At 38.5% G+C, this 72,089-nt stretch overlaps 1 protein-coding gene and 1 pseudogene across 3 annotated transcripts; one reads left to right on the forward strand and one right to left on the reverse strand.

Moving 5' to 3' along the window:
- Positions 1-4,311: 4,311 nt before the first annotated feature.
- Positions 4,312-5,576, reverse strand: LOC115956640 (annotated as a pseudogene).
- A 23,625-nt stretch (positions 5,577-29,201) lies between these two features.
- Positions 29,202-59,984, forward strand: LOC115954948 (26S proteasome non-ATPase regulatory subunit 5). 3 transcript variants are annotated; one of them, XM_031072960.1, is made up of 17 exons: positions 29,204-29,388; positions 29,506-29,569; positions 30,424-30,532; positions 30,687-30,749; positions 40,129-40,232; positions 42,735-42,801; positions 42,900-42,971; positions 43,469-43,630; positions 44,377-44,450; positions 44,537-44,634; positions 45,823-45,930; positions 50,333-50,430; positions 55,344-55,481; positions 56,223-56,270; positions 56,808-56,922; positions 59,201-59,301; positions 59,461-59,984. In XM_031072960.1, exons 1-17 carry the CDS (start codon positions 29,316-29,318, stop codon positions 59,545-59,547), a joined length of 1,581 nt encoding a protein of 526 aa, XP_030928820.1. In that variant the 5' UTR covers positions 29,204-29,315; the 3' UTR covers positions 59,548-59,984. The 3 variants fall into 3 exon arrangements, with proteins under 3 accessions (XP_030928822.1, XP_030928820.1, XP_030928821.1); XM_031072961.1 differs by having other exon boundaries at positions 44,540-44,634; XM_031072962.1 differs by lacking the exons at positions 59,201-59,301; positions 59,461-59,984 and adding an exon at positions 56,358-56,404 and having other exon boundaries at positions 29,202-29,388; positions 56,808-56,894.
- Positions 59,985-72,089: the final 12,105 nt, after the last annotated feature.

A 72,089-nucleotide genomic window follows, 5' to 3' on the forward strand; every position in this document is an offset into this window, starting at 1 on the left:
AAGGAAAATCCCACTAAGAATGACCTTAAATTGGACTGGGAATCTCAAAGCACACCCATTGGCACTGATCCTGAAACCTGAGGAAGTACTTAAGGCTCTTAGCTTCACCATTCACTTAGATAACCTCTTGCCTGAGGCGCCACATCAGGCCTACATTCTAGCCAATACATAGAATTTCTCACACAACATTAATTTACCCTAGGCTTGTGACTTGAGGAGCCGAACAAGGCCTAGGTTCTGTTTAACACTTAGCATTTTTCATGCAATGTTAATTTACCCTAGGCTTGTGACCCGAGATGCCGAATAAGGTCTAGGTTCTGTTTAACACTTAGCATTTGTCATGCAATGTTAATTTACCCTAGGCTTGTGACTCAAGGAGCCGAACAAGGTTTAGGTTCTGTTTAACACTTAGCATTTCTCATGCAATGTTAATTTACCCTAGGCTTGTGACCTGAGGAGTCGAACAAGGCCTAGGTTCTATTTAACACTTAGCATTTTTCATGCAATATTAATTTACCCTAGGCTTGTAACCCGAGGAGCCGAACAAGGCCTAAGTTCTGTTTAACACTTAGCATTTTCATAGACTTATTAGTTCAGCAAATACATCCAACAATAAGACACAACTAATCAAGATATGAGTGGTAAAGGAAATTATAACATTAATAATAATAACGTCGTAGATTGTTTACATTCCAAGGGTGAGGAATTACATTTTCATCCAAATCTTATAGGTAATAAGCCCTAATGCCAGTAATGGAAGTAATTCTATATGGCCCTTTCCAGTTAGGGCCCAGTTTTTCCCAAGCAGGGTTCTTTACTGTCCCTACCACTCTCCTCAAGACCAGGTCTCCAGGAGCTAATGACCTCGACTTCACCTCCTTATCATACCCTTACTTAAGTTTCTGTTAGTAATATGCCATCTTTACCGTTACCACCTCTCTCATTTCCTCAGCCGCATCCAGGTTGTTTAGAAGTAAACAGTTGTTCTCTTCAACATTGAACTAATCAGTTCTCAAAGTTGGGAATTCAGACTCAAGGGGGATTACTAATTCTGCCCCATAAGTTATTGAAAAGGGAGTCTCCCCTGTTAATCTTCGGGGTACGGTATGATATGCCCACAATACATGGGGCAATTCATCCACCCATTTTCCTTTTGTGTTGTCCAACCTTCTCTTAAGCCCAAATATATAACCTTATTGGTGGCCTCGGCCTATCCATTTCCCTGAGGATAGGCAGGCGTAGAATACCTGTTCCAAATCCCTAACTCCCCACATTATCTTCAGAAGGCTTTATTGTCAAATTGAAGACCATTATCCGATATCAGTGTGTGAGGAACTCCAAACCTTGTGACAATATTCCTCCTGATGAACCTCTTAGCATCCATACCCCTAATATTAGTAAGTGACTTGGCTTCTACCCACTTGGTAAAGTAGTCCATGCCGACGAAGAGCCATCTTCGGTTCCTTATAGCTCGGGGAAATGGTCCCACTATATCCAAACCCCACTGAGCGAATGGTCAGGGGCTAGATAATGGATTTAGGACTCCCCCTGGCTGATGAATATTTGGGACATACCTCTGGCATTGGTCACACTTCTTCACATAATCCTAGGAGGTTCTTTGCATGCTAGGCCATTAGTATCCCTGGGTGAGGGCTCTATGTGCCAAAGACCTACCCCCTGTGTGACTCCCACATATACCTTCATGTAACTCCTCCAACAAAGGCTCCACTAATTTTGGATGTACGCACAATAATTATAGTCCTGTGTAAGAACACTTGTACAACTTCTACTCTTCCCATAGCCAATGGAGAGGAGCATTTTTGTGCACCTTCTCTACCTCACATTTGTTCTCAATCTCTGCTTCAAAAAGGTTACGAAGGGGTCCATCCAGCTCGTCCCCATATAGAGGCTATATACCTCGACCAAGGTTACCCTTGTGAGACTAGAGCTATCCAAATCCTCAACAATAACAACCCGAAGAAGACTTGACCCCAAAAAAGTGGCTAGCATTGCCAAAGAATCTGCATGAGCGTTTTGCCCCCTAAGGACTTGCTTCAAAATAAAACTCTTAAATTGAGCCTGGGCACGTTGTACCTTAGCAAGATACCCCTACATCCTTTCGTCCTAAGCTTCAAACTCTCCATTAACTTGGCCCACCACCAACCTAGAATCAGAATACAACTCCACCACATCTCTACCTAATTGTCTGACCATAGGTACTCCTGCTAACATAGCCTCATACTCGGTCTCCTTGTTGGAAGCTAGGAAACCCAGTCGTAACGATTTCTCCATTATCAGCTTCTCGGGAGTAATTAGCACAATCCCTATCCCTGCTCCCTTTCGGTTAGATGCTCCGTTTGTATAAACCTCCCAAGGGAGGACAATGATGGCGACGTGACCATCACCCCCAATGCTTTTTCTTCTTTCTCTATTGTACCCTTGGCGAACTTTGCCACAAAGTCTGCTAGGATTTTTCCTTTTATGGCAGTTCGATGCATGTACTTGACATCATAGGTTCCGAGCATAGTTCCCCATTTAGCAATTTTTCCCGTATAGTCTGATTTCCTTAGAAGAGCTTGTAAAGGGAGCTGGGTGAGCACCACCACGGTGTAAGCCTGAAAGTAATGGGGAAGCTTCCTTGTGGCATGCATTATAGCCAACATTGCCTTCTTCAAAGGTAGATAGCATGTCTCAGCCTCCTGTAAGGACTTACTAATGTAGTAAACAAGCTTCTGGATCCCATCCTGCTTTCTGACCAAGATGAGGCTGACAACATAGTCCGTGACTGCTAGGTATACATATAACACTTCCTCCTTCTCGGGCTTGGAGAGTATTGGAGGGCTTGACAAATACTACTTGAGATCCTCAAAAGCCGTTACACACTCCTCGGTCCACCGAAAGTCCTTCCACTTGTGAAGAAGCTGGAAAAAAGGACGATACCTATCCGCAAACCAAGAGGTGAACCTATTCAAGGCTGCTGCCATTCCAGTCAATTTCTGGACCTCTATGGGGTTCCGAGGAGGATGCAAACTGTTAATAGCCTTAATCTGCTCAAGGTTGACCTCAATCCCTTAGTGAGTAATCATGTAGCCCAAATATTTACCCGAATTGACCCCAAAAGAACACTTAGAAGCGTTCAAGCGTAACTTATGCTCTCTTAAAACTGAGAAAGTCTCCCTTAAATCAGCTAAATGCTCTTCTACCTACCTGCTCTTTACTACCATGTCATCAATGTATGCCTCCATATTCCTCCCAATCTGTGACTCAAACATTTGCGTCACCATTCTCTGATACATGGATCCTGTATTCTTGAGGCTAGAGGGCATTACTCGATATGGCAGTTCCCATTAGGAGCATGAAATGCCCTCTTCTTCTGATCAAGTAAAGACAGGGGTATTTGATGATAACCTTGAAAGGCGTCTAAGAAAATCATCCGAAGGTGTCCCATTGTGGTATCTACCAACTGGTCAATTCTAGGAATGGGGAAGGGGTCTTTTGGGCAAATTTTATTCAAATCAATGAAGTCTATGCAAACTCGCCACTTCCCATTCTTCTTCTTAACCACCATAGTGTTAGCCAACCACTCGGGATAGAAGATCTTCTTAATGGCTCCAACTTGCTTCAACTTGTTTACCTCTATCCTTACTGCCTTGGCGTGATCTTTGGATGATCGCCAATGAGGCTGTTTACATGGCATAGCCTCGGGTTTAATGTTCAACTGGTGACATATAAACCCAGGGTCAATCCTTGGAACATCGTAAGTACTCCATGCAAAGACATTAATGTTAGCCCCCAGAAACTTCACTAACTCTACTTTTTCTAAGGTGGCAATTAGGATCCCACTTGGAAATATTGCTCCTGATCCTGTCCTATTATCACTTTCTCCAGCTCATCGGACAACTCTTTAGATGCCCCGGTCTGTTGCCCCCCTGCAGTTACCTTTAGCTGTTATAAGACTGGATCTTTAATCACCACAGTAGAATCTGAAGGCTACCGTATAATTGTTAACACCAAGCACTGCCTAGCTATGGCTTAGCTACCCACCAACTCTCCCACTCTCCCTTGAGTAGGATATTTAACCTTCAAATGTAGGGTTAAGGACACGACACCCATAGCGTGAAGCAAGGGTTTGGCCAGGATGGCTGTGTAGGGGGAAAATACTTCTACCACAATAAAGTCAACCTGCACCTCCTCATCCCTAGCTTGTACAGGTAACCTTATCATTCCTCAGGGGACCACCATCCTACCATCAAAGCCCATCAACGGTAAATCATACCTTTCCAGTTCCTCGGGCTTCAAGTTTAGCCTCTTCTACAAATTAGGGTACATGATCTCTGCTCCACTTTCCTGATCAACTAGTACCCTCTTTACATCATAACCCCCAATCCTGATGGTTACCATTAGAGTTTCATCATGTGGTTGGAAAGTTTCCTCCTTATCCTTCTCAGAGAAACCCAGGGTAGGGGTGACCATTAGCCTAGCTCTCTTAGGAGCCTGATCACCGGCCTCCAAGTCACAACCTCCACTCACAGACATAACCCTAGTAGCCGAGCCCCCACTATTCCCTGGCTTGGCAAAGATCACATTGATAGTACTCAATGCTGGCCGAAGAGCGCTATCCCTGTGAAACTCAATCCCTGAGTGACCGAACTGTCCTGTAGGCTGATGTAAAAGTCGATTAAGCTTCCCTGCCTTCACCAATTGGCTCAGGTGATCTCGCAAGGTTCTACAATCCTCCATAGTATGTCCTCTGTCTTGATGATAGTGGCAATAGAGGTTTTGGTTTCTCCAGGATGAGTCCTCGCCCATCTTATTGGGTCACTTAAAATAAGGTTCATTCTTAATTTTTTCCAATATCTGATACACTGGCTCTTTAAACAATGAGTTGACCAATTGAGCTCTTGTGGATGACGTTTGATTAGAAAACTTCTATCGGGAGTGGTTACCCTGGTATCCTCCTCCCCAAGGATCCCTCTTCTCAAGGAACAATTTAGCCTTACCTTTTTCGTGTATCTGGTACTCCTCCACCCACTTATACTTATCTATACGATCCATAAGTTGGCGCGTGTTCAAGGAGGACTTCATCGTCAACAATTTCCTCAACTTGAGCTCGGTAGGGAGTCCAACCTTAAAAGTCCTCACAGTCACATCCTCAACGTTTCCATTAATCTCATTATATGTTTCCCAATATCTATCCGAGTAAGTCTTAAGGGTCTCTCCTTCCCTTATTACCACAGACAGCAAAGAGTCTATTGGCTTGAGGACCCTACTGCATGTTATGAATCTAGCCCCGAATGCCCTCGTTAGCTTCTCGAAAGACCCCACTGACCTTTCCTTCAAGGTGTCGAACCAACGCATAGCCACAGGTCCAAGACTAGAGGGGAACACTTTGCACATAAGGGCCTCATTGTTATCATGGACCCCATCTTCTAATTAAAATGGCTAACGTGCTCCATGGGATCAGTCCTCCCATTGTAAATGGCAAACATCGGCTGAGAAAACCGGTGAGGAAGTTTGGCCTTGTTAATCCTTCTAATGAAAGGTGACTTAGAAATCTGTTGTAGGGTCTTACTCATTGCCTTAGTCCCTATAACATGGTGGGAAGACCTTTTCTTACGCCTATTGCTGCTCTTCTCCTACTTGTCCTAGCACAAAGAAAGTGAATAGGACTCGTTAGATAGAGTTCTTGACCTGCGATGATATGAACAGTCCCTACTTCCCCTGGAACCATCATTTGGTAGGGAAGATGGACTTCTTCTATCACATTCCTTGTGCCTCAACTTCTTGCGCAGGCGATCTATTTCTTACTGCAACTTCCGTGTCTCCTAATCATATGAGACATGACTCCTAGTCCTTAAGTGACTCCGCTCAGTACGCTCAGTGTGGTAAGACTCTACCATAACACTTGGGGTATGTTGTTTATCCTTCCTTTGCTCTAAGTTAACAAACCGGTTCTCCCTTTGTGAGCCAACTGATTCCTCCCTATCTTGACCTATGTTAGCCATAAATACTTAGGATGAATCCACAACACCTTGTTGCTTCTCACAGACGGCGCCAATTGTAAGGACCAGAAAAACTGGCAGCCCAAGCCCACTTAGAATAGTGGCTGGATCAGTCCAACCGTGGCCTAAAATAATGAATTTGTAAGAGAGAGAAACAAACAACTAAAGCGGGGTTTCGCCCGAGGAGGAAAATAAGGAAGAAAAGGCAAACTTGTTTAATTGGATGAACCACTTTCTCAATACAAGCTGGCCCGAGGAGGCCACATTTACATAAGAAATGTTACTGTTCACTCTCTTTTCTCTTAATGTTCTTCTTGTTTCTTCTCTATCTCTTGATACTTGTGTCTGGTCCCCTGTCTCTGTAAACCCCTTTTTTCTTATATACTTCTCCGTCTCTCATGTCTCAACCACCCATCCTTACCTAACATACCTCCTATCATGACACTTGTCTCTTTCTGTATCTAAAGAAGGTGGCAGAAGGAATCTGTTTAATTGTGACTTGCACTGTTCAGGTCACTTCCTCATTAATGCAGCTGATAAAGCTGTTGCCCACCATTTAATGCGGAGGCAACAAGTTACTCCAAACTAGAAACTTCCCCTATAATCACAGATTCTCTCTCTTCATATCCTTTTTTCAACTTGGAACGCCTCAGAGTCCTATGATTCACCCCTTCCTCTCCTCGGGTGACCTTTCTCATCGGGCCCGTGGCCCGTGGCATTCCCACACCAATATTGCAACTCTTCAACTTCATCCTCAGTACTCGGGCACCCACAATAATAATAATAAATATATTATTGGTATTATTTTAATAATATTATTATTTTGCAAGCATGGAGGATATAAGAAAAAGATATAATCTAATGGTGGGTTTGTTTAAATTCACCTATAATGAAAAGATATTGAGTAAGGTTGTAGTCTTAGGTTACAACTAATTTTGTAACTAAACTTTTTTTTATATATATATACATATATATATATATATATATTTATTATAATATGGTGAATGATATAAAATTTTAATTAAAAAAATAAGTACTGATTTGAATTAATGAATTTAATATAGACTTTAAATAAAATTCCAAATAAAATGATCAGCTTTGTTTGAAAATAAAAATAAAACAAAACTCAATTATGGTTCTTTTGTAAATAAACCATATTGTAGAGATGTTTGCAAACTAGAAAGCTTCAAGAAAGCTTTCTTTTTCACTCTTTAACCCCCCGCCACATAATATCTGACCACCCCATCTTTTTTATTTTTTATTTTCCTTTTTAATCTCACAAAATCACATTCTCTTTTTTCAATTTCCTCTCATTGTGCTCTTTTCTCTTCATCTTCCTTTTTTTTTTTCCTTTTTTTTTTCTTCTTAATCTTTTCCCTTGCTGTGCTGTTAGAGCTCTCAAGTTCTTGTTTCTCCCTCTTCATCTTCAAATCTTCTTCATCGTTTGTTTCATTCACCTCCTCGGTTTATTAATTTTCACAGAGGAGAGGAACTTGGGGCTACACCATTGATCAAGCTTGTTTGTGAATCTTTGATCTGCTCCATAGATCTACTCTAGTTCTCTGGAGCTACTGTTGCAATCTTTAATTTGTGGTGCTCACTTTTGCTGTGTAAAATTGTGTTATATACAAAGGGATAAAATTGGGTTTTTAAGAATAACTAGTGGGCAATTTGGAAAATTTGCGCAACTTCCAACGAAAACATGAAACGCGCATCAGCGCTTTTTTGCAATTAGAGCTCCTTGCTACCCACACAATCTGGGCTTCCTTAGTGTTTTGGAACAATGGACTTTTAATTAAAGTGCGTTTCCAAAACTACACCAATCACGCGGTTTGGATTTTCGGTAGCAAAAATCATTTTTTGGGCTTCTAAAAGGTGAAACAAATGCACACATAGTCTCTGGCTGCGTTTTTTTTGGCGTAAAACCATTTCAGGAAATGATTTTACACCTTATCAGCTGTTTGGTTGCGCATGGAAAATAGAATTTTCCAAAAAAACATTTCATTTGACCATGTGTTTTATGGCTTTAACCCGGAAATTGGTTTACATTTCTATTTTCACTTCAAACCATTTTCGGACTTAGACGCGCAAAGAGAGAGAGAGAGAGAGAGAGAGAGAGAGAGAGAGAGAGAGAGAAGAGATAGAGCTTAAGCACAGACACACAGCCGGTGATGCCCAGAACCCATCCTCGCCGATGATGCCCAAAAGCCTAGAACCCATCCTCGCCGGTGATGCCCAGAACCCATCCTCGCTGGTGATGCCCAGAACCACCCCTAGACACACGGCCCCATCGTCGCATGCAAGCCACTCCACCAACCCATCCCTTGTCTTCGTCTTCCGCCGACCCATCCCTCATCCTCGTCCTCACTGACCCACCTCCATTGACCCATCCCTCGTTCGAACTAACCCATACCTTCAAATCAAGTTTTACGGATTGAAAAGTCACCGCCAAACATAGATCGAAGCCTTATCATCTCATTCTCGTTGCCACTGAAGCTCGTCGTCAACGCCAAACACAGATCGGAGCCTTGACCCAATTTCAATCTCTTACTCTTTCTTCCTCCCCCTCTCTGTTTGATCGAGTTTGAAAGTTTAATGGTTTTATTTTGATTTTTGTTTCTTTAAAAAGTTTACATCTTGCAATTTTCTATTATAAATTTGTTTGGAAACTGAGAAAATGGTTGAGAAAATGTGAGAAACCAGTAGAAAATTTGTATTTTTCAGGATGTTACCAAACACTTGAAAATATTTTCCAATACAATTTTCAAAATACAACCAAACACTAAAAAAATATTTTCCATTCCGGAAAATATTTTCACTTGGAAAATATTTTACATTTAACCAAACACAACTCTATCACACCCCAAAACACGTGGCACATCCTAAGGCTTGTAAAGCTATAGAAGTCAAAATTGTAAATGAATAGTACATAAATACATTTGAAAAGCTGACTTGTTTGCAAATAAATACATCGAGATAAGCCAAATATGGTGTGCTTAAGCATGTCTAGCTATGGTTCTGAAAAAAACAGACAGTCAATGAGAATCATAAAGATTAGGACATTCTCTTATTTTCATCAGTATCAATTGCAATCACCTGTTTGCACCTAAAAATTGATAGATACAATGGCAAGCATAAATAATCAAATATATAATGCAAGAACACATTGGGAAAGAGAAACATGAATTTCCACTTGATCCCTACATATGTATCGTGAATAAAAACGAATTGGGAAGATGAAATCTAAATTTATAGAGGTACTTACAATTAGTTAATGTGGGTAAAAACACCAAACACAAATAGTTTCACAATGTTCAAAACACTTGGGGTAACAAAAGCAAGAAGTAGAAAAGGTACCACCAAACCAGAATGAATAATTCAAAAAGCATGATGACAACATGAAAGCATCAAACAGAAGGTGACTAATATATTATATTTGACAATTGTTAGAAATCAAAAGGACAGATAAATACATTTACAATTTACATTTTTTTTTTAGGGGGATTTACATTTACAACTTACAATTTACATTAAGACAATGCTATTGCAACTTACAAGTGGGAAGGCTGTAATATAATATATGAGTCTTATCCACCTGGTGGATAAGTTGGTAATGTCTCATTGCCACGGAACAAGAGATCTATATTGAATCTTATCCACTTGATGTGAACGCCACTGGTTTGGGATTGTTGTGAAACTAGTTGGGCTGTTAGGTCTGGGCCTAGGAGTATGTTGAGGTCTAAAAAAGATCATAGTGAAATAAGCCCAAAAAGAATAAGTCAAGCCCAAAAGAAAAAATCAAGCTAAGCCCAAAGTAGTAGATACAGGAGAACCATGAGGGAATAAAAGAAAGGCCCAGAGGATCCTGAAGCCCAGACAAAGAAGTATCCAAAAAAAGAACCACGGCAAGGGATAAGAAGCAAGGATCCTCAGGAACCACCAAGAGGCGCAGATCCCTTCAGGCACAAAGACAAAGGAAGACTAGGACGGCTCGATAGAAAAAGACAGAAGAAGAAAACAAGAAACAAAAGCAAAAAAGAACGCGAGCGACCTCTCATGGCACAGACAGAAAAAAAAGCCTCGGGGAACCAGGACAGGGAAGAAGAAGGATAACAAACGACTTTCAAAAATGGCAGAACAGGATTCCGCCCAGATGGGAAAGAAAAGGGAAAAGTGGAAGACGCCAAAAATGGGGATGCCGAGAAGGGCATACCTCAGCACATCCCAAAGAAGATGGCCAACCAGGAACTTTCAAAAGAATCAGAGCTGAAAGAAGGAAAGAATGAGAAAAAACGGAAACGGGACTTACCGAGACGATGGGAACAGGACGTGCTCTGTTTGCAAAAGAGCAAAATAGGGGAACCAACGGTTCCCCGGGAAGACCAAAAAACTCCATTATAAAAGGAGGGGATGGGTTGTGAAGAAGAGGCAGCGAAAAAAAGAGAGAAACACAAGAAAGAAGAAATTCTCTAGAAAAAACTATCAGAAAAATCTGTGGAGAAGAGAAAATACTAAGGGAAAAACAAATATTGCTTCCCGGTATCCTGTAAAAGCCACTATTGCACATACTCGGATTCAACGAGAATCAAACTTTGCAAGTTTTGAAGGCTGAAATAGCCATTCAAGACTGTAATCTTTGTGCTTGATTGAACCTTGTATCACGTCCTAGTGAGCTTTTCTGTAATCCAACAAATAATGTATTAATGAAACATGCTTCATATTTCCCAGGATCCCCTCAGCATTAATTTCTTATCGCTTTGCTAATCCTGTTTCTTTCCTTTTGAATTTACCTTGTTAATCTTTGGCACTCTTCGATATCCTTGCTTGTCATTTTTTATATTGTCAAGAGCATCCTCTGCATCCCACTTGATTCTTAAACAGCTCCTTAACTGCGGTGAGTCATGGCCCGATTCACCAAATCCTTTTCATTTAGGCCCGGGATCCTTGGGCCTGAGTGTCACGAAAAAGGCACTCTCACATTTTGACGACTTCACTGGGGACTGGGCAAAGAAGAAGGAAGAAGCAATCCCTTCACAGAGAATGCCTCCAAGACAAAGAAATAGCAAAGGAACTAATGTGCCACCTACGGCCTCCGAGCTCGTAGGAGAAAATGAGGTAGCTTCCAGGCAAGGAGGCGGGATACCCCTGGTAGAACAGGAGGTTGTGTCAGAATAAAGACATGCAAGGCAGGAACCAGACCTCATGGCCAGGATGACAGCAATGTTGAAGGATCTGGAGCAAGAAGTTCGTCTTCTCAAAGAGGGCAGGACATAGGAAATCAGAGACAATGTTCCCCCTACTGGCCACCAAGATGGGACGCAGCCAGAAGGAGGGTCAGCAGTGGGAGGAAGAGCCAACCCTCAGTACTTAACACTGGCAGATGTCAATGCCCTCCTGGAGCAAGAAAGGGAAAAACTCTCAAGGATCCCCAAGCAATTCTCTCAGGATCCCCCGTTCCCTCCAGAACTTCTTGGCAAACCATACCCTAAGGGGTACGAACCCCCAAAGTTCCATCCTTTCGATGGAAGAAATGGAAGTGCCGTGGAACATGTGAGTAAGTTTGTCCATACTATGGGTCCCTATGCAGGAGACAGAGAATTATGTCTAAGGGAATTCGCCAAGTCCTTAGTGGATAGGGCATACACTTAGTACACCACGCTGAGACCCGGGTCCATCAAAACCTGAGATGAGATGATGGAAAAATTCTACGCCAAATATTACCCTGGTGAAGACAAGATCACTTTCTAGAATCTGCAAATGGTGAGGCAGAGACCTGGAGAAGATCTTGTTCAATTCATTAAAAGATTTGAAGATGTGTCCCTAGACTGCTATGGGGACCATGAAGAAAAAGAGCTCGTGGAAACCTGTATAGCCAACATGCTTTTTGATTACAGGCTCAACCTTGAAAATCTATGTATCACGCAGTTTGCTGACCAGCTATAGAGAACCAGAAGGACGGCGCAAACCATGAGGACAAAAAGGCTGCCCGCGTCCCAAGCTATGACAACATCAGTAGGAAAGAAAAGGAAGAGACCGGATGGGAAGGTATTCGAGGAACCACCGGTGATCCCATGTACAACTGAGGAGTTAAGCCATATCCTTGACAGATGGATCGGAGATGGGGTTGTTAGGCCATTCACTGTGTCCAGGCCACCAACTGAAGAAGAAAGGAAGAATCCTTTATTTTGCAGAATCCATAATTATGTCAAGCACTCCACCAAGGATTGTTGGACCCTTCGCAGACTCTTCCACAAAAAGTTGAGAGAAGAAACCCTGGAACTCACTTAGAAGGAGCCAGAAGTACAGAGGAACCCCTTGCCTAACCACAAAGGAAAAGGGGTGGTAGCAGTAGTAATACATGGGAACCCAGCAGAAGCAGAAGAATCTGAAGGATCCTTCCACCCAAGCACAGTCAGGACCCTCCAAAAGAATCCTAAGTTCAGGTCACTATTCAATCAATTGGGATTCGGACCAGAAGTAAGAAGAGTGGCCACAGAGTCTCTCATGAGCATAGCAACAGATTCAGGGATGGAATGCTTTACAGCAGAGTCACATGCTAGTCGAGCTTTCCTGGAGACAACCAATGCAATAACCTTCACTGATGAAGACATGGAGGTTGAGCACCCAGACCACCGTAGACCCCTTTATCTAATGGCCACCATAAACGGTGTTCAAGTCAGAAGAGCATCGGTGGACACGGGGGCATCACTCAATCTCATAGCCTTGAGTACCCTGGAAGCTGTGGGCTTAGTTGACAGAAGGATCCTGGGGGCTCCTATGGAAATAACAGGATTTGGAAGATCGGTGGAATCAACAGAAGGATACGTGCAGCTAGCCTTAAGGGTAGGGCCAATAGTAGCCCTGACAAGGTTTCATGTAATTAATGCAGAAGTTTCTTATCATGTGTTGCTGGGACGCCCGTGGCTTCATAAATATCGCCTTATTCCATTCACGTTCCATCAATGCATTAAAGGGAGACTGAATGGGAGGCCCATAAGGATCCCTGCCAACCATAATCCTTTCAGCCAGAGAGAAGTGAACTTTGCAGAAACAATGTTTTATGATGAATTGGAGCCAGATGTTGAGAATCCCGCCCCGGGGACCCTAGGGACACTTATCCTAGAAGAAGAAGAAGGAGGGAGGGGCACCCGTGACCTGAGGAACCTTCTGGAAAGAAAAAGACAAAAAAGGGGGCCCAACTCTTCAGGATCCCGAGAATGTGTAGTGGTACGGGAACCTGGGGGAAGGCTAATCTATCGTTTGTGAAGGTGCGTGGGACTCGAATGCATTGTGCAGGATGGTCCCGGACCACCAAGCTACATGATGGCCCAAGAAGAAATTCCAGAAGAACCAGTTAAGGAGGCCCAAATTCAGCCTGAGGAAGAATTAAAGGAAATAGATTTAGGGACAGAACCGGGATCCCGAAAGCCTGTCTTCATTAGCAGCCAATTGGTGGCCCAAGAAAGAGAACAACTGGTAACCTTGCTTCAAAAATACAGAGATGTGTTTGCATGGACCTATGATGAGATGCCTGGTCTAGACCCAGGGTTGGTAGTCCATTCTCTTAATGTGGACCCAGGGATGAGTCCAGTAGTCCAACCGGCTAGGATCTTCCACACTGAGGTAGAAGCTCAAATAGTTCAAGAGGTCAAAAAATTGCTAACAGCAGGTTTTATCAAACCCATCCAACACCCAAAATGGCTTTCCAACATTGTACCTGTGAAGAAGAAAAACGGTCAGATCCGTTGTTGTGTAGACTTTCGCAACTTGAACAAGGCATGTCCTAAAGATGAATTCCCCTTGCCCAATATCGACCTCCTTGTAAATTCAGCTGCAGGAAGCTCAATGTTCTCATTTATGGATGGGTATAGTGGGTACAACCAAATCCGCATGGCAGCCAAAGAGGCAGAGAAGACGGCATTCAGAACTCCGATTGGGAACTTTTACTACACTGTAATGCCCTTTGGCCTCAAAAATGCGGGGGCTACGTATCAGCGGACCATGACAGTCATTTTCCATGACATGATGCATGAGGAGATGGAAGATTATGTAGATGATATTGTGGTCAAGTCAAAAACCAGAACATGACATTTCCAAGTACTTGAGCAAGTCTTTGAAAGATGCAGGAAGTACAAGTTACGTATGAACCCCATGAAGTACGCCTTTGGAGTGTCTGCTGGAAAGTTCCTTGGATTCCTGGTACATCACAAAGGCATAAGTGTGGATCCAGCCAAGGCCACAGTTATTGTCACGATGAGAAGACCAACTACTGTTAGGGAACTCAAAAACTTCCTAGGAAGGGTCTCCTATATTAGGAGATTTGTACCTGGTTTAGCCTCAGCTACAGCAAGCCTATCCAAACTGTTGAAAAAGGGGAATGAATTTACCTGGGGGACAGAGTAGCAGGAAGCTTTTCAAAGAATTCAGGGCATCATGAATCATCTGCCCACCCTCCAGGCACCAGTACGTGGGCGACCTCTGTTGCTATACTTAGTATCAAACTCCCAGGCAATAGGAGCTTTACTGGTACAAGAAGATGACCAAGGAAATGAGCAGCCTATATATTATGTAAGCAGAACACTCAAGGATACAGAGACCAGGTACCCCAGAATAGAGAAAGCCTGCCTAGTGATCATTTATGCATCCCAAAGGCTGAAGAGGTACTTCTCAGCTCACCAAATCCTCTTGGTAACCAAGTCCCACCCCATAAAAGCACTCCTACACCAACCCCTTCTTACGGGAAGGGTAGCACAATGGCTAGTGTTGCTCTCTCAATATGATATAGGCATAAGGACTCCCAAGGCTGTCAAGAGCCAGGCCATAGCAGGAAGGAGGAAAGCCCGCTGAGCGAAGAAATCCCTGGTGAGGTAGCAGTGATGGAGATCCCAGGGAAGAAATGGACCATGAGGTTTGACGGGTCGGCTACAGCAACTTCAAATGGGGTAGGAATTGTACTAAGCTGTGAAAATGGGGATATCATGCCCTTGTCTTTCAAGCTTGGTTTCTCATGCTCTAATAATGCAGCTGAATATGAGGCATACTTAACTGGGTTGACTATAGCACTCAGCATAGGAGTGAAACATATGAGAGTGTTGGGAGATTCCAATCTTGTAGTCTCCCAAGTGAAAGGTGACTTCGCATTACGGGAACAAAGCTTAGCAGCCTACAGGACTTGAGCACAAAGGCTGGAGAAGGAATTTCAGACCTTCGGCATAGAGTACACTCAAAGAAGTGAGAATAGGTTTGCTGATGCACTCGCCACCCTAGGATCCCAAATACCATTTAATAGGAGAGATACGCTGATAAAAATAGGAAGGCAGGAACGTTCTATTGTAAGGATCCTCCAAGGGATGTACCCCGGAGAGTCCAAACAATGGGATTGGAGGGACGAAGTCAAAGAAAAGATGAAAGTGGCAGGGCCTAGAAGGAACATCAAAGAACTAATGGATTACACTCAGATAGAAGGAGAATTGTATAAAAGGCTGCCAGGAGGAATATTGTCCAGATGTATCGCCAAGAAGGAAGGAAAGTCGAAACTAGAAGAATTACATGCCCAAGCATGTGGAGTTGCAGAAAAGGTTAGCCTATATAGAAGGATGCAATGCATGGGGTATTATTGGCCAGATATGGACAAGGAAGCAGCAATTATACAGGAGAAATGCCAGGAGTGTTGTTTGGCAATTGATAAAGAAGAAAGCTACGCGGTGTTTATTGCAGAAGATTGGCGGGTTCCTTTCATAAGATACCTGGCTCAGGGGATCCTGCCAAACGACAGGAAACTGGCTCACAAGCTCATAAAGCTAGCAGGCAGGTATTTCCTGCAGAACGAAATCTTATTCAAAAAGGGATACCATGGGGATCCCCTCAGGTGCCGGGACCAAAGGAAGCTAGAGAAGTAGTCAGAGAAGTACATTCTGGAGATTGTGGAAGTCACCCGGGGAAGAGAAAGCTGTACAAGCAGTTACTGTTGTTGGGATATTACTGGCCAACGATGAAAAGAGACTCTGAGGAGCTGGTCAAAACATGTCATGCTTGCCAAGTCCTAGGAGATGCAATTCACACTCACCCAAATGTCCTACAGGATATGACGACGCCATGGCCTTTTCATACTTGGGGGCTTGATCTCATAGGGCCTATAAACCCTCCATCCAACAGTTATATATGGATCCTGGCAGCCACCGAGTACTTTACAAAATGGGTAGAGGTCATCCCTTTGAAGAAAGCCACTAGAGCAGCTGTAGCAAATTTCATTCGAAACCACATCATTACAAGGTTCGGGATCCCCAGAAGATTGATCAGTGACAACGGAACCCCATTCATAAACAAAGATATGAAGGGGTTAACTGAAGCATACCACATCAAGCATGGGAGATCTACCCCATACTACCCACAAGGAAACGGCCAAGCTGAAGCTACTAATAAAGTAATGTTAAAGATCTTTAAGAAAATGAAGCATGAGTATGGAGGGAAATGGAGTGACCATCTGGTAGATGTGCTTTGGGCATGTAGAAGCTCTGTAAAGACAGCTACAGGATTCTCCCAATTCTCCCTGGTCTATGGAACAGAAGCCATTAGCCCTGTGGAGTTAGTCATTCCTACACCAAGGGTAGTTCTGGAGGAAAATTAAGGAAAAAGTGAGGACACAAACAATGAAAGGAGGCTAGCAGACCTGGAAAGGGTAGAAAAAGAAAGAGAGCTGGCCAAGAAAAGGAACCAGAGATACCAGCAAAGAATGACCAGAGCATATGCACAAGCAGTACGCCCAAGAGTGTTCACTAAAGGGCAATTAGTACTAAGGATGGGAGCACGTGAGGAGGAACCTGCTAGGGCCTTCCAAGTTCACCCCAAAATGGGAAGGACCCTACATCATCAATGCAGCTCATGAGAGTGGGTATTATTACGTTACCAAAGAAGATGGGACAATCCTGACAGAACCCATAAATGGGAAATGGCTGAAGCAATACTATGCATAAGGATGGGGGGATCCCGGTACCTCAGGGTCCTTTTACCAACTTCACTATCTGCTAAGTTTTTTTTATTTTATTTTTATCTTTTTATTTCAGCCTTTATCATGAATTCTGGTCTAAAATGATTTTGTTCAGGAACATATGATAGATTGACACTTTGTGGTCAATACTGCACTAAATGATTTTTCTTTGTTCCTTAAAAATGACCATGTTTTAATGAAGTTCCTGTTTCTTCAACATTTAAGTCTTTCTTTAAATACTGTAAAGACCAAGTTTGGATAGATTTAAGGAAGGGTACCTGAGTCAAAAAAAAAGAAAAAAAGGTATGTAATACCCTTTTACATATGGCCCAGGATCCACCTCATAGATAATTTCAGATATCCCACAGACAGTTCCAAGTGCATAGGTCTAGGATCACAGATAAAAGTAAAGTATCCAAGATACCTAGCCTAGCACTTGGCAAAAGGGGGGAACCTATCAAAGTTCATGAGTTGAGACCGTATCTCAAAAAAAATATATATAGGAAAGGATACCAGTGTACCTAGTTCAGTACTTGCATAATAGATTACTAGGTACCTGGACCAGAACTTATAGTGAAGCCTGTGGAAACCATGGTCCAGGACTCAGGAAAGAAAAGAAAAAAATCATAGGAAAGAAAAGGCAATATATCAAAGAGAAAGGCAGATTCACATACTAAGAAATGAGAAGCAATTTTGAAACACAAAAAAAAGAAACAGGGAGTAGAGCAATGTTAAAAAAAAAAAAAACTTATACAACCCCAAATTGTTTAAGTAAATCTAAAATAAGCTAAGGAATGAGGCCAGCCAACAGGGACGCATTCAGAGGAATAACAGGCACAGTCAAAGTAGAAAGGATCCTCTGCCGCTTGACCTTCAAGTCTTGTAGAACCTTGTGAGCATGAGCCAAAACTTCCTCAGCAGCAGCTATCTCGATGTCTATACTCTTGGATGATTGCCTCTGAAACAGCGTATGGGCCAGCAGACGTAAGTGATCCAACAAAAAAGACAAATTGAACTTGGCCTCCAGAAGGTCTTGGACCACCCCTCTCCACTCCAGAAGTTTTTCTTCAGACAAAGAATCTACAGAAGAATTCCTCAGGGAAACCAGCACAGCACATAGCAACTCCATCAAAATATTGCCCAGAAAAACGCCTCCCCTGAAGCCACTAGTGAAATCCCCGTGACTCTTGAGCAGACTCTCTAACAGCGGCAGGCCTTCAACAGGAACAGAGAAGCGCAGGAAGCTGCCATAAGAAGACCCAAAAACATGGAAATGGCTGGCAGGAAGACTGTTAAATTCCAAGAGATCAAAGCGAGCCAGGAAGGAGGAAAGCCTTGAATCAAGATCTGAGGCAGCCACTTTTGAGGCGTCCCCCATCACTGTGTCACCACTTGCAGAGACAGGAGGACTTGCAGCCTTTTGCTCTGGATGAAGGTCAGCAATTTGAACGGGTCTCACAATTCCTTCGGGATAACAGGCTCAGAATTTGCAAAGCTTGTATTGATGTTAAAAAAGAAAAAGAAAAAGGAAGAACAGATTTATTCTTAAAAAAAAAAAGGGAGAAAGAAAGACAAACCAGTACCGGCTTCTTGGGGCAGAGCCTTTTCTTCTTGATCCCCTGACTTCCCCGAGAATTCTGGGAAAGAACATAAGGCAAGTTGAAGAAAGGGTGAAGAACCTATGGCAAAGTGGTTAAAGGAAGGAATAGATGCAGGGGGCTTCGCCATATATATATATATATATATATAAAAGGGCGAAGGGAAGGAAATAAAGGAAAAGGAAAACACAATGGGAGTAGCTCGCACTCACCTTCTGAGCTTTCTGATTCTAAAGAAGAGGCAACACTGGGAGCGGATTTCTCACTGGTTTGACCTAAAAGGAGAAAGAAAATGAGGAACTCAAAAAAAAAAATGGAAAAGAAAATAGAGATGTAACGCTATTTCAAGGAAACAAGGCTTACCTGTTTGTTTGGATAAAGGAGTGTCTCCCAAAGTGCCTTTATCTGACAAGGTTTGAGGAAACACAGTCCTGATAGGACTAGGAGTGCGTTCAAGATGGGGACTTTGAGATGAAGGGATCCTAGAGGTTTTGGGATCCTGAGAATCCTGGGAACCTTGCATCGGTTGCCCGGTTTCCCCAGCCAGACCACCAGTAGGGGGCTCCTCCCCCACAGTAGGAAAAGCAACAGAAAGAGCTGTGACAGTTTCCTCTCCCAGAGCCTTGCCATTCATAGGAGGGGATACCTCCACCTAAAGGAAGAAGAAGAGGAAAAAGCAGTGCCAAGTAAAAAAAAAAACAACGGGGAAATGCTAACAACACAATGTCAGAACAAAGGGGAGACACACATACCACATCGTCACTAAAAGATTGGCTTTTACCCTTCTTGTGATCAGACTTGCGCTTGGACTGCAAAGGAAACCACCACTCGTCAGCAAAATAGAAATAAGTGCAACAAGGTGAACAAGTGAAAAAGAGAGAAGAAGGAAAGAAGTTTTGCCCTTCTTTCTCTCTCTACAGATTCTCTGAAAGTCTTTTACTTACTACGAGTACGCCCAGAAGGTCTTAAAGGAGGCTGGGATACAAAACCAGAGGATCCTAAAGAACCATGGACTGAAGCAGTCACAGGAACCTGGGAAAAAGAAGACTCTACCTTGGTCTTCTTTCGGGTCCTTGAAGCCAAAGTTTCTCTGACATCCTTGCCTTTTCGAGATGCCAAGTGTGTTTGAGATTTCTCAGTTTTTCTTCTTTTCGTCTCAGAACCTATCTCCACACCCCCTGTACTTTCATCAACATCAACAGTTTTCATTTTCTTCGGCCTGACATCCTTACCTTTACTCGGAGCAGTGGCAGCACTTATCGTCTCCACTGCACCTTTCTTGATGGGCACTCCAGAGGAAGCGCCAATGATGAGACTATAACCCAGCAAAGTCTCAGGAAAATCCTGTCCATAAGTCACCCAACCTCCCCTGGAGGCATGCTACTCTGCGAACCCAGTCTTGCTGCTCGCAGCAGCAGAAACAATCCCAGCAGTAGGAAGGGACAAACGCCTATTGGATGTCGGAGCAGAAACAACGCTAAGATTCGGGGCTTCCCGAACTATACCAGAGCCAACATAGTCAACAAAAGACTTCTGTATCCTTCTCCAAAAACTGGTATAGCCAATAGAAGCAAAGACTCCTCTCTGGGAGTTAGGCACTGCAAATTGGGGGCTCCTCTGTGACCAATAAGAAAAGGCCTGCAGCCTCAGGAAAGGATCCAAAGAAGGAAGGGATGGCACCACGTCCTTAAAGACTGGAGGAATGTCCTGGTCAAAACCAAATTGTCGGAGCACCCGGTGTGCTGAATAATGAGTATATTTTGGGCCACTTGAAGAAGGCATAGGAAGCCAGGAGGGGCTAATGCAGGCAAGATAAGCCAGACTGCCCTCATCATCACGGCGTAAGTCAAAGGTATTACCTGTAGAAGATAAAAAAGAAGACAATACAGAATCACACGCAAAGCTAGGGCCAAACTCACGAAGGGATCTCCAATGTAAGTTCCCTGCTTGGTCAAATAATTCCACCAGATTGAGGCCACCACCTTTCAAGCTAATCCAACAAAAGATAATGGGAAAGGCATCAGTAGAATTGCCACAAAGACCCTTCACTATGTCGGGGGATCCTTGGAATTTGTCCTTCACAAATTTCAAATTCCTGCACTTGGCCAAAGTAGCTGCAGAACGGTCCCACATGAAAATCTGAAGGATAGCACAGTGAAGAGATGAAGTGATCACATAACAAGAATCACCCTCAGTCTCATCTCCATGAAGCTGGTCCAATTGAGAGTAAACATGACCCAAAAACAGAGGGGCCAAAGGATACTGGGTACCTCGAGCCAACTTGATTGCCAACGGAAAAAAGGAAGACTTAACTCCGTACCCAGGAAACTCATTAAACAAGAATATGCTAAGCCAAAAGGCCAGAAAACCGGCCCACCTCACTTCCTTATCTTTCTCACGAGAGAGGGTCATCACCCATCTCCCCATCCTAGCCGGCTTACCACCAGAAGAGGTAGCGCAACCACCAAAATGACCAAACAATTTATCTTCTACCACGAGATCCTCACTAGAAAGGTTAATATCAAAGGGGCTCTCGTCACCAAACACCGGGAGGAGGAAGTTATTAACCACATCTTCCAAGGTGATCGTCAATTCACCAGCAGAAAAGAAAAAAGTATGAAGGGAATGGCACCAACGACGTACTAGATGTCTGAGCCCTTTGGCGTCTCTGAAACCCTCAAGGTTTCTGGAAATAGCCACTGCCTTTAAGATACCGGCGCGCTCCAAGCGACCCACAAACTCAGCATCAGACAGTTCCTTGTCTACCCATATAGGCCAGCCCTGAATCTTTCCCGGAACAAATCAAAGAAGATAGGAACCACCTCTCGAATTCCTTGTCTAATCTGAAGATCAAAAATCTCTCTAGGGTCAGGAACCTGGGCGGAACCAGCGAAACCCGCTTGGCTAGAAAACATCCAAGCATGAGGGGATGGAGGAGCCTCACCATGAGATACATGAGAGAAAAATGAACTGAGAGAATACCAGGGATCCCGTAAAGGGAAGGCCGGATGTTCGGTAACCTCGCGAGAATCGCTCGTAGCAGAACCAGAAGAACCTTCACCCTCAGAAGGACTGGGGGTACGCTCTCTCCTCTTTCGGGAAGAAGAAGAAGCCATTGGAACAACACGTACAATGAGAAGAAAGGAGATTGAAAGTGCGAAAAAGGGGAAGACTGGAGTAACAGAGAAAAAGAGAAAAAGAAAGAGAAACTCAAAGAATGAAAAACTCAGAGAAGCAAAGTGATAAGATGAAACGGCTACAATAAAGGCGCAAATAGCAGTTGGGGAAGACAGTTTATGGAAAGACGCGCCAGTTGCCAAAAAATTTAATTTGAAGAAGGGATTAATCAGTGGTTATTAATGAGAAGTAACGGGAAACGAGAAAAGTGAGTAGAGGAATTTTACCTCAAATACTCAACTGCCACGTCCTGTGCAAAGAGGAAGCTGCAAAAAAAAAAACAATAATTATAAGAGAACGCAACACGCAAAAAAGAGGTGACCAAAAGTAGCAGAAAAGGGCCGGGATCCCAAGTAAAAAGGAAGGGAACCCAGTAGAAGTTGAGAAAAAAGGAGATCCCACGAAAATCTTAGGAAACCTAAATCACTCACGCATGGGCTTCAGGCAACCCACGAGCTCGGAAAGCTAAATGTTGAGGTCTAAAAAGGATCATAGTGAAATAAGCCCAAAAAGAATAAGTCAAACCCAAAAGAAAAAATCAAGCTAAACCCAAAGTAGTAGATACAGGAGACCCATGAGGGAATAAAAAAAAGGCCCAGAGGATCTTGAAGCCCAGACAAAGAAGTATCCAAAAAAAGAACCACGACAAGGGATAAGAAGCAAGGATCCTCAGGAACCACCAAGAGGCGCAGATTCCTTCAGGCACAAAGACAAAGGAAGACTAGGACAGCTCGATAGAAAAAGACAAAAGAAGAAAACAAGAAACAAAAGCAAAAAAGAACGCGAGCGACCTCTAATGGCACAGACAGAAAAAAAAGCCTCGGGGAACCAGGACAGGGAAGAAGAAGGATAACAAACGACTTTCAAAAATGGCAGAACAGGATTCCGCCCAGATGGGAAAGAAAAGGGAAAAGTGGAAGATGCCAGAAATGGGGATGCCAAGAATGGCATACCTCAGCACATCCCAAAGAAGATGGCCAACCAGGAACTTTCAAAAGAATCAGAGCTGAAAGTAGGAAAGAATGAGAAAAAAGGGAAACGGGACTTACCGAGACGATGGGAACAGGAAGTGCTCTGTTTGCAAAAGAGCAAAACAGGGGAACCAACGGTTCCCCGGAAAGACCAAAAAACTTTATTATAAAAGGAGGAGATGGGTTGTGAAGAAGAGGCAGCGAAAAAAAGAGAGAAACACAAGAAAGAAGAAATTCTCTAGAAAAAACTATCAGAAAAATCTGTGGAGAAGAGAAAATACTAAGGGAAAAACAAATATTGCTTCCCGGTATCCTGTAAAAGCCACTATTGCACATATTCAGATTCAACGAGAATCAAACTTTGCAAGTTTTGAAGGCTGAAATAGTCATTCAAGACTGTGATCTTTGAGCTTGATTGAACCTTGTATCACTTCCTAGTGAGTTTTTCTGTAATCCAACAGATAATGTATTAATGAAACATGCTTCATATTTTCCAGGATCCCCTCAGCATTAATTTCTTATCGCTTTGCTAATCCTGTTTCTTTCCTTTTGAATTTACCTTGTTAATCTTTGGCACTCTTCGATATCCTTGCTTGTCATTTTTTATATTGTCAGGAGCATCCTCTGCATCCCACTTGATTCTTAAACAGCTCGTTAGCTGCGGTGAGTCAAGGCCCGATTCACCAAATCCTTTTCATTTAGGCCCGAGATCCTTGGGCCTGAGTGTCATGAAAAAGGCACTCTCACAGAGTATGCCACAAGCCTTATGGATCAGGCGGAGAAAAGAGTTGTCACTCAATTTTATATGGGTCAGAACCACTTTAAACTTCATATGTAAAGGTATGAACCTATTTGGTAAGGGATTTCAAACAACAGTTTTCAGTGTTTAAACATTGAAAACTGTGGGTAAAAAAAAAAATAATAATAACGCTTTGGTAGGGAATTTCATTTAGGAGTGCTTGAATTATATTTCTCATTTTAGGGTAAACATTGAATTTAAAAACTTCTCTTACTAGTTTTCAGTTTTTGAGTAACAATGTTGAATGATTGTAAATATCTTGAAAAGCATGAAACCCACTAAATTGATAGCATTAAACCATTTCTCTCTCTTTCTTTCACACGCTATCTCTCTTTTTTCCTTTCTTTCTTTCACTCTTATCTTTATCTTCTCTTTCTTTCTTTCTTTCTTTCTTCCACGCTTATCTAATCCTTTATTATTTTTTGGCGTGTTCGTGTATAACGTTCCAGATGAGCGTAGTTTTTATGATTATTAATTAATAATTTAAGTTCATGATTTATTCCGCTATCATTCCCTTGATCTTTTGGCCCATTGATCCTATAACTATAAGCAACCTCAGGTAACAAAGTTTGACCTTATCTTCTTAAAAAAAAAAAAAAATTATCTGGGCTTGGTTTTTTTTTTTTTTTTTTTTTTAAATCTTGACCAACATTTGATTCTGCCCAAAAAAAATTGGATATATCTTCCCTCTTTCATGCTTCTCTTTCTCTCAAGTTTAGATCGGAAGTTCAAATATGGTGCCATTGGTATCTTGGGTTGTTTGTTGAATGATTTGGGTGTAATTTTATGACTTTTATAAAATAGGGCTTTGAAGCAAAGAGGGAGATGGGAAGAAAAGGAAGAAGGAGATGGGAAGAAGATGTGGGAAAAAGAGGAAGAAGAAGATAGAAAGAAGAGGAAGATGAACATATGTGTGTGGTAGTGGGAATGGGTGGGCCTTAGGCTCTCATCAAAAAATAAAAAAACTTAAAAGTACTATTCTTTTCTGAAAAAGTAATAACTTTAGTAACTTAAAAACACACACACACACGTACACGTATCAAACACAAAATTCTATTTTTTCACATTTGAAAATATGTTATTACAACATGTTGCTAACATGTTGTAATAATCTCTAAAAAAGAAAAAGAAAATATGTTATTAGAAACACGGTGCCAAACACATTTTTTACATTATGAGCACTATAAACACGTGTTTTCAAAATACTTTTTAAACCACAGTTTTCATATCATTTTAAACAACAATACTTGAACATCATTACCAAACAGGTCCATAATTAGCCTAAACCAAGTCCAAATTTAGGTACAAGCTTGAGAAGATGTTTGGCACTCACCAAACCCGCCTAGTAGCACTCATGTGATTGGACCATATTGAAAATACTTACCATATAAACCCCAACCTAATCACACATCTACTATCCCTAATAGATACCCCTATTTATTATTTTTTAAATAAAGAGAAACAAAAATTCAAAAAATGAATAAGGAATGCAAATCACCTAAACATGTTATATACATAAGGGCAAGGGTAAATTGCAAATTGTGCCCCTAAAAATTGAGGGAGTTTAGATTTTACACCCTGAAATTTTAGAATTTAGATTTTACCCCTTAAAGTTTGGGGTGATGATTAGATTTTACACCTTGACGTTTTAGAATTTGAATTTTACCCCCTAAAGTTTGGGAGTATTTGGATTTCACAACCTCCAAATTATAAAATTTTAGGGTGTAAAATCCAAATACTCCCAAATGTTATGGAGTAAAATTCAAACACACCTTAAATATAGGGGTAAAATCCAAATTCTGAAACGTCAGGATGTAAAATTCAAACACCCCCAAATGTCAAGGAGTAAAATCCAAATATTGAAACTTTAAGGTGTAAAATCCAATCACCCCCAAATTTTAGGAGTGTAATTTGCAATTTACTCTAAGGGCAAATTATAACTTACCCACCTGTGGTTTAACCGAAATTTAAGTTGTCTACTTATGGTTTAAAATTTGATACTTTACTTATCTAAGGTTTGACTGAAATTGAAGTTGTTCACTTATGGTTTGAAATCCTATGATGCAAGTGTTTCGTTGAATTTTTTATTAATCTTATTTGATCTTGTATTTTTATGTTTTTTGTGTTTTTTGAGGAGAGAGACATAAAAATGGAGCAAAATTATATAATTAGCCATATTTTTAACAGAAATGAGTTACAGAATTCTAACTGAGCTAACTTCAAGTAGGTAAAGTATCAAATTTCAAGCCACAGTTATGCAACATAAATTTCAGCTAAACCACAAGTGGGTAACTTGTAATTTGCCCTATACATAAATTGCAAATTACACCCCTAAGAGTCCATTTGGTTAGAGGGGTGGAAAAGTGGGAGGATAAAAACTGGTGAGAGGATGGAAATGTGGGGGAGGATAGAAAAGATTTTAATTCCCTTCTTTTTTGTTTGTTTGGGAGTGGAAAAATGGAGGGATGAAAAAAATGAGTTTGTATAAATTTACACATATACCCTTATTAAAAAATGATGTCTAATAAAAACCAAAAAAGTGATAAGCAAAAAAAAAAAAAAAAATCAATTACCTAAATTTATTAAAAAATAAAAATCATGTCCATAAAAAAAAATCAAATCTAAACCAAAAAAAAAAAGAGTACTAGACAAGCTTGCCCAGTAAATCAAAAGAAAAGAAAAGAAAAGAAAAGAAGAAGAGGTAGGCAACGCTTGCCTAGTAAATCAAAAAAAGAGAGGAGGTAGGCAATGTTAAGGAGGAAAAAAAAAAGTGTAAAGAAAAGCAACGTGGATGAAGCTCATGTGCAATTGCACATGGGCATTTTTGTCCAAAAATGATGTCCAATTTCTCCTTTCAGTTTTCACTCTATTTTGGGAAGAAAACTTTTTGGTGGGTCTGGGGAAAAAACACCTGAGCTCTATCATTTATTTTCCTTTCTCCTCACCCAACCAAACACACTCAAAAAAGTTTTCCTTTTTATTTTTTCTCCAAATTTTCCATCCTCCCTATTTCACCTTCAAACAAACACACCCTAAAATTTGAGAGTATTTGGATTTTACAACCAAAAGTTTTAAAATTTGAATTTTACCCAATAAAGTTTGAGGGTATTTAGATTTTACATCCTGAAGTTTTAAAATTTGGATTTTAGGGGGTAAAATCCAAATACTCTCAAAATTTTGGGGATAAAATCCAAATTTTGAAAAGTCGTAAAATCCAAACACTTCAAAACTTCAGGGGGTAAAATTCAAATTATGAAATTTCAGGATATAAAATCCAAACACTTCCAAACTTAGGGTGTGGTTTGCAATTCACTCTACATAAATTATAAACAAACCATCATGTAAGTCATTGAGTTATTTCCATCCGAATATATGATCATTTTTCCATACAAAAGCAAGTCAATTGAGTATTTAACATGTGATCAAAGTCAATCAACATTTACCATATGGAAATCTTTATTTTTGATAATTTTCCCATTTGGTTTCTAATTCAAATTTTGAATTAAGTTTTGACTATTTGCTAGATTAAGTATCCATTTGAGAACGGTGTTGAAATTGTGCTAAAATATATTTGTATCTTGAAAAAATTTGAAAAAGTGAGAAAAAATGGAAAAAAAAATGGAATTTTAAAAAGTTGTACATAAAAGTTAAAAGCTAAAAGCTAATGTCAAACTCACCCTAAATCATTTATGATTGATTGTCCCTTTTAAGACTTTGCCAGATTAATTAAACAAATTCAAATTTAAATTTAAACACAAGTTTTGGCCTTGAAGACTTAGCTTTTGGAAAAGAATCTTGTAATTAGTAACTCATTAAAGACTCTCCTATTTCATTATTCCCAAATCAATTTGCTAATTTAATTTAGATAACTGTGCTTTCAATTTCATGCAATATCACATGCCACACATTTATTTTCAAGTTATAACATGCAATTAATTGATGACATTTTGTTTATGTGAATGATGTGACATAATTATTTGACACTGTAGCCTGGAAGACTAGTTTCATTAGGCAAAGTAATTGCCTAACCCCTTTTTACCTAACTTAGCCTAAACTTAGATCAAATGCTCATAGATTAGTGAAAATTTGGACACATTTTCAGTCGTGATACCTTCTGTATTTAATGAAAGAGATACTTTCCTTATTTTCAGGGCAAAATATCATGAAATTGGTGATAATATTTTTTGTTTATTCATCCCAAAGATTTAAATAAAAATTGGATAAAATAATTTTTTATAGACCTGGGACTAGAGTGCTAATTGGCTCAGTGGGTCTTCCTTTTTTCATGATTTTGTTACTATTTTTACTTTATTTTAGAGATAATTCAAACTTTAGGATATAGGAGAAGTCTTTATTATTATTGTTTTATAATTAGGTAGTTGAGGAGGGAAAATTTGAATTTTAAATGTCTCTTGAGTCATAATAGCACTTGCAGTAGTAGAGCTAAATAGCTATATTGCTATTTTAGCTCCACCAAAACACCAAAAAGAGCATGCAGCAGTGGAGCTATACTTATAATTTTAGCTCATTTGCTACAGTGCACATCTATCTATAGATGTGCACTGTAGCTGAGAGCTAAATAATTTTTTTTTTACTTCTCAGTCGGATTAAAATATTATTTTTTTCTTTCTTTTAATCTGCTCTGAATTGCAAATGAGTCTGGCTTCCCTTCTTTCTTCCTCCACTTTCCTCATCTTCTCTCTTCTTCCTCCACCTCCAGCCCGATCTCACAGCCCAACTGACAGCCCAGCTCTGACCTATCCTCGGCGCCGACCCATCTCGCCGATCTCCCCACCCATTTCGCCAACAAACCCATCTCGCTGATCAGACCCACTTCTCTTCCGCCGATCAGACCAAGCCGACCCAACCCCTAAGCCGCCGATCCATGCCTCCGCCCAGTCCTCCATCTCAACGCTCACCCAATGTCGACAAGCTTGGGTTTCTCTGGATTTTGTGGGTTTCATTCATCAATCCAAGCTCTAGGTTTCATCATTGAAGCCGGCGCTGCCTTCCTCTACCCATTGCTTTGGTTTTCTGTCAATCCAAGCTTTTTTTTTTTTTTTTTTTTTTTTTTTTTGGCATTGTGTGAATTTGATTGCTGTGGTGTGGGTGTTGCATGGTGGGTCGAGTGGGTGTGGGCTTGGTTGATTTTTTTTTCTTTTGTTATGGGTTGTGGTGGTGGTGATAGTGGTGGTTGTGGTTGTGGTTGATATTTATTGTAGAGTATTTATTATTTTATTGTAGTGGATATATTATTTTATTGTGATGTTTATATTATTTTATTATGTTGAAAGCTAAAATAGATCTACTGCTGTAGCATGTGTGTAGGTAAAACAGATAAAATAACTTTTTGTAGAGCTAAATTGCTAAATTTTTAACTTCACTGCTGTGGATGCTCTAAGGCTCTCTGCGATTTGGAGGGTTTTTCTTTTGGCAAAAGTTGAAGTCGCATAGAAGAACTATTTTCAAAAACTTCCAAAAAGAAATTATAATTTGCAATTACGGAAAAAAAAAAAAAACTAAAAAAAGAAAGTATAGTCCAAGATCCAACCCGAGCACCGACTGGTTATTGGGATCCGAACCCGACCCAAACACTTAAAAATCGACACGTTACCAAAAGCATTTGCCACGACCCACGGGCAGCTTTAATTCTTTAAATTGGGCGTCTGTGTCTTTTGTCTCTCAATCTATTCTCTTCTCTCTTCTCCAAAAAAAAAAAAAAAAATCTATTCTCTTCTCTGTTCCACACTGAAACTAGCAAACAATCAAAAGCAATCAGCTATGGAGGAAGAGTACTCGGTAGACGATCCAACTCATCTACTCCAAGAAGCTTCAGATTTCGCATTGTATCCTGGTACCCAATCCCAATTCTTCATTCTTTGCCTTTCGTTTCTTATAAAATGGTTATATATATATATATATATATATTTATTTATTTATTTATTATTATTATTATATGGCTAATTTTCAGGTGCTCAAAACGATGCTTCAGCGAAGGACTTCCTCGACCGCTTCCCTCTTCCAGTCATAATAAAGTAATATTCATTCCACTTCAAATTTCTCCTCATATTTATTTGTATGTTTTTGTTGAATTAAAGTTGGCTATTGACTTCTTCTGTATATATGTCTTTATGTATTACTGGGGTTACATTACATGTCTCTTTGTGCTTAATTAATATACTCACCACAAATTTCATCTCACTCGGATGTTGTTTACTAATCAATTCACAAACTCATGCTTCTTTTTAATATGTTTTCAAATTATTAAAACCTGGAACTTGAGCAGATATGTTGTGAATGAATTTTATTTTTTATTTTTAACGGCTTGTCATCTACCAGTGTAATTTAATGGTGGGTTTTACAAGATGATCATCCAATGAATATATATGCTTACTTATATACACACATGAACACGCCCGCGTATCCTGCTAATAATTTAGTAATGTTATAAATAATTGCGGGATCCAATTAGCTCAAGTGGTGAAGTCTAAAACCAATCGGACCAGTTGGGGTCTTGCAACTATATGTAATGCAACTATATTTTTGTTTGGTAATCATAAAATCTATGATGCATCTAGTTCATCATTTTTCTCACTTGCCCCAATGATTTTATTGGTTTTGTAAATCATTGTAATCCAATTCTAATATTGTAGTTTTTTGCTTCCTCAGAAATCTGTTTTATGGTTTCTATTTCCCCTCAGTTCTATAGTATGGTAGTACCTGTTGGCTGTTGTGTTGTTGTATTTGTTTTTATTTAATGAGGAAATGTTTATTAAAGTTGTCTATGTTATAGTTTTCTTTTGACATTATTTTAGGATTTTAAAAAAGAAAAATATTTTAGAGTAGTTTGTTTTTTTCTTCATTTTGGTTTCATGTATTTCCCATGCAGCGCATTACAAACCAAAGGGGATGTGCCTGGTCTAGAGAATACTTTAGTTGCGTGTCTGGAAAGGATATTCAATACAAAATATGGTGCCTCTTTCATCCCCCAATATATGGTACATAATACACATTTTTTTAAAGTAGAATAACTGTGTTTCTGTCACTCATAATATAACTTGCTTCTTTAGAAAGCACATTATGTTGAATAATCATATAGGGTGATTAGTTTGAGTTTGATTAGCATTAGCTGCTCTTTTGCTCTTTCTTCAGCTTTTTGTACAAGTTGGTCTGAAGGCTGATTCCCAAATAGTGAGGTCTTTAGCGTGTAAAACGGTATGTACTTGCACTTCATATGCATCTCTGATTAACTCTCTTTGAAAATGCTGAAGAATATGCAATGTTTGAAACTTATGGCTTTAAATTTGTAGTTGAGTTTCTTTTGTTGTTTGGAAACATGTTTTTATCATTCACTGCATAAGTAACTACTTTAAAATCAAATATTCACCTTAAGGTTTATGCTACCGAGGGCAATATCTATTCCCTCCTTTTGCTCTGTAATTGTATCAATCGTCAGTGTTTTGTTCTTTTATTTGATTGTTTAATGAGCTCATTTGGCCTAGGCCATATGTGAGGCTGTGAAGCTGCTTGCAGTTTGAGTTGCCTAACTGAAGTGAAAGAGCCTTGCAGACTTCTTTTGCTATCTTCTAAAAGGTGCCAAGATGACTAGGAACACTGTATGCCAATGGCAGCATAAGTATAGACAATTAAATCCCCCCCCCCCCCCCCCCCCAAACACTTCTTCTTTTTTTCCTTAATAATTCTAATCCCTCTTCTGGGTTGAATCCTAAAATCCATCTTACACAAGCCAAGAGGTAGCACTTGACATGGCTACAAAAACTGGTGGTGCTTTATAAAATATTTGGTGGAAAAGAAAGACAAGGGTTGCACCGCATCAAACAAGGAGGGATAGCCATCTAGGTAATATTGTTGTGATGACGACCAAACTTCCCTTGCCAACATGCTAGAAGGTCAACCAGAGACTTTGGCAATACCTAGTAGAGGCCAAACAACGTGAACAACATTGACCAAAGCTGGAATGCAATAGGACAATGCAATAAAAGATGATCTATTGATTCCCCACTGCATTTACACATGTAAAACCAATCTAGAATCCATAGTTTTCTCTTGCGTGAGTTATCAATTGTCAACATTTTCCCCAATGTAGCTATCCAAACAAAGAATGCTACTCTAGAAGGAACCTTTGGCTTCCAAACGCTCCTCCAAGGGAAGAATTGACCACTAACACCCATCAATGCCCGATAATAGCTACTCACCTCAAAACCCCTATTCTTGGCATCTTTTGATTCATTGTAATGAGGCTTGTCATCTGTGGTGTTTTGTTTTTAAATCTTTTGGTGTTTCTTTGGTCTTAATCGGAAAATGTGAGAGATCTTTTATTTGGGTGGGAGTAATTGGTTTGGAAAACTGATGTAGGACAACCACACTATTTCAATAGAACAATCAAACAACAATGGGATCAAGACTAAACCCTAGGAGTCAGCACCTAAGGATTGCTTGGAGTCAGCGCTAAGCAAATTGGAGTCGGCACCAGTGTAAAAAAAAACACAATACTTTTATAATTCTCAAAACTGTCTTACAATAATCAGAAAAAGTCCTTAAATAACTAACAATAAAATGCATAAAAAAACCCTAATTATTAAATGCTCGGGCTTGTTTAATCTCAAGCCTAATTACTAACAGACTCTATCCATAAGGTCACAGGTTGGACCGTCTTTATTTTGCTCTTCCCCCCACATATGCGTATAATTGGGGGCTTGTACCTTGTGTCTGCATCAACTCCCCCCGGGTGAGAGGAACTCGACTCTGTCGAGTGGAAATCTGAAGAACTTTGATAGTACTCAAGCAAGTCAGGATCTAGTCGATGTAGCTCATCTCAAGTAATCCATGTGCAATTAGAATTTGGTCACCCTCGCCGCCGTACTAGGAAACAGTGAACTCCTCCATCTCTGGTAGAAACAATTTATTCATCTAAAATAGCATCAACAGATTCTTTATGTGCATGGGGCAGGTTTAAGGGTAAAGGGGTAGGGATAGGGGCATCAATAAGATCAAGCAAAGGCTCATCAAAAGGGGTATCAGGAATAACTGTGGGGCTTATATAAGCAACTAGATCCTCTACATTAAAGGAAGAGCTAATACCATAATTATGAGAAAGGTCAATGACATATGCATTTGGGCCCTTTCGTTTCAATACCTTGAATGGTCCAGCACTACGAGCCTGCAATTTCTTAACGGTCTCAGAGGGAAACCGTTCAGGTCGAATCTGAGTCATGACATAATCCCTTATCTGAAACTCTACATGACGCCGATGAGTGTCAGTATGAATTTTATATTGAGAATTACTTACCTGAATTTTTTTGCAAATCTCATTATGCAAATCATGAATATGTCGTGCAAATGCCTCAGCAGATTCAAAAATTCTAACACGTGGCGACATGGGCAAAAGATCTAAGGGCTTCCTAGGTGTATACCCATGCACAATCTCAAAAGGACTGGCGCCTATAGACCTATTGACAGAGCTATTATATGCAAGTTGGGCTATAGGAAGAATTGAATCCCAATTCCGATTGGCTTCACCCACTAGACATCGAAGGAGGTTGCCAAGACTATGATTAACCACCTCAGTTTGACCATCAGTTTGAGGATGAAATGCCGTGGAAAATATTAATTTGGTGCCTACTAAATGCCACAAAGTCTTCCAAAAATAATTCATGAAGCAAACATCCCTATCAGACACTACGGTTTTGGGAAGACCATAAAGTTTGACAATCTCATCAAAGTAGAGCTTTGCAATCTTAGAAGCATCAGAGGTCTTAGAACATGGTAGGAAATGAGCCATCTTAGAGAAGCGATCAACAAATACTAGAATAGAATCATGCTTCCTAAAGGTGCGGGTCAAACCTAACACAAAGTCCATACTCACATCCTGCCACGGGCAATCTGGCATAGGTAGAGGCGTGTATAGGCTAGTGTTTTGCTTGCAATGTTTGGCTAATTGACATGTACGACATTGACCAATTATCTTGGCAACGTCCCTCTTAAGACCGGGCCAATAGAATTGATGTTTTACTTCCTCAATTGTTTTGTCTCGGCCAAAATGACTTACAAGGCCTCCCGCATGTATCTCCCAAACTAGGAAATCTCTCACTGAAGACCGAGGGATACATAACTTGTTGGCTTTGAACAAGTAACCATCTTGAAGGGTATAATCATCCAGGATTGGCCGTGGCTGTGGGGCATTACTTAGGCTAGTGTAGAGCTTCCCAAAATCTGGGCATGGCTCATAGTCATCCTTGAGTCGTTCAAACCCAGAAACCTTAACACTCATGACTGATAGCAAAGACACCCTTCAAGTTAGTGCATCAGTAGCCTTATTCTCAACTCCTGCCTTATGTTTCACCACAAAGTAGTAGCATTGCAGAAATTCAGCTTCTTTTGGGAATGGAGGTAGCGCAAAGTTTTATGATTAGAGTAGATAACAAATTCTCGAGACAACAGGTAATGGCACCAATGCCAAAGAGCTTGAATAATGGCATAAAATTCTTTGTCATATGTGGAGTACTTTTGCTTAGTATCATTCAATTTCTCACTAAAATAAGCAATTGGGTGGTGCTCTTGACTAAGTACTCCCCCTATACCAATACCTGAGGCATCACATTCCACTTCAAAAGGCTTGGTAAAATTAGGGAGACGCATGACAGGTGCCTCAGTCATCTTTTGTTTTACCTCATTGAAAGCCTTAGTAGCAGCTTTTGTCCAAATAAACTCCCCATGTTTCATGTAGTCAGTGATGAGGGACATAATGATACTAAACCCTTTGATGAATTGGCAATAAAAGGAAGCGAGCCCATGAAAGCTTTGAATTTCATGGATATTTTTGGGCTCGGGCCAATCCACAATCGCTTGAACCTTTTGGGGGTCGGTAGAAATTCCCTCAGAGGATACTATGAAACCTAGGAAGACGACTTTATCGGTAAAGAAAGATCACTTCTTGAGGTTGCCATATAAACTCTCCTTTCTAAGGGTAGTACAAACTTGAGTTAGGTGGTCTAAGTGTTGTTCCCTAGATTTGCTATAGATGAGGATGTCATCAAAGTACACAACCAAGAATTTCCCCATAAAAGGCTTAAGCACTTGAGTCATCACTCTCATAAAGGTACTAGGAGCATTAAACAATCTAAAAGGCATGACCATCCGCTCATATAAACTATCTTTCGTCTTGAAGGCAGTTTTCCACTCATCACAAAGATGAATCCTAATTTAATGATAGCCGCTTTTCAAGTCTGTCTTGGAGAAGATCATTGCTCCAGCCATAATATCTAACATGTCTTCCAACCGAGGGATAGAAAAACGATATTTCACAGTGATTTTGTTGATGGCACGACTATCAACACACATCCTTCAAGTTCCATCTTTCTTTGGAGTTGAGAGTGCAAGGACTGTATAAGGACTCATGCTTTCACGAACAAAACCCTTTCTAAGTAGTTCTTCTACTTGCCTTTGCAACTAAGCATGCTTTGCAGGGCTCATCCTATAGTGAGGCAAGTTTGGTAAGGTCGTTTCGGGCACAAAATCTATGGTGTGTTGTATGTCACGCATGGGCGGTAAATGATTGGGGAGTTCCTCAAGGAAAACATCCTTAAATTCCTGGAGTACTGACTTCATTTCTTCAAGTTGCTCCTTTCTCCATGAAGTTCCTTGGCAACTAAGACAAACACAACGGATTCTTGAACTATTATGCTTTCAAATGCCTTTGGGCTTATGATGTTTAGGCCTTTCGCCTTTGGTGCTTTTGTCTTTTTGCTCATGTTGATTGGCTTGGGTTTCAAAGGATTGAGGACAATTTTCTTACCTTCAAACACAAATGAGCAAGAATTGGATCGCTTATGAAGGGTGACATCCAAATCATAAAGCCAAGGTCTACCTAAGATAATATACTCTACATCTATGGGAATTACGTCACACCATATTTCAGCCTTGTAGGTGAGGAATTGAAGTGGGATAACACATCTTTCTTTTATGGTTATGGAGGAAGTATCCACCCAAGAAACTTTATATGGGTTAGGGGGTGGGATCAATTTCAAGCCTAGGCGGGAAAGAACGTTAGAGGACACCGTATTAATGCAACTCCTACTATTTATAATAACCTTGCACGTCTTGTCCCTACACTTAGTGTAAGTTTGGAAGATGGCACTCCTTCGCCAATCATCAGTCCCTTTGTTCTGCCAAACCACACCTTCTTTTATGGCTATGGAGGAAGTATTCACCCAAGAAACTTTATATGGGTTAGGGGGTGGGATCAATTTCAAGCCTAGGCGGGAAAGAACAATAGAGGACACCATATTAATGCAACTCCCACTATCTATAATAACCTTGCACGTCTTGTCTCCACGCTTAGTGTAAGTTTGGAAGATGACACTCTTTCGCCAATCATCAATGTCCCTTTGTTCTGCCAAACCACACCTTACCACATTCACTCTAGGGACACCAAAGACGTCTTTGAAATCATCAACTTGGGGAGAGATGGCTTTAATGCACGCGAGGTAGCTAGGATCATCTTCCCATTCTGCCTCAATATCTTGGGTTTCTTCAACATTTGGATCATACACCAGCTTCTCAACATCTTCTACCTTTTCATCATCCTCTTGAATGACAAAGGTTCTAGAGGGACATCTAGCTGTGATATGTCCAACCGCTTTGCATTTGAAGCATTGGAGGCGAGAGCCTAATCTTGAAGGCTCATTGACCACACCTTTTCTCTTGTCCTTTTTTCTATTGGGGTGCTATTGGGTTGACCTTAGGGGGTAAGGCAAGTTTAGATTTGCTACCAAAAGGTTGAGAGTTGGTAGGAACACTCCGAAGCTTAGAACGTCACCAAAAAATAGATTTGCATGCTAATTCACAATTCCTAGCAAGGTCATAAGCTTCTTCTAACGTAGTGACTCCTTGGGTGATAATCTCGCCTAGTAGGTTAGAATTTAAACCTTTCTTGAACCTATTGAGTGTGAATCTCTTCCTCGACTATTCGAATTTGCCTATTGAATTCTTTGAATTTCTCTATATATTCAGCAACAGGAGCAGTGCCTTGCTTTAGGCGATCCCATTCCTCAAGGAGGGAGCTCCTATAAGTTGGAGGAAGATAATTCCTCGAGAGTGCATCCTTCATCTCAAGCCAATCAGTAATGGGGGGCTCACGTCATCGCCTAAGGGTATCCTCAAGGTCCTCCTAGAAAAGGTCGACTCTTCCAATTAACTTCATCCTGACATACCTCACTTTCTTATTCTCAGCCCAATGGTATTAGTCAAAGAATTTCTCCATCTGACGTAACCAATCAGTGAAAACCCATGGGTCTAGGCAGCCATCAAAGGTGGGTGCTTCTATCTTTTCCTTGGACATCCTATCATCATAATCCCTAGGGCCATTGTGATTATAGTGATCATGTTCAAAGTTTGGAGCCCTATTAAAGTAACTGTGGTTATTTTGCCTAAGCATGTTATCTCATTTATGGTTAATAGTCTCTCTTTGAGATGCTTCAACTCGCTCTACCCTTTCCAGTAAAGCATGGACACTTTTTTCTAGGTTTTCTATGGTTTGCTCTAAGGAAGACCTAGGCTCGGAAGTGGACTGATGTTCAGGGTTTGACATGATGCGACCACTATGTAGATGCATGCAACACTATATTTATGAATGCAGTTGAGATTCCCAAAAATTCAAGTAACCAATTCTCACTGTAAAATTAAGGTCAAGCAAGAGTGCATCAAGAGACTAGATCAATGATTCAAAGGAATAAATTGCAGTCAAGTAGTGACAGTGTTCACAATATTGAGAGATAGCTCAAATAAAAGTCAAATTCCAATAAGCTCCACAATTAATAATGAGAATCAGATATTTCAAAGCCCCCTTGTTTTCTTCCTCTCTCTCTCTCTCTCTCTTTTTTTTTTTTTTTTTAATGGGTATTGAAAGAAATAGATGGCCAACACAGCAACTAGCTAACAAAACAAGGTAAATAAAATAAACTAATGGTGGGGTATGCACGTTAAGAAACTAGAGATGTATTAAAAATGACAAATTGAGGCTACCAATGAAACAAAGAAAGAACCTGATCCTTGTAATGGAAGCCCATTTGGTTGACATGCTCTTGGGCTTGGGCTAGTCTGTCACAGGCTTGGTATCTGCTTGGTCAGATTTTTATTTTATTTTAAATGAAAGATAATAAAATACAGTACTGCGAAGGACTTAAAAACTTAAAAGAAGCTACAGACTGAAAAGGAACTATAGAAACTAAAGAAACAAGCAATGGACTCAAAACTGAAAAACAATTTCTCTACGATGGACTTGACTGGTGCTAGGGATCGACACTAGTGGTGGCGCAAAGATGGGGAAGACAGCGGCGGCACGAAGCATGGAGGAGTGGCGGCTGCTTGTCTTGGGTCTTGGGTCTTGGCATTGGCAGTGGGTCGACGTCTTCAGCGGCGGCGGTCGAGGGTGATGATGGTGTCGGCAGCAGGTAGCTAATGGGTTTGCAGCGGTTGAGTGTTGATTTGTGGGTTTTGGCGGCGGCTGGTGGCTGACGGGCTTGCATGGGTCTGGTGGCTGACGGGCTTGCATGGGTCACCTTTTTCTATGGGTTCTGTGATCAGAGGCGGGCATGGATGGAGGTCACCGGCTTGGAAGGGGCCACTGGCTTCTCTGTTGGTTTGGGGATGAAAAACTCATGTGGCCAAAGGGGGTATATACGGACTACAGGGGCTGGTTTGGGCTTGTTCAAGATCTCATGGGGCAAAAACTTGAAAGGTACTGTCATATTTGGTTGGCTTTCTCTTTTGATGGTTTTGCTTTCAAATGGTTGTTTACGGTGTGTTGTATGGACCGGAAGTCTACTCTGATACCAAAACTGATGTAGGACAACCACGCTATTTCAATAGAACAATCAAACAACAATGGGATCAAGACTAAACCCTAGGAGTCAGCACCTAAGGGTTGCTTGGAGTCAGCACCAAGCAAACTGGAGTCAGCACCAGTGTAAAATGAAACACAATACTTTTATAATTCTCAAAATTGTCTTACAATAATTAGAAAAAGTGCTTAAATAGCTAACAATAAAATGCATAAAGAAACCCTAATTATTAAATGCTTGGGCTTGCTTAATCTCAAGCTCAATTACTTATAGGCTCCATCCATAAGGTCACAGGTTGGGTTGTCTTCTTTTTGCTCTTCCTTCCATACATGTGTATAATTGGGGGCTTGTACTTTGTGTGTCCGCACCAAAAACACTCGCTCGATATTTGGAATTTGGTTTTGCTATGTTTGACGAGAGAGGAGGAATAGGAGAGCATTTGCGGATATAGAGAGGACAAGGGACTTATGACTAGAGATTCTATTCCTTTGTTTATTGAATCTCTTTTGTATATAAATTTCTGTATTTTTGTAATTCTTTGGGCTACTTCAAGTCTTTTTGCATGAAGTACTCTCTTTTCAATAGAGTTTTTTTACCTATGAAAAAAACTATACTAGTTCATGTTGGTAAGGTGCAATTTATAATGTGGAAGGTGCTCTCTCTCCTTTTAATTCAATATGCAATTTATATGATGTGTGTGTATCCACACACACACTTTATGGCTAGTTTGGATGGAGGAGGAATAGAGAGGAGTCGGCCAGAAATTAGGCTAATTTCCAGCCAGCTCAACTCTACTCACCTCTTAATTTCTGTCCAACTCTACTCTACTCCCCCTCCATCCAAATTGGTGGTAAAGGTGTGGTATACCATTGCTAATTTAGGTTATTGTGGTGTATACTTGTGATCCCAAGAGTACTTGCTGCTAGAAGAGATGTAACAACTTTTTTATTTTGTTTTTTATTTATTTAAAGAAGAGATGTTACAACAATTAATAATTTTAAGTCTGTGAAGAAATTTTTGAGAGGTATTTTAGGATTTTGTATGGACTAGGAGGTTTATTTTTGATAGGTAGATAGGGGGAGAGCCGGAGAGGTGGGAGGTGGGGCTTGATCTATAGACATGGGACCCCACAAAGAATCCCATTATTGCTGTGCCATCGCTTGAACCCTTGGACTAGGAGGTTTATAAACATTATAGGAAGGCGAATCTGATTAATGCCTTGAATTAATTACACATTTTCTGAGGGGTTCTTGGATAGAATAAATAATATATATACAAAATAATTGCAACAATGTAGCTGGAAAGAAGAAAAATAAATCTGTACATTGAGATCTGTTTGTATTGAAAGAATTGAGATTATGCTAGTGTAGAAAAAAAGGTTAACATGAGCATGGGCTGAAGGTAGGACAGATGATAAGATAGCCCGTGATTTAATAGAAATTTTGTTGCACTTAAAGAAAATGGTAAAGGAAGTTTGTGAACTGTAACTTATTCGAAACAGTTAGAACCCTTTGTTGAGAGGATCTGGCTTAACAATATGGCTTACTACTCGTCCATTATATATTTTCTTCTTTGTTCACACCTCTATGCCAGCTTTCCAGTTCCTGTCCATGCTTGAGCTGTGTTTGCACATTTTTGAGATTGCTTAATCCTAGCATTGAAGTTTTGTAAACATTAATGTACATACTTATGCAAAGTTATTAATTAATGCAAGTGGAAATACTTTTATGCAGGTTACATGCCTTTTGGAGCATTTTGATGACAATACTATTTCTCCTGCACGGCTAATAGTTGACCATGATGTATATCCTCTTTTGCTTGATTGCCTCCTAAATGGGTAGGAAATACTGCTTTTTACAATTGTGGTGCATACTAATTGTTATATATACTTGAAATACTTGTTCAATTGCACCATCTATGGGTAAGATATATAGCTTTTTGCAATTATGGTGCACATTCAGTATTGATTATTCTTTCCCGTTTGTATTTATCTTTAATTATTTCTTGTTTGAATTTATGTTAGTGTTGGTCATTGAGGTTGTTATTTACACGTCATTACATTTTCTCTTGTTCCTGCCCCCCCCCCCCCCTCTCTCTCTCTCACACACACACACACACACGTGGTTGAACCTAACTATCTATTGAGGATCCATAGTAGAACCCAAAAATTTGGAATTAAGGCTTCTTGTTGTAAGAGTTTAAAATAGATTAGTGGAAATACAAGGAGAGTCGAAAGATGTGATTCAAAATGATGAAATTAGCTTAAGGGGGTGACCCCTATTAATGAAAAGATGAGGGAGAGTCGCTCGAGATGGTTTGGTCATGTTCAGAGGAGAGCAATTAATTTACCAATGAGAAAGAGTGAGTTGATTCAAGTTGGGGGAATGAAAAAGGTAGCGGAAGACAAAAAATAACGTTAATAGAATTAGTTAAAAAGGACATGCTCGATTCAATGGGGGATAGTCCCTACAGGATAGGAGTTAACCCATGTCCACAGTTTTGATTACAGGTCTAGTTCAGTTCAACTCATAGCCCCCAATCCCACTGGTGACGATATTGTCATTGGGGATCAGAAAGTAGCTCTGCCTTACAAAGAGTGGTTAGCTGATCTGGGAGTCAGTGTCTCGTGGATTTGTTTTACAAAATATTGTCTATGCCTACTTCCTTGTATTTGAGAAAGAAAAGTCTAGTGCTTTTGAATAGAATAGAGTGGCAGAAAAGAATACATGTGATTGGCCATGACTAGTTTGTTGAGGATATATAGGTGTTTCCAAAATTTTGGAACTAAGGCTTGGTTGTTGTTGAAGAGCTCAAAAAAGTCTTGTAGATGGGACTGTAAATGGCTTTTCTATTAAGACCATGGCGTCTCTTTACTCCCTATGAATTTGTATTTTTTAGTAAGATGAGATATGATTGAGATAGGAAAGGTAATGTAAAGACAAAATCAAGGAAGATAATTCCTATGATGAAGGAGAAGACCACCAGAATTGAAACAACGAAAATTTCCTAGAACACGAAAATGAAGCACACTAAGATTCATGACATCCATATCAAAGTTTCCAACAGCCCTCAGAGTCTGCCTCTAAAGTCGGCCTATCTTAGTATCTACTTGAATGAGTTAAATAAAATTGAACAGGTCTTTCGAGAATTTTGAGCTACTCAAGCTCCTACCCTTTTCCCTCATGCTCTACCCCATTACTTGTGTTACCATTACCTGTGATACCTCGGATTGTATGAATCAATTGGATTGGATTGTATGGGTATAAGTTGTGTGGTGTATGTTGAGTCCCAAATTGGATGTGTACTAGGTGGATCTAGGCTATATAAGCAGCTATGAAGAGTTCTAATTGTAACTTAATTAGTTTTTTTGGGGGGTGTAGTGCAGATGTGGTTAGTACTTTTCTTGGGTCATGACATTGCTAGCTTTCAATATATGTTAAAAGTTCCAGTTTATTGCCTCCTTCAATCCCACTACTAATGTCACTAACTTCAGTTTTAATGTCTATAGTATTAGACAAAAACCTAGTAGAATGGGTAAAATAATTTGGCCAATCTGGAATGTCAAAATATTCCCACAACCAATAGACCTAGATTGCCAGTATTGCAACATTAAAGGTTTCTTCAACTGAATTAGTTATGGTAAGTAGACCTTGTGTGTGTTAAAAATTTGTATTGGAATTCAACCTACCCTGAGGCCGGTAGTACCATTTATTGCACCTGGTAATAGAGAGTTGATGACAAGATTTATCTCCAACATAGATATAGGCAAAAGGCCCCCCTTGATAGAAGACAATCATTTCTAACAAGATTTATTGCACCCAAACTCACACGTTAATGTCCTAACACCCTCCAATAACAAACACATCACATGCACAATTTGAAGGGCAATCATTGTGAATGTGATGTGTTTGTTGCTAGAGGGTATTATGGTCCTCATTTTTCATGTGATGTGCTTGTTAACGTATGGGTTAGGACATTTTTTTCAAAAAGAAAAAAGAATTTTTTGTTAATTAGATAGAAAATACTAATTGGGGGGGGGTGTAGTGCTTATTACGAAGATATAAGGGTGGTCATTGCTACAGGGCAACATTGCAACTGCCCTATAATTAATGGGGGAAGTGCAATTTACCCATTAATATATTTTTGGAGCTACTTTTGTGGGGGCATAAGATAAACCATCTCTTCTCAAAAGACTCCTTCACTTTCTATTTTTTATTAGGTATTGTCTGTCTGCATGTAATTGAAACGTGCTTAAGTTATGACATCTGTTTTGCCCTTAAAAGTTATATATTGTATTATTTGTATATAAGCAAATTTGACAGTGGTTTATTTGATGTAGCAATGAACAAGTGGCAGCTGCATCAATGGATGCAATCAAGAAGTTAGCTGGCTCTCCTGAAGGGATGGTAGGGAAAAAAACCTATGAAGCCAAATTTCATTGCATGGCATTACTTTATAATCTGCCAAAATCTTCATCGCCATATGTTACCTGAAATTTATGTAGGATATCATCTTCCCAGCTAATAACAACGAAGCTATGCATCTTGGAAATATGGCAGCCCGATGTTCATCACTGGTATGGTACTTTTTTGATTTTAAGTATGGTCATGGGACTCTAGCCTCTAACCAGCTGACAATTGCTAACTCTCTCTCGTTCTCTCCTTTTTTTTCCCCCTGCCGGGGGGGGGGGGGGGGGGAGGAAGAGGGGAGGAGGGGGGAGAAATTATGCAAGTAACAAGTATGTGAGGTAGGAACATGCTGCCAAAGTGAGTGTTAAATGTTTCTGCTATTTTGTTTAGGCAATTTATAATTCGGACACAGCCCTTTTTTTTTTTTTGAGAAATGGGGGGGGGAAACGGGGGGGGGTTGAGGACACAGATATTTTGTTAGCATCTTTGCCCAATAATTTTAGTTTCACACTGGTTATGTAAATTTTGTTTCTATCAGGTGCCATATTTTGAGTTTATACATGTCAATGAGTAATGCTGGCCACCATCAATGTGTGCTATCTCTGAATCATGATTATTTTCTTAGTGCTGGTATTCTTCCTTCTCACTCTATTAAATTTTTCAGGGACGGGTTCGAGTTTTGGTTTTAATAGTGAAGCTATTCTCTATTTCCAACTCTGTGGCATCCACCATTTACAATTCAAATCTACTTAATTTGTTTGAGGCAGAAATCAACAATACAAACGATACCCTTGTCACATTAAGTGCTTTGGAGCTGTTGTATGAGGTTGGCTGCTGATTATCATTTCATAGTCTCTCTCTCTCCGCACTTATTGACTTTCACTATGCCGGAACATTTTCTATTGATATATTGACCGGAAATGTCTCAAGTCTTAACTTCATTTGTTTGCAGTATTAGTGCATAATTACGATGATTATGATTCTCTGCAAGCATATGAAGTTATGAACACAAAATATATCAAGATGGAAAGATTATGGAAGTAATCTCCATTGTCCTAGGTGCGGTATATAGGAAATTAGATTGGAAAAATAGTTCTATATTGTGCGTACTGAAATAATGTAAGAAATTAGAAATTGGAACTATGGAATCACACATGCCATTGGCCATGCGACCAACAGCGATGTGGAGTAAAGTCATACAAGACGTGTGAAAGCAATTTATGCTACCATGTATTTAATTACATTGAAATACATGGTAACTAGATGTTGCTGTCACCTTGTTCAAAATTTCATTACCTTTCTATTGGAATCGTTTTCCTGGAAGAATCTCAGTCTTTTATCTTAATGATTGAGGTTTCATTAGTTTCAAGTCAACTGAATTCTCTGTTTTATTTTTCATTTATTACAAAAATTAAACATAAATGTGGAACTTCCTTTGTTGGCACTGATTGCCTACTTACTTTCTCTCCATTACTTACTTTCTCTCCATTCTTCACTTAATGATCATCTTTGTTTCTTGAATTCTTACCTTATGCTTTTTAATGTCCTTATTATATGTACCCATGAATGAAGTTGGCAGAATTTCAGCATGGAACGGAGTTCTTGTCAAGAACCACCCTTCTTCATTTACTTTGTTCTATCATCAGGTACATGTTTGAGAGCATATTCAATTATAGTATTTTTTGTTTGTTTGTTTATTTATACTTGTGTTCACAAAATATTTTCATGGCAGCAGCACATCAACCGAATCAATTTTAAGATCGAGGGCGATGATGATAAGTGGAAGGCTTCTGTCCAGGGAGAATATTTATACATTTATTGATGAATCTAGTAAGACTTCTAGTGTATCTGAAGTCACTAAAAATTTTTTTTCTGAAGAAATTGCAGTTTTGCTTCTATTACCCATGTCCCAACCTTTCTAGATATGTGAAGGGGCATGGAATAACTACCATTTCTTTTTCCTCCTGAATATTAAATATACTGCAGCCTGGTTGTTATGGATTGCTACTCTTATCTGTGATCTGGGCACTCTGTGTGTTGCAGCTTCTGAAATGACAAAAAAAGTCGTTGGGCATTCTATCTTCAAGGAAGACTTTAAGACCACTTTAAACATTCCAGTCCTGCCCGTAGGTCTTCCAACTAATTTTTATGTGGTGCCATAACTGGAAATGGTAGTTTCTAACTCTACATAAGCCTGCTCAGCATTTGGCATTTGGAAGAGCAATTTTAAACCTAGTTGAGCACTGGCCTAACGCTTCCTACCATTTTGCTTTGATAGTCAACTGATGTAGGACCTCTAGAAATTCAGCACTAAAAATTTGGATCCTTGATAATTTCTTGAAGGGTTCTTGGATGGGACCCAGTAACAAAGAAAAGTAATTAAAAGTTCTAGACCAAATAGAAAAGGACTCAAAACATAAAATAAATTCATGGGCATCTGGTACAGCCTATTTCAGTGCATTCCAGAAAATCTGAAAATTAACAGATTGCCCTTATTCTTGTAAAACTTAATTAAGCTGATCCAGCAACTTTCTAACCTAAAGTAACATAATAATAAGATTCTATAATATCTATAGTAGCCCATGAAAGGTGGCAAGAAGGCCCATCGGAACGATTACCATAAATTTTGGTTCTTTTGGTGTTTGATCTTGTTTTTAGCTCTTTTTTAGCTGCATCACAACCAACCATGCAAAAGAGAGAGGATGGAAGGATATGATCGTCTGGAGGGTTGCTTGTTGGTTCAGTCTGGGTTTCAATTATTTTACTAGGGTCAGGACACATCATTGTTAAATTTCATTGCGTGTAGATACTTTCTTTGTTGACCTGATGTGGGATTATTTACTAGAAGTTTTACTTTTTGTATTTTTTTAATGATTAGACAAACATTTTGTTCCATTAGACTATGTAAGATTACTTGAAGCTCCTTATTGTGATTAATTAACCTTGAAAAGTACATGACTATTAATTGAAAGATTCCAACGTGTTCTCTTATTGTGGTAATTTTTCTTCTGAATTCAGGTATTAAGATTGTGATTTCAGCCCTTGATAAAATACTTGAGTTGTCAGAAAGTCAAGATACAGATGAAAGTGAATCTGCACTTGAAGCATTGGGTCAAATAGGGTCATGTAAGTATGTCACTAACTGCTATAGGCTGAGGTGTATGTCATTTGTTCAATTTTGTTTTGGTACATGAGTTGTATTTACCTACAAAAGAATACTGTTTTGTGTCTCTCATCTCTCTTCAATGTGCAAAGTTCACTAGCGTAAACATTCATCTCTGTTTTTGTTCTGAGGCAAGAGGTTGCGTCCATGTCAGAGTGTGATCAGGGTGCAGCATTTGTGTCCATGACCATGCATAATGTGGTTGAAATTCTATAATCCTATCTGGTTATATATGACAACACCAACCTGATAGAAGATGGTATGTTGAAACTGTGTCTTGCCTTCCGTTTGACTTGTATTGAAAATTATGATCTTTTGTCATGGCTGGCTGTCTTTCTCCAAATCAAACTCTCATCTGGCATTCATCCAGAAAAATTGGTATTAAGCATTGTATATTAGGTCTTGTCAAGCATGACAAAAGCATTTGTGGTGAACAATTTGTAATTCTGAATTTCTAGTTGAAAGTTGTCTATGGTTTGCTAGCAAGTTCTATGTGTTTTATTACATTGTTGACCTATATCTTGACAACTTAAGCTTGTGAAACAAGTGGTTACTATCATGTATCAGTCTTGTTTGCCTCAAAGGTTGTTTTGAATAGTGGGAACCCCCACTTGTCTGTTTTTGTTTTGGGCCTGCCTCTAAGGTGATGTGTTAGTTTCTGCTTGACATTCACTGTTCACCCACTTCCTCACTGCTTAAGCTTTTGCAGGAGATGATTTTTGACATGGTTGCTTGGGAGTAATATGGCAAACTAAACATTTAATACACTTAAAAAAAAAAAAAAAAAATCAATACACAAGTGAGACATCATGTCTATTGTAGTATGTAGACTGTAGTTTTCTAAGATTGATGTGTAGCAGGAATATAGCTTTGGGTTCTACAATATGCAGTCACATGATCTATTTCGTGAGTGAATGGGGCAGTTTCCTTTGATGTTAGCTTTTCTGAAATTATTCTGATTCCTCAACAAGATTTACTTATGACTATTAAGTTAGGGTTTTCCCTTATGACTGCACAGATTTGTGATGACTTTTTGCACATTCCTTGCAGTAAATCTTAATTGAAATAGTTAAATTTCCTGAGTTAAAGGACAACTTATTCTCCTGGCTCTGTATCTTATGTGAACATTTTCAATAATAGTCTTTGTTCCAGTTGCATGATTATATCTCACACACTTTTGTGCAATATTTTATTATGCAAATTTAATATTTGCTTCTTTTTGATGCTTTCAGTAATCCAAGGAGCTGTACTGCTACCACAGCTTAAGCCTATGTGGTAGATAATTATTGATATGATTACTTGAGTGTAGTATGGTAAACTAAACATTCAAGATGCAAGTGAGACATCAATGTCTATTAGAGTATGTCAGTTTTCTAAGATTGACATGTATAGTAGGAATATAGCTTTCACAAGGGTTCTACAATAGGAGTGAGTCAATTTTGAACATTATCAGTTGGTATGGTTGGAACTTTCCGTATCGGTACCCAGGCCAGTACAGGAATGTGGCTGTTTCGTGCCGCTCCAATTACCAGTCCATACTGGGTCAATTTGGTCAGTGGCGACTCTAGGAATTTTTCCAAGGATGTTCCTAAAAATTTTTCCCAGAAATTTTTTTTTTGGGCACATGGTTTTCTTATCAAATATTTGTCTATAATTCTAGCAAAAGAATAAACAATAAACTATAAGTTCATTTGAAATATTAATAAAATTATTAATTATTGTTGTTTAGTTGTTTTATTAATTTGTTTGTCTTTTATAAACTATAATTTGTTATATTAAAATTATTAATTGTTGTTTAGCCTAACATAGTAACATAATTTAATTTGTTTGTCTTTTATAATGTATTGGTTAATTAAATTATTAATTATTATTTATTAGTTGCTTCCTCCAATTAATTATTGGTTAATTAAATGATTGTTTATTAATTATTAGTTGCATTGCTGCACTAGCACACAGCCACACACCCATGTGCATTTACCTCGGCCGCATGCCTCCATTCACCCCCCAATTCAACAGACAAGCCCCAATACCCCATGGCCCCAATCACAAGACTAGAGCCAATTAGATAAAGCCAATTAATTGTATCTCACCAAAAGATACCAACACCAACACTAAAAAAAGACAATTAATTTATCTCACCAACACCAACACCAACACTAACACCAACACCAACACCAACGGATAACTCCAAAAATAGGGCAAATATTAATAAAAATTTATAAAGTAAACTAAGCAAGAGGCAAAAGCAATAGACAAATGACAATCATAGTTCAAAGTCTTAAAAAGAGAGAGAGAGAGAGTCTGAGTCAGTGATTTCATAATATCATTTTTTCACTTTCATTCTTCCCTCTTCAGATAAAGAGTAGAGAGATTGAGACTAGGTCACAGAGATGAAATACCTGAGGGGCGGCGCCGTCAGGCATAGTGGCGAGGTGAGGAACTGAGGAGGACTGATCGGGCAGGCGGGGTAGCACGTCGAGGTGTAGCTTCCGTTTGAATGGGAGATCAAGTTTGAGCCTTTGAGGCCCGATTTGGCGATCTCCTACTCTGTCGTCCGTTCTGTTGGTTGTTGTCGTCTGTTGGTTGTTGCGTCTATGAAGTTTTTGTGTCTGTGAAGTGTGAAGTGTTTGAGGCCTGATCTAATTTCAGTATATTAGGTTAGGTTCTTTTTTTTTTTTTTTTTTTTTTTTGGTGAGAATTCGTGGGTTATTGGGTTTGCTATCATCTGTTGGGCTTGCGGTGGGCTTGCCATCTGTTGTTTTTTTTCTTTGAGAATCCGTGGGCTTGCCACTTGCTCTGTTACAAATTTTTTTTTTTTTTGCTTGAAAGTAGAACAAATAAATTTTTTTTTTAGGGTGTTCCTACTTTTTCTTTAAAGGGTAAACAAATAAATTTTTTTTAATTATTATTATATATATATATATTTTTTTTTTCAGTTCAGGGTATTCCTGGGAACACCTTGAAATGAACGTACAGGAACACCTTGAAATGAACGTGGCGCCACCACTGCATTTGGTGATATTGGAGGAATTTTTAGATTTTGGTTGGTAAATGCATAACGGGCTGATACAAAATAAACTGGTTTCTTTGCAAATTTCTGAGAAAGGAGAGAGTGTTCATGTAATTTTGCCCTCCAAAAGATGCAGAAACCCCCTTTTCTTTCGGCCCTCCTTCATTCTCCTTAAGCTCCCAGCCTTCATTCTCTCTTTGCCTCTCACTGGCAGCCTGTGTGATGAAAACAATGCCACCCACAGCCTCTGGTTCTGTTGCTGTAACGCCACTCACACTCACACTCACACTCACACCCACACACCCACACCCACACCCACACCCACACCCACACTTACCACTTCGTTTTTTATTTGTCGTCCCCGTTAAAAGTCATAACTGAATTTCTTCTTCTTTTATTTATTTATTTTTTTGATTTGATGAAATCCTAATTTAGATAAATATCTTGGTGGGTGTGGCTAATATCTAGCCACGCAATCTTACGATGGGTGTGGCTAACATTTTGCCATGCATGACCAATTTATTGTCCTTTTATGGTCAATTGTTGTGGCTTGAAATTTGTGTGCTTATTTGGTTGTCAAATGGGCCCAGGACATAGGCTTAAAAATAATTAGAATCTTGGCTTACATTTTTAAATAGGGTAGAGCTCTTGGACTCTGATTAAATATATATTTATATATATCGTGGTAACCCCAAAATAGTACACTTGTATTAAACAGTATTTGAAATATCTCATTCCCGACCAAACCGAAATGGTATCCAGTACGATATTGACTACAAAATATGCAGTCACATGGTCTATTTTGTGAGTGAAATGGTGCACTTTCTTATGTAAGCATTTCTGAAAATTTTGTCATTCCTCAATAAGATTTACTTGTGTGCATCTGAATCTACTAAGTTGGGATATTCCTTTATGACTGCACAGATTTGTGATGACTTTTTGCATATACCTTGCAGTAAATCTTCATTAAAATAGTTAAATATCCCAAGTTTCAGAGTTTCTTATTATTTATGGGCATGAGGATAAACTGCTTAGCTTGTCAGGGTGAAAAACCCTTGGATTACCCAGTAACTGGTTCTAGTGGGTGGGGTCAATTCCAATAGGAGTTTGATTAACTGTGAGGATTGTTGTACAATATCCTCTATGACTTGCAAATAATTTGAGTGAAGTTCTCTTACGTCATCAAAAAAAAAAAAAATGTTGGGAATAAGGGACAACTCATCCTCCTTGTTCTGTATCTCCATGTCAATAATTCTCTTTGTTAAGTTAGCTTGCTTTTATCGCAAACATCTTTTGTGCCATCTTTTAATATGCATTATGCAAATTTAATATCTGCTTTTTTGTAATGTTTTTAGCGATCGAAGGAGCTGTTTTGCTACTCTCAAGTTCACCACCTGCTGCAAGACATGTTATTGTTGCTGCTTTCGATCGGCAAGGACATGGCAAACAGCTGGTGAACATGCAAATCCTTTCACATTACCTTTGTATTTTTTGGTTAATCTCCTCTTTTTATTTTTAATTTTTAATGCTGCTTATCACTTTTTGATTTGGTTCTAGAAGTAATATATTTTAAGACAAGCAGAAGTTAGAGGGCAAAAAGTTAGTTATTAGATGGTTGAGCAACCTTTACCTCTCTTTCTCTCTTTGATAAATTGATAATTGAGGGTGGGGGGATTTGAATCCTAAACATCTCTGTTGGGAACATCCGGTGCTAGTTGAGCTACAAGGATCTTGTTTTTTGGCCTATCATTGGTAGAGACATTGTAAAAACTCCTTTATAAATACCTGTAACTGGGGCAATGCCAGCAATCTGAACCGGTCAATTCTTTAATACTCTCACTTACAAACCCCGCCATTTCTAAACACCATCCATTCCTTAGCAACACAAGAAGGTTGACTTAATGTCAAGCTTTGTTTAAGATTTGTGTGACACAACCTTCTCTAAGGTGTGATACCTAAAAGTTTATTGTTTTATTTTTTGTTCCATTCTTTAAATTCCCAGCAACTTTAAACCTTACAAACGCATCTTGATGTGTAAAATATATTTTTTTTGATGAGAAATAAAAAAATATATTAAAAAAAGAAGAGAAGTGTCACCTGAGTATATAGGTAGTATACATTAGGGACAAAATACAACTCAAGCACATAAAGTAAAAAAGTCCATAAAACCATGAATTGAAAAGAAAGAACGAAAACCTAACACTACAGCCCAGTCCAAAAGAGTCTTAAAAAGAAGGATTTAAGATCTGGAACTGTATTTTTGGAATCCTCAAAATGCCGATTATTCATCTTCCGTCAAATGCACCACATCAAACAATGAGGAACAACCATCCAAATAGCAATATTCCGATGCCGTCCAAACTTTCCTTGCCAACAAGCCAATAGCTCCACCACAGTCTTCGGCATAACCCATTAAATGCCAAACAAGGTAAACACCATAGACCACAAATCAAAAGTGAATGGATAAGAAGGTTGTCTACTGATTTCCCATTTCTTTCACACATACAACACCAATCTAAAATCCATATCTTCCATTTCCAAAGATTATCAATTGTCAAAATATTCTTCAAACCTGCAGTCCAGACAAAAAAAAAGCAATTCTAGCAGTGACCTTAGGCTTCCAAATATTTTAAACCCTAAAATCCAAAACTTCAGAACCTAAACCACCCATCCATCACTTAGCCCCAAATACCCCCATAAAGTGCCTAAATATCATTTCCCAAATCCTAGTTCTCTTTTTACTAATAAAAATCTTGTATTCCTAATTATATTTCAGCCATTTTCCCACCAAAACCTAACCATAAATCCTCAAAATCCAAGATGTCTAGAATTGCCATAATTTGACTTTGTTCCCTTTGTCCTACGTCACTCTCACTCGATTTTCTCTCTTACTTGACCTGCACTCCAGTGACTTAGTTCAACTTTCATAGAAAGCGCATTGGTGCTGCTCAAAGTTTATCAGCCTCCATCCAAGCCACTCTCATCACCATCAGCTTTTTTGACACAAATTTGAGCAAGGATTGGGACATACTGCTGCTCACCCTCAATTTTTCTCTTAAGACATTATCCATATGAGTTGAGAGACTAAGAAAGAGAGTGGCTTGGCCGACAATGATGGGTCTTTCTTTGTATCTAACAGAGGGACCTTTGGGGTTGGGGTCAATGTGTCAAACTATATATGCCTAATATATTTTATAATCAAATTCATTGTTTACTATTAAATTTTTTATACTTATTATTTTAAAAAAAAAACCTAAAATAAACACAAATTTGCATAGTATATAAAATATACCTATATATATATATTTTTTCATTTATTAATTAATTAATGGTGTGTTCACACAATGTGTTATCATAATTTTTCAAGCATTTCCCTGTCGTTGTGTATTTCATAATGTCCGTGTGTCTTAGATATGAACTTTATTATTCCCCTCCCCCCAAAAGAGATGTGACATTAATTTAGGTAATCCAGTTCTAGGAATATTTTCAATTGGTGGTTATAGCGGTTTGGGGTTGAGGGGACAAGGCTTTGGAGAAGGGTTGTAGCTTTGAAGTTTGGGGAAGATGGGGGGGGATGGACTTCCAAGCTAGGTAGAGTTGCACATGGGTGTGGTTTGTGGAGAAGTATCCGAATGGGTTGGGAGGTTTTTAGCAAAAATATTAAGTTTGAGGTAGGGGTGGGGGTGGGGGATAGAGTGAAGTTTTGGATAGATTGGTGGTGTGGGGATTCACCACTCCAACTGACCTTCCCGGTTGTGTTTGGGATTGCTTCCAATAGAGAAGCCTTTGTGGCCTCTTCTCTTAAACGGTTGGGGGATTGAGGAACAGAGAAGTTGGGATGTTTGTTTCATTCGGAGACCAAATGATTGGGAGATGGGTGTTGTGGATGAATTTCTTCATACTTTGGGTTCTAATTTACCTCCAATTGAAAATGGAGACCGTATGAGATGGAAGTTGACAAAGAATGGGGATTTTGATATCTGCTCGTTTTATAATAAGTTACGAGGTCCCTTGCCCATTATTTTTCTTTGGAAAGGTATTTGGAAGGTTAAGGGGTTGTTTGGTTTAAAAAAAAACCATCACTCATCACTCCTCACTCAATTTTCGTCACTCATCACTCATCCACTTAAAATGCCCCAATTTTCTAAACCCCACATGTTTGGCACACTGTTTTCAGCTTCTCATATCTCAAATATTTCTATTTTTTGTGGGACCCATACCTGAGCACTTGGTTAGAGCCTTCTGTTAGCCTACTCGCGGAACCCTCATTCCCCACCATTTTCTTCACTCCTCATTTCCCCTTCACCCCTTTAGCCCTGTTACTCTCCCAAAACACAAACCCGAACCCAGCTACTCTCCCAAAACACAAATTTGAACCCAGCTAAAATAGAAGAAGTTTGGACGCCGATCTCCATTGTCATGGATGATCTATCTCCTCCGACATGTAGTGGTGGCGCGATCTCCTCCATCGTGACCCAGTGGTGCCGACGAAGTGTGAAGACAGGTGACCCATTTCCCCAATTCGTCATTGATGATCCCTCCAACCCAAGACGGTGCTACTTCCCTATTGTTTTTGGCATTTGGGTTTTGAGAAAACGGTGCTACTTCCCCATTTTTAGTTTTTCCCTATTGTTATGCTTACCCATTGTTTTTCATTTTTCCCTCTTCTTATGAGACAAACCATTAATGGTGCTGACGGTGGACTCAGGACGGATGGAGAACAAAAACACCAGATGCCTCACACATCCTAGCAAGCACGAAGCCCTTGAGAACTTCTCAAAACCCCCAACCTGAAGAAACGAAAACCCAAACATCAATAAAAGAAAAAAAATAAAACAGAGAAGCAAACACCCAACCATGAATCACCCCTTATGGGTTGAAATAGATCTAAACCATGCGAAATACCACCCTATTACCAACAAATCAGATGTATAAAATACCTTCGGAGTGGTGAAAAGGCTGAGAAAGGGGTCGGGGAGGAAGATCGGTGCAGTGGCGCGATAAGGGTGTTTTCGAGGTCTGGGCGGTGTGGGTTGGCTGAGCTCCGATTAGTGATTGCGTGTGTGAGGAGGTGAGGGCAGGGTAGAGGCAAGCTCGGACTTGTGGTGGTATGAAAATGGAGTTGTGATTTGGTAGTGTGAAGTGTGAAGAGAGTCGTTGAAGAGAGCCATCAAAAGACGCATTGGTGTGACTTTGCTCTAACTGTGGGTCCCACCCATGTGTGTTTAATTACAAAAATGCCATGAAAACTGAGTTTTGATAACTTGAAAACACCTAAAATGTGTTTTCAGTTTCCATAACTTATCACTCAAAAATCAGATAATTGAGTGATGGAAACAAAATCTGGAAACACATTCAAACACACTACTCAGCCGTGGGACCCACCATTTTTTGAGTTTTGGGTTATGGAAACTGAAAAACCAAATAACCCCTAAGGCTCCTTGGCATATTTCTTTCTTTGTTTGGACCGCAGTTTGGGATAAGATTCTTACAGGTGACAATTTGCGGGGTAGATTTGATTTTGTTGACTAGTGCATTATGTGTCATTGTAATGGGGAGACAGTGGATCATTGGCTACTTCATTGTGGAAAGGCTTATTGGTTGTGGAGTTTGATTTTTAGATCTTTTGGGATTTCAAGGGTCTTGCCAAGGTCGGTTTTAGATACTCTTTTTGGTTGGAGGAATTGGTTTGGAAAGCACTCTTCTAGCATTTGGAATTTAGTTCCGTTGTGCTTAATGTGGTGTATTTGGAGGGAGCGAAATTGGCAGACGTTTGAGGACATGGAAAGCTTTGACAACTAGTTGCTTGCTTCTTTCAGTGGCTCCCTTTTTGACTAGTCTAGGGTTGAGGGACTCACCTTTGGTGATAGAGCCGTATGTTCTTTAGTTCTCTCCTTTGTAATTAGTATTTTCTTTGTTTTTTCTATTCTCTTCTGTAATCTTTGATTTGCCTTTTTCCTTTTTGCATGAGGTACTTTTTGAATATACATCTTTATTACTTATCAAAAAAAAAAAGATTTTTGCTATATCCATGCTTAAAATCCTGTAATTTATTATAGACTGGTACCCATCAGAAAAAAAGGGTAGACCAAAAACAAAAAGGGAAAGAAAACAAAGAGAAATGGGGAAGAGAGATGAAAAAGAAAAGAAAGAAACTGAGATCTAACATGTAGAATTGTATTATCTCATTGAATTTTGTTTGTAGAATGGAGAATAGGATATAACATTTATCCCCAGCATTATGACCTAAAATGCTTACGACTTGTGTAACAAGAAATCCTATTTTTAGAATTTTGAGCAAATCTTGACTTGACACATTCTAGGCTTCTTCTATAATTCTGAAATATTCTTAAATGGCAAACACAGTCTGCACTGCATGCTCTTGGAAACATAGCAGGAGAATCAAGACCAGAAAATAAAATTTTACTTAATGGAGATGCAGAAGAAAGCTTGCGACGCTTAATGTATATAACAGCATCCAAGAGTTCAAAGCTGACACCATCTGTAAGTATTTTCTTTTTAATATTCTTTTCATATCTTCTGTTCATATCATTTCAATCATTGGTGTGTGTGTGTGTATATATATATATATAATTTTTATTGGAACAACATTGGGTGATATTGATAAACTAGCACTTGTTCCAAAAGCTTAAATTTTTAGAAGTGATGAATTTAATCATTGAATTATTATTCTAACACTCCCCTCATAATGGTCTCAAAATCTCCCTTAGTAAGTGGGGCTCAACAAGGAAAGCATTTAGTCTTTAAACGTAAGGTACAATGGAGATGGGGTTTGAACTTAGTATCACTTGTTCTTATATCATGATAAACTCTCATTTGTGCCAAAAAGCTTAAAATCTTAGGAGAGTGTGATTATAATCATTTGACTATTATTCTAACAGATATCATTCCTTTGATAATGAGGGAAAAGTCAAGGAAAAAAATTCACTTAGATATCCCTCCTTCAATTATGGGGGAAAGGTCAGGAAAAAAAAGTTCACTCTTCCATTGAAGTATACCGAGTAAAAGCTTGTCACAGTCAACCTTCGTAGTTAAGGGTCCTGAGGTTTGTGTTTCAATCCTGTTGCATGAATTCAGCTGTACTTTTCCCCTTATGCACTCACTTTGATTGCACTTCCTCAGATTTTTGTTTGGGAACTCGGTCATTTTGATTCCTTTTCATTTTTCACGTGCCTGGTTTTTAAAATGTACACAAGTCTTACCAATTTGTTGGTCTATTGGCAGGGCCTTTTGGTTTCAGTTCTTCAACAGGATTCAGAAATTCGTTTGGCGGTGAGAATTTCATACATTTGAGCTATGGTTTTCTTCCCTTACTGTAGCTATAGATATGAAATTTTACAGGGCTGATGTACAATACAGGTTTTCTTTCAAAGTAATTAGTTGTACTGACCCCTTCAGGTGTCAAGGTACCATTCCATAAATTATTTGTGCTACAAAACAAAAATGAATTGACCTTGTTTTTCTTAAATCATTTGACTTTATTTCTGTCATTCAATCTTACCTGCTTATATGCCTGGTTGTAGTTATGTACTCCTTAAGGGAAGGTTCTTTCAATTGAAATCATGATGTTGAATTTCAATGTTTTCTTCTTTCTGTTAGATCTATGGTATTTTCCCTTTTTGGACACAATCTATTTTAATGTTGTGGATTTGTGGATGAGGATAGTAGGTAAACAACATCAAGTTACAACTTTTTACAAAATAATGAGTAATGGCCCTTTAGTGAAGTACTGTATTTTGGTGTTTGTACTTGCTAGTGACCCTTTATCAAAGAAATATGAGGTTATCTTTTGCATATAAATATTTTCAGGGTTATAGGGTGATAACTGGTATGGTGGCTCGGCTGTGGTTCCTGATGGAAATTTGCTCAAAACAAGAGATTATAAATATAGTGACTGACGCAAGTACTGAAACCACAAAAATAGGTCGATTTTCTTGCCTCTGTTTATAATCTTTCTTAAATCATCACATTGTGTGTTTATATTAACATTATCTTTGCATGCTGCTGCAATCAATTATTTCTTAACAATAACAATAAAAAATATAAGTTAGATATTATTGTTTTGACATCTCAACTAGTTATTGAAATTGATATCTGACATGGTTAATTGAAAGAGACTCCATTTTTTGAAGGACAAAGTTTAACTACAAACCAGTTTTGAGGAGATTCCTCCAAACTGCTAGTTGGCATCGTCTTAAATAGCCAGAGAGAAGAGATTGGAGGGTTGGGAATGGAGGAGAGAGAATGGGTTGGGGGGCTGAGGCAAGAGGAGAGAAGGGAGTTTGAACTCTTTCACCTTCAGATTCTGAGGTGGTTTGATCATAGAAATTTCATGTTTCATTGTGGGATGCTGCAACTGTAGCAGATTGCTTGGCTTTTTGTGAAGGCTTGATGTTTGCAAGAGAGCGAAGAGCTTGAACTGATAGATGTTCTGATGTTGGTGCTACAGTCATGGGGGGCCATGTGTGGTTCTGGATTCATCTGGACATGGAAGTAGAGTCCAACTTAATGGCCTAACAGTACATTTAAAAAAAAAAAAAAAAAAAAAAAAAAAAACTCAACTGGGGATTGCATGAGATGGAAAGCTATTTGGGTTAAGGCTCATTGGTGAGTCTCATTTTTTGCTTGGACTGCAGCTTGGGTTAAGATATTCACTAGTGACAATTTGAGGAAAAAAGGTTTTGCTTTTGTTGACTGGTGTGTTATGCGTTGTTGTGGAGAGAAAGTGGATCATTTACGGCTTTATTGTAAGAATGCTCATTAGTTGTAGCGTTTTGTCTTTATATCCTTTGGAGTTTCTTGAGTCCTATCAAGAATGGTACCAAATGTTCTTTTTGGTTGGAGGAATTGGTTGGGAAGCACTAGTCGAACATTTGGAATTTAGTTTTGTTATGCTTGATATGGTGTCTATGGGGGGAGCGTAAGAGACGTACTTTTGAGGATGTGGGTAGTTTTGGAGACCAGTTGCTTGCTTCTTTAGTGGTTATTTGTTTGAGTGATCTCGGGCTAGGGGAGTCACATCTAATGATTCCCTCCCTTTGTTCATTAGTTATCTTCTCTCTTGTATCTAATTTTCTGTTCTGTTCTTTTTCTTGCTTGTACTATTTGACTTCTTTGTGCTCTTCTTGCATAAAGTAGTATTTTTAGTATAGACTTATCTTACTTATCAAAAAATATATATATATATTTGATTAGTAAGTTACACATGCACTTGTGGGTTTTGAACCCAAAGTGGAGTCCAAGAATCTTAATTTCAAATTAGGCAGCACTAGTCGAAAATTTGGAATTTAGTTTTGTTATGCTTGATATGGTGTCTGTGGGGGGAGCATAAAAGAGGTACTTTTGAGGATGTGGATAGTTTTGGAGACCAATTGCTTGCTTCTTTAGTGGTTATCTGTTTGATTGATCTCGGGCTAGGGGAGTCACATCTAATGATTCCCTCCCTTTGTTCATTAGTTATCTTCTCTCTTGTATCTAATTTTCTGTTCTTTTCTTTTTCTTGCTTGTTCTATTTGACTTCTTTGTGCTCTTCTTGCATAAAGTAGTATTTTTAGTATAGACTTATCTTACTTATCAATATATATATATATATATATATATAAATTTGATTAGTAACTTACACATGCACTTGAGGGTTTTGAACTCAAAGTGGAGTCCAAGAATCTTAATTTCAAATTAGGCATTCCTAGACTTGTTTAGGGTAATTATGTTATGGTACTATGGTTATGTTTTGTTGGTTTTTTCAGGCTTTTCTGTTTGGTGTACCTCATTCTTTTGTCTCTTCTACCAGGATTCTTTTGTTTTATGTTTTTTCTTGCATATGTTTTAGCTTTCCAACTATTAAGGCTAAAGGAAAAGAAAAAAAGAAAAAAGTAAAAGCTGTTCTATAATGGTTTGCTCAAATATGGAATTATAAGAACTATAAGTAAAACCAATAGTCTGTAACTATTTCAGTATTGAAATCCATGAGAACCGTCATTTACTTGAATTGTGTGTGCGTAGATTCTTAAATCAATTGTCTTATTTCTTTTTCATTATTTGAAGTTCCTCTACACTTTATGCATTTCTTGAACTTTAGCTATTCTCAGTTATTTGATTTCTGGTTTCTTTCTGTCCTGGTGAAAAACAAAAAGGTCACTCTTATTTTAGAATCTTTGTTCCAACTATGTTTTCCAGTAATAAAATGAAGAGTATATTTTCAGGCATGGGAGCAAGATATAAATGCTGCCAATCAATCCACAAGGCTTTTGTGTCCTCAAGTAAACTTCTCAATGATCCTGCTCTCGCTGGACTAGCTGCAAAGGTTTTTTTTTTTTTTTTTTTTTTTGGGGGGGGGGGGGGGGGGGGGGGGGGGGCAGTGGGTTCTAGAATAACCAACCAGTTACTTTAAAAAATGCAAGAAACAGTTAACGTTGCCAAGTGTTGTTTTTTTGGGTGGTGACAATACTGTTTCCTATTGCAGTTGCAGGAAGCTGTTAGAAGGGGTCCATATCTTGCCAGAAAGCATGTTGATGCTCAACCTGTAGTAGTGACAGCTGACAGATTTTAGATAATTCAGCTACTGTGAGCTGATCAATTTAACCATGTTCTTTTTAAAAATTCCTTTGCCAACCTTGGTGTACACAAGAACTATGTCATTTCAGTTTGATGAGGACATAAAAGTATAGGACCTTGTAAAAATATACTTGACTCTTCGCTGTTGGTTGTCATGTCATGGGCTATAGTTTCTACTTGCCAAATGAAAAAGGGGCTATAGATTCATAGAAATGCCTGTCAAACAAATTGCAAGGGTACCTTAACATGAATGTGACTGGAAGGGCCGTAAAAAGCCTTGTAATACGAATGTTTGATACATATGAACATCAAGGACTCACTGTGTGAGTTCAGAAAAGCTGAATTGCAAGAGCTACGGTCCGTATTATTCACTCTCTGCCATAGTTTCCTACATCCAAATACGAAATGATCTAATGGAAAATTATTTTATGAGACATCTCTCTTATGATATGTGTGATATGTGAGGGTTTCACACGTGGGTAGGTCTCATGAGATACATTGTCGTCCAAATGGAACGCATTAGTATGCAATTTCAGCATCTTTTTCCAGTTGTCAACTTAACTGCAACTGCAAATCATGTACATATTTATACTACGTGTGCATGTTTATACTGCCTTCAATTATTACTTGTATGCATATTTATACTACGAGTATTAAACCGCAAAAAATAGAATTGTCATAAATTGTTCAATGGAATTTTCTGTTGATATTATGCCCTCAAACTCTAAGGATTTATGTTGTACTCGCAAAACTTGGCCTTTTTTGGCCAAAGAGTATAATTTTTAGGCAAAAAGCACTGTGACTAACTCGAGTTCCAAAAAACGTGCTATATAAATAAGTTTGACCATGTGTTATTTAGTAAATTTTTTCAAAAATTATGCTATTTAGCAAATTTTTCTTGCAATACTTTCCTTGGTCATTTTAGAATATAAAATTATGGACTATCAACATATATAAAAGTTGAGGTCTCTCTAGCTCTTAATATGTTATACAAGCTCGTTTAATGAAATGGAGCATTCTTCTTTTGGGGGAAACTAGTAGGTCTCCTTGGAATGAAATTAGAGAGAGGATTGCTAAACGAGGATTCAAGTCGTTCTGCAGTAGATTACCAATTTATTTTTATATTTGCTCTTTGTGGCAGTAGAATTTTTTTTCCATTTAACTTTATTATTAGAAAAATTTTGTTAATTGACCAGCCAGGAAAGAAAGTGGAAAACTAACATCTCGAGTTTTTAAAACTCGAGTTCACTAGCAAATCGAGTTTTAAAAACTCGAGTTCCAGACTTCTAAATTAGTGATGTGTACGAAAATTCCACGTGGAACTCGAGTCTTAAAGACTCAAGTTCCAGTGGGTACTCGTACATGAAGATGAACAGATCCACGGAGAAAAAGAAAAAACAAAAGAAGAAAACACGGAGAAGAAGAACACCAGACGCTAAAGATCAGATCAGATCGGAGCTCCAGCATTCTTGCTCTGTTCTTCGTCTCTTTGTCCACCCACTTGCTGAAGATCAGATCGTCCACCAGCACCAGATCGCTTTGTTCTTCTTCCTACTTCTCCAACCAGATTGTCTTCTTCGGCACCAGATCGCTTTGTTCTTCTTCCTTCTCCAACCAGATCGTCTTCTTCGGTGCTGCGTTCTTTAGGTTTTGTTTTTCTTCAAGTCCGACAAATATCGAGTTTGTAAGACTCAGTTTTGGTTTTTAGAACTCGAGTCTTATAGACTCGAGATCTATGTGGCTAAATCGGCACATGGCAGCAGTAAAACTTGAGTTTGAAAGCGGCGATTTTCGTCATCGATCTTGAGTTTTAGAAACTCCAGATGCTATTTTCCATAATCCTTTCAAACAATAGTTAACTTACTATATACAACCCCTTCACACTATTAGTTTGCAAATTCCCCCTGTGGCAGCATGTTTCAAGGTTTAGTTGTATTGTAGTTACGGAAAATGAGTGTAGCTGGTAATTCCAAGCATGACGGTAAATGAGTGCAGCTGGTGTCCACCACCAGCATCACTCATTTCTCAGACTATAAGTGTTCAGGTGTGGGAGTTATTATCCGAAATGAGAAGGGAGAGGTGATGAGAGCCATGTCTACTAAAGGTCCTTGGTGTTTGATAGTGATGAAGTAGAAGCTTTAGCGTGTCGCAAAGCTCTAGAGTTTGCCATTGATATCGGTTTTCTGAGTTGGTGATCAAAGGGGATAGTGCAAAGGTGATGAATTCTATTCGTTCCAGTGGTGCAAAGGTTGGGCCATGTGATTGAGGATATCCGGTCTCTTATTTTTGGTTTAAATTGGGCAGATGCAAGTTGGGTGAAACGAAGTGCAAAATCTGTTGCCCATAGTTTAGCTTGCTATTTGAAAAATGTCTCTGAAGATATAGTTTGGATAAAGGATTCTCCCCCACCAGCCTTGGAAGCCTTGTATCATGATTCCTTACCATTTCAATGAATGAAGTATTGTTTTGTGTTTTTTTTTTTTTAATATATAAAAAAAGTTTTTATTTTTTTTTTATTTTTAATTTTTTAATTTTTTTAATTTTTTTAATTTTTTATTTTAAGTACAGCTTATTAAACTAGTTTTTTAGATACAAAATTTTCAAATTGTCTATTTTAAAAAAACTGCCAAAATAATCTCTACTAAACTAGTACCGAGTTGGGGAATTCATTACGGGTTTTTATCCTGATGGCACCTAACCCTCACTTGTCTTCTTTCTCATGTGTCATATATTTGACCTGCCTTTCTGATGTAGTGAGGTTTACATGTTTTTTTCTTTTCTTTCTTTACATTAGCCTATTGTATACTGGTTTTGTGACCATTTATTTATAACATTGTACTTCTCTTTTCATATATGTGATGATGTATGTTTTTTCTTCACCCATCTTTACATGTGTTGTTTCTTTTCTCTCTTTCTACACATGTTTCTTTATTATGCAATCTTTTTTTGCTTCACACATGATGCCTTGATAAGTTTTGTTTAAGTTTTTCAGAAAGATAGGTTGTAAAAGTCTACCATGCCATGAACTCTCTTCTTGCAAAGTTTTTCAATAGTTTGTGTTAGGGTTAGATTTATTTTGTATTTCAACAAGTGGTTATGAGTTTAGTGATTTAAGACTTCTCTTATGATTATTTGTTTTGTTATGGTTTTGTCACGGATTGCAAAAGGAGGAGATTGTTAGGGAAATATTTATGTAACTGGTTAATCCTTTAACAAAACACACTTTACTTGTAATTTGGTAGATTTAGAATGAGTTTAGTACTTCAAGAAACAAGTGTTCAAGTTTACTGCTAAAGCTCGACAGAAGCTTGACACAAGTTCTATCTGTCGAGAATTACGAAATTAGGTTTTCCAAATCTGATTACACATATATCCTTGAGTATTTGTGTAGGGTTTCTTATCTCACAACTCTAGACATATATAAGGATTATTTTAAAAGCTGTCACAGATGATGCAAGGTGTTGCAAAAGAATAATCCAGCATATTGTGATCGGAGGTAGAAATTGCTCTAGTTCATCATATTCTCTGTAGAAGCTACTGCGTCTTTACGCTAAGGGTTTTGTGACCAAGGAACTGATCTTCATTGTTGATGAACTGAAAAACTTTGTAGCCAATATCTTCTTAAAGTTGGTGTGTTAGTCACATACTAGGATTTTTGCATCATTGGTTAGTCATGTTTTGGGATTTGTGCATTGAACGGAGAGATTGCCGCTACAATACAAGTCCAATTGGATATTAAGGTAAGGGTTCAACTGTAGGTTGGTATTGGGTACTGGGATTCCTTTTACTTGTAACAACTTATGATTGATAATAGTGGATTCTTGGGAGTGGTGACCTTAAATTCACCCGGTGGGGGTTTTGCCTCAGTGGTTTTCTCCATTCGTAAACAAATCACTTGTGTCAAATTTAATTTCCGCTGCATTTAATTATTTGGTGATTTATTTGTGCTACCATGCTATTGCATGTAATTGAATCTAATTAATTAATTTGGGTAATTAATTAATTTGCTAAGGGGTCAATTAATTTTAACCCAATAGGCAAGATGGTAAATCTTCTCACGGTAGGTATTATAAAAAAGCCTTAGCTGTGCACGGTGAGCAACAACGGAGGAAGAGGGGAAAAACAAGAAAGAATAGAAGCATAGAAAGAAAATAGAAAGCAAAAAGGAAAAATAGAAAGGGTAAGCAAAAGAAAGAAAGAAAACGAGAAAAAACAAAAGTGTGATAAGGCATACACCAATAGGCTGCTCCCTTCTCTCCCTCTTAATAGTCTACCCTCTAGTCAGTCAAGAGATTTAAGAATAAGCCACTTAGGTCCATTCTTCCAAAGTGAGCAATTTCTACGATAGGATCACCTTGAGAGGTTGCCCACATTGGAGATTGGTTCCCTTCTTGGACTTAAATCTGCCAAAGAGCTAAGCCTAGCAGACCAATCCACTTTCCCTCTTTTATCAAGACTATTTTAGCATAAACACAGCTTTTTTCATTGCTGCTAACTTATTTCTGCCACACTCATATTATCATTTCTCTTTCTTGTTGCAAAGTTGTTTAAATATTATCCTTGGTTAATCTTTTTATTACCCTGTTTATGAATCCTGCCATAATGTTTTTGTGACAGCACCCCCTGCCTAGGCACGTGACTTGGGGTTTTTGCAAAAAGGGGTCCTTGCTTGTGCACCAGTTGGCTTGAGGTGAGTTTCAATTGCACCAATCCTGAATCTTCTACCCCAGAACTATTGGGTCACAGTACGGTAGGAAACAACCCAATTCAGAATACAAAAAATGCCTACTACACCTTTTACAGCCCAATCACCTCAACATTCAAGCACAATCATCAAAGCATTTAAGCGCATGAACATCCAACAACGTGATCACTTAAGCCTCTAAGCATATAGACATATCAAAATCCAAGTGTGTGCACATATGTGTGGATATCAAACATGTGAATATCAAGGCATATGAGCATGGGAGCATGCGATCATCAAAGCATATTAGCATAGGAGCATGGCATCATCAAATGGGTGAACATGGGAGCATGTGATCATCAAAGCATGTGAGCATGGGAGCTTGTGATGATTAAGGCATATGAGCAGAGGATGAGCATGGGAGTATGTGAGCGAGTAAGCATTCAAACATGTTAGCCTTAACGCATGAGGTTTTACAAACATATGACCATACAAGCATATCATCATCCAATTATGTGCAAATGTGGATATAAACAAAGAGTTGATGCTTAATGAGAATTAATTAATATGAAGAGCAACATTTGATTGTACATGAGCAATTATGCATGAGGGTATACAAGTATGTAAGTATGAAACCATACACGCATATGAGTATTTAAGCACTTAAGTACACATACCTCTTACCACCCAATCACCTCAGCATTCAAGCACAATCTTCAAAGCATTTGAGCATACGAACGTCCAATTGTATGATCACTTAAGCCTCCAAGTATATAGACATCATCAAGTGTACATGTGTGTGGATATCAAACATTTGAATATCAATGCGTGTGACCATGAGAGCATACAACCATCAATGCATATAAGCATGGGAGCATCGTCAAAGCATATGAGCAAGGGAGTAAGTGATCATCAAGGCATGTGAGCATAGGATCATGTGATCATCAAGGCATGAGCATGTGAGCATTTAAACATGTGAGCATCCAAGCATGTGAGAAATCAATCATGTGAACATGGGAGCATACAATCATTGAAGTGTGTAGACATGTGAGCAGGCAAGCATGTAAGAATATGTGAGCATGAGAGCATAAGGGCATGTCAGCATGTGATCATCAAAGCATCCAAACATATTTGTGTGGGGGCATTCAGATATGTGAGCATGTGATCGTCAAAGCATGTAGACATGAGAGCATACGTTCATTAAGGCATGTAGACATGAAAGCATACAATCATCAAAGCATGTGATCATCAAAGCAAGTACAACAATGAGCATGTGATCAACAAAGAATGTGAACATATAAGCACATGAGAATTTAAGCATCCAAGTACACATACATTTTATCGTTAAATCACCTTAGCATTTATGCATGATCATCAGAGCATGTGAGTGCACGAGCATCCAACTGTATGAGCATATCTGCCTCTAAGCATATAGATATTGTCATCAAAGTGTGTGCACATGTGGATTCAAATAAAGAGTTGATACTTAATGAGAATTAATGAATAAGTCTTATGAAGGAGTGACACTTCATTGAACATATGAGCATTTAAGCATGAGAGTATACAAGTATGTAAGCATGAGTGCATACAAGTATGTGAGCATACAAGAATATGAGTATTTAAGGATCTAAATACACATACCTTTTACTGCTAATCACCTTAGCAATCAAGCACAATCGTTAAAGCATTTGAGCGCAACAACGTGCAATTGCATGATCACTAACATAAAAAACATCATAATCCCAATCAACACTAACATAAAAACCATTTTTCTTTTAATCTTTGTTCTTTCTTGTTGGCTCATCCTTTGTATACTCTTCCCCTGTATTAGGTTGCTATTAGTTATGTTTAGAATTTATGTACTTATAAAAAACACAGAATGGGCAACAACAGATAAATCACGTGTATTGACCAATAGAGTTTGTGTTGAACAAAAAACAATAAGTTGAAAAGTGAGGTCATACATATGTACGCTACAATTTATTAAGGATTAGTAACCCAAAAAAATCCCTATCACTGCTTCATCATTTTCTACTAACACATGAAGACTGACAAGCTAAATTTAATTTAGTTTAGGATCAGAAAATATAAATCAACTAAAAACCACCGTATTTGATTTTTTTTCCCCATTGTTTAATATAAGGTGTCAAAGTTGCCTACACTAAGTTCTAACAACCTAAAAATTATATCATGTTGACTGGGCAATTATTTATTCTCTATTTACAATTACTTATGGCATAGTATAAAAAGAGGAACCCAAAAGGAATGAGAGCAGGTGATTGACATGGTATTATGAAAGAAAAATCATGTGATGAGCATTTTATATGAAAAAATCAGTTAAATAATGTGACTTTTATAGGAATCATCATAGATTTCTTTCCCAAACTATGCTACAGCATTTATATATCATCTTTGTGCATGCCATAAACCAAAATTAACAATGAAATCTGTATCCCTCTCAAGTCTTACCTAAACTAAAAGAGAAACAAACACTGTATAACATGACATACATCCAAGACTCCAAACAAGAATAAGACATATTTTCTTATATTGTATATCATAATTCACAATGGTTCAATCAATATAGAAATAACCCACTCCCCCCCCCCCCCCACAAAAGTAGAGACAAATATGATTACTAATACATTCACATGATTCACACACACAAATCCTTAGTCAATTAGCAAAAGCCAAAGAAAAGTTAATGCAGAGTTATAGAACTTACAGTGGTGTGAGGTAGTTCATGTTGGTAGACTTGATAATATGGTCAAGAAATTCCTTCTCATCTTGAAGGACAATATTTATAGCAACCTGAGAAAGAACATTATATTTATATAAATTAGAATGTTGACCAATAATTACAAAATGCTGAAATACTGCAAGAACAAGATGAGGAAGAGATGTAAAACTAAAGACAAAAGAGCTATAGACATTGTCTATTGGATATGAAACAACATATGCCACAGGAACTTAGACATTGAGAAATTGGCCTAAAACACTGTAACCCAAGTTATATAGATGGGGAATTACCCAAAAGCAAATGCAAGCATAATGTCACAAACATCCTACTTGAGTCATAAATCACTAGCAAAGGTAACTGATTAGATAGCGAACATCCTAAAAGCATCACATATGAAAATCAATGAATGAAGATGTCCCCTGGCCTATTTATCAAAAACAAAGTTAAGTCCCTGACTTAACATAGAAAAGCACCAGCTTCCAGTTAGTAAATTTGCTAGTGAAAAGAGAGTTGAAGTGCAGCACCATCAAAATGGGCCTCGATCTTTGCAAATAAAATGGAGTACAAGTTTTGTATCCAATAAGGAATGATAATTGATTTTAAATGATGTGGTGCCACGTACAACCTTGGATTCATGAAAACTAAATATTGACGATGAAATGGCCCCCCTTCATTTTAAAGACAAATAAGTGGATCATTTTTCTAGAATAATATTGAATAATAAGTCTTCCAGCATATAGACATATCATCATTCACATGTGTGCAAATGTGTGTGGATATCAAAGCATTTGTCCTATGTCGCTCGAATATTAATGATAATGTGGAAACATAAGGATGTACGTTAGGTAGTAGTAGTATCATAAAATTATTTAATTTTCTGTATATATAAAATTAGCTATTTCAAAATAAGAAAAAATATTTTGTTGTGCATAAACACTAATGCCTGCACTAGTTGAGATTGATATCTTTCAAATTCTTATAAGAATAACAAGAAGGCCAAAAATGCAGCTAATGACTATTAGCTAGAAGAATAGCATATGATTCCCTCATAAAGATATGAAAATCAAATCTAGATTCATAACCATAAGAGAGTAATGTAAGTTTTTGTTGGTGTAAGTCCACATTTCTATAAATTTCTAAATAACAGTAAACATGTTAACACTAAAATATTAACGCTAACTTTAATTATGCTTCATTCTTCTTCTCATTCAATAGAGAAATGCATATTAGCCCTTGTAATCAATATAGGACTAAACCAAAGAAATCATATTCCTATATGTATAATTAAGTGAACAGTCTATGAATTTTAACCACGTCAACGTCACACACAGACTTCATTCACAAAAGAAACACAAAATAGGAAATTTTTATCCTACTTGGGAACACAATTTGGGTATTTCTCAAAGTTTAAAGAAGTTTGAAATTTTACCCAAAAGAAATTATCTACAATGCATTCATTATCATAAAACAAGCTAAACAAAGCAATTCCAGACAAAACTCTTTCACAAACTAAACTAAAGCCATTCATGATACAAAAAACTACTCATAAAACCCCATGCACATATAAGGATACATACATACACACACACATATATATATTTGTCCTTTTGCTTGTATGCTATATGCTCTGCATTTGTTCTTGAAGTTACAAGCAGGGAACAAGAAACTAGCAATAAATATCAGCTCTTTAACTCTGCATGGCATTATAAGATCATCTTATTATTGATTTTGCATGAATTACATCTAACTAATCTATTTGATCCCAAAGTAGTAGGAAAGAAGGTTTGAAATGAAATTCAACATCTCCTAGATACCAAAGGTTAAGTCATACTTATCAAGTAATTCAAATAAAGCAATTGGGACCCAATGGACTTGCTAAATAAAGCATGCATAATGAATGTATATGAGTAAATAACAAAACCAATTCTATGATCTGCATATAGAAAAACAAAATGCTTGCAGTTTTAGGATATGTAGATAGCAAAACAAAGTACTTATTGTTTTAGAATTGAGATTGAGTATTTTATGTATCAATGACTTCACCTCTAGAGGAAAACAATATGGACAAGAGAATTCTGTTGCATTTATCTACACATCAGCCACAAGAGCAGTTAGTTAAAAGCTGCTAATCCTCTATTTGAACTACTAATTGTTATGTGACTTACATTCAATCCCCGGAGAAAGTTTCCTCTTTCTACGTGGGAGTAATAAAAGAATAGGATAAATTATGCTAACTACTCTTGAGGTTTGAGTAATGTTAGGGACTTCCCTCCTATTTTCAGAAATAACATTTTGTCCCTAGCACTGCTAATAGTTTACACTATGGATGGAATTAAAAAAAAAAAAAAAAAACATATGAACAAATTTTTCATATGTCTAACTTAAAGCATCTTAAAACTAATCCTTTCGAGCTCTAGTTCTCCCTCTCTTGCAATGGCTATTGACTTTACTTATTTCAAAATAACTTAATTTTTTATTTAAGCTTTTCCTTCTTTGGATGCATAAGGCATCAATATACTGCATATGTGTACATGCATTAAGCACTATATAGCTTTCTTTGACTAGTAGCTAAAGTACATTACAAATGAAAAATGGGCTACCTCTATGCAGCCTTGGGCAGAATAACTAGTTTTTGAGCATAGCAAATGCACTGAAAAACTTTACCCCAGTTCTACCATCAGATTGATGTGGCAGTGATCCTTCTTGCAATTACATTAGTTTCTTGCACTTGCTATCAATCATCAAAAAATTCTTACATGAATTAATCACGTCCATACAGATTCATTACTCGAATATCAAAAATACAAAATTGACAAAAGAATAAACAAGATTCTACAAAAAAAAAAAAAAAAAAAGAATGCAGGCTTTGTATTCATTCGAACAAAACAATAACAAATAAAAGGGGAAAAATAGATTACCAATTCCAAGCTTCATAACTTGAAAATGAATTTATATTATTCATAAGCTCTAGTGAGTTTTATAAACAAAATGAGTGTTAAAAATCTCTACCATGTGAAGTTGAATAGAGCCATTGAAGTGCCTTGGGTCGAAACAAGTCAATTTTTTTGTAGTGTACAGTACTTGTCAACATGTGTAACGGACACAATGTAATATGCCCATCTCTAAAAATTTGATTATAGACATCAGATTCAACCCAACAAGATTAAGACAATAAAAAGGGGACCATGGAAACAACTCTCATGCAGTAAGCATACCATTTGGTAAGATTGTTGGTGCATCACCAATCTCATCCACTTGTGATATTTTCAGAAGAGTATTAAAATAGCAAAAAAGGAAAAGAAGAAATACCTCATTCTTTACTAATTCTGAAAAGAATTTGAATTGGTATACATCAATATCACCAAGGAGTGCTAGATTGAGACCAAATACCAACCACCTTTTAAGGAGTTGCAAAGCAAAATAACTCTTCTTTTGAGGCATAAACCACCTGCCCAACTAGCTTTTATGACATATAAACCTTATAAAGGTATTAAGACCATCAAACTAATCTGCGTTCAAAAAGAGAATATTATTTCACATTGTGACAATCTAGACGGTTACAAAGTTTAAGGGCTTCTCAATGAGCAAAATCAGGGTCTAAAATTTGATACTAGTTCATATTATCAAATAAATGCATAAATAAATTCATAAATGAAAACAAAAGAATCAGTTCCAAAAGCTTTTCTCTTTTGTGGAGGAACAAAAGTAAATCATGAAAGGCTTAGACTCAGAATTTATACAAACCATGGTTTCCAGGAATAACAAAACACTGAGGTCCATCATATTGCTTTAGTTCAGACACCCCACAAGGTATACCTTAGGCTTGTTTACAGCTACATGCTTTGGCTTATACCACAGAGGGGGTTGTAGATAATATTCAAAAGGACGGAAGTTTTGCATGTAAATGCTAACAGATTAGGGTACCTATAATAAAACCAGACAATTCAGCTTTGTTTTTACTTATATAATTAGAACTCACACAACAATATGGAATGAACATACCCTAGAGGGAAGGAGATGCCATTTAGACATACTTGAGTGTTTATGTGAATAGTTTAGCATATGATAATTAATTCTCCTTCTATGCTTGCCATAGAATATTTTTCCCTTCTTTCTTTTCAAACCCAATTGTTGACAATTAAACACTCAACATCAGCACAAATTAGAGAGCTCTTAAGCAACCCCAACCTCCCCACCCCCCCCCCCCCCCCCCCCACCCAAAAAAAGAAAAAAAGAATCAATGGCATAAGCAAAAATATTCAATTGAAGCAAATGCCATAAATTGCCTACTTACATTTCAAATTCTAAAAGCAAAATTACAATATGGTGATCCTAAAATTACCAGAAGATGTGGTCTGTAACATGCTAAACAAGTAATCATTGAGTCCATTCCAAGAACTTCTAAACAAGTAATCATGGAGTTACGCTCTAAAGAGAGCAAACCTTAAATCCAGCACACTTATAAATTAATGCCCGAGTGGTTGGCACTACAAAGTACGTAGAGGCAATGGTGCCAAAAAGGAGTCAATATGGCAGTTAAGAGGTGGTGTACAGACATATGATAAAGGCAGTGGGGCCAAAGTGGTATGGCTGATGGTATTATGGTGAGTTGAAAGATGTAACAATGGTGGTGGTGGTGTTGTCCTTTTAGGTCTAGTTACTTTCAGAGTTGGAAATTCAATAATGTTGTGTTTACATAAGAGATTTTTAGGTAGGATTTTACTTGGTTGCAATTTTGGAAATTCCAACATTGATTTCGCTTGTTTGCTTTAACAATATAGTGAACTTGGTTTTATCCATAGCCCAAGTTCAAATTCCATGGAGGACATACAAAGCCCCAAAAGAGAAAATCGCGGAAGAAGCTATCATTGTACAAATTTCAACCACCATAATTATCTCAACCCACCATTGCTTTTCACATCATTACCAATGCTGTTGCTAATGCTAATACCATCACCACCATTGTCAATGCTACCACCACCATCATGTGTTGTTACCTTTGCCATTTGCCATAACATCCACCACCATAACATCCACCACCATACTACCGTCATCACCAAATCATTGCCACTACCAGGGGTGTCCACAGGTCGGGTCAAGTCAGTTTGGACTC

This window comes from Quercus lobata, chromosome 8 (genome assembly GCF_001633185.2).
Source record: "Quercus lobata isolate SW786 chromosome 8, ValleyOak3.0 Primary Assembly, whole genome shotgun sequence".
Lineage (NCBI taxonomy): Eukaryota > Viridiplantae > Streptophyta > Magnoliopsida > Fagales > Fagaceae > Quercus > Quercus lobata.

What these genes read in the sequence shown, in the direction of transcription:
- LOC115954948 (XM_031072960.1), top strand. Translation starts at nt 29,316, where the DNA reads ATGGAGGAAGAGTACTCGGTAGACGATCCAACTCATCTACTCCAAGAA. An exon ending in CTTGATTGCCTCCTAAATGG is followed by an intron (nt 40,233 to 42,734) that starts GTAGGAAATACT and finishes TATTTGATGTAG; the next exon opens with CAATGAACAAGTGGCAGCTG. An exon ending in GTTCAAAGCTGACACCATCT is followed by an intron (nt 55,482 to 56,222) that starts GTAAGTATTTTC and finishes GTCTATTGGCAG; the next exon opens with GGCCTTTTGGTTTCAGTTCT.